The sequence below is a fragment of the Phaseolus vulgaris genome, chromosome 6, assembly GCF_000499845.2.
Source record: "Phaseolus vulgaris cultivar G19833 chromosome 6, P. vulgaris v2.0, whole genome shotgun sequence".
Lineage (NCBI taxonomy): Eukaryota > Viridiplantae > Streptophyta > Magnoliopsida > Fabales > Fabaceae > Phaseolus > Phaseolus vulgaris.
In genome coordinates, this window is record NC_023754.2 from 11,111,190 (window position 1) to 11,183,278 (window position 72,089).

General features: G+C 35.7%; 4 protein-coding genes across 4 annotated transcripts; all 4 read right to left on the reverse strand.

The window, feature by feature from the left end:
• Positions 1–29,578: 29,578 nt before the first annotated feature.
• Positions 29,579–29,923, reverse strand: LOC137833367 (non-specific lipid-transfer protein AP10-like). The gene has a single exon (XM_068641718.1). It carries the CDS (start codon positions 29,921–29,923, stop codon positions 29,579–29,581), a length of 345 nt encoding a protein of 114 aa, XP_068497819.1.
• Positions 29,924–41,380: 11,457 nt separating this feature from the next.
• Positions 41,381–41,710, reverse strand: LOC137833369 (non-specific lipid-transfer protein D, cotyledon-specific isoform-like). The gene has a single exon (XM_068641719.1). The coding sequence runs from the start codon at positions 41,708–41,710 to the stop codon at positions 41,381–41,383; it is 330 nt and encodes a 109-aa protein (XP_068497820.1).
• A 3,924-nt stretch (positions 41,711–45,634) lies between these two features.
• On the reverse strand, positions 45,635–45,979 carry LOC137833370 (non-specific lipid-transfer protein AP10-like). Its single transcript, XM_068641720.1, has one exon. The coding sequence runs from the start codon at positions 45,977–45,979 to the stop codon at positions 45,635–45,637; it is 345 nt and encodes a 114-aa protein (XP_068497821.1).
• Positions 45,980–58,436: 12,457 nt separating this feature from the next.
• On the reverse strand, positions 58,437–59,157 carry LOC137833372 (interactor of constitutive active ROPs 4-like). Its single transcript, XM_068641723.1, has 2 exons — positions 58,612–59,157; positions 58,437–58,442 (listed from the first exon to the last, which is right to left on the reverse strand). The coding sequence occupies exons 1-2, from the start codon at positions 59,155–59,157 to the stop codon at positions 58,437–58,439; spliced, it is 552 nt and encodes a 183-aa protein (XP_068497824.1).
• Positions 59,158–72,089: the final 12,932 nt, after the last annotated feature.

Below are 72,089 nucleotides of genomic sequence, written 5' to 3' on the forward strand. Positions count from 1 at the left end.
TATTGTAGTGTTAACTTATTTAACCTTCACCACCAAACATAAATATTTATTTATTTTATTATTCTTATTTATCTTTTACAAGATATTATTAGTTTTATTAAATAGCCACACAACTAATATTTATCCCCACCCGTTCACAGAAAAAAAAACAAAAAAACATGATACCCATGCAGACTACAACGGGTATCACTTCCCTTTCTAAAACAGTCTACTCGGAACAAACGACAAACAACCTCCTGCCTTTGGAAACATGCAGATATGATTATGAATTTGTTTGAGGTTATATGTTTTTTAATTTTTAAGTTTCTCATCTCTTACTTTTGTTGGTTAGCTACTATGTACCAATTATTAATCTTTACCTCAAATATGATTTTATATGTAAGTGAAAACATACAAATACTTTATTTAATTTAATTAATCCCACAATTAATCCACACAAATGCATAAATAAATAAATAAATAAAAGTTGTAGACTAATAATAATAGTAATTGCAAAGAGTTGATACCTCCTTTGATAATATTTATTTGTTTTACATGCATCAACTTAACCATTGAAGTGTGAATGTATGGTATGAGCAGTTGAATAGTTCAAGCTTTTATGCACTTATCAATAGGGATGAAAGTTTAATCTTGCAGGCTGTTGGGAGTTGTGTCAATTTCTCAGGTTTAAACGACAAATTAGGCATAGTGGCAACCAGACAAGTACAAAGTTTTTGAATAGCTGCAGGATTATTGGCTTTTCCAAACACCTGAGCAGCTCCAGCACAACACCTTGGACTTGGAATCCCAAAGTCTGGATTAGCCAAATAAGGCACACATGGTGAAAATAATGGATTATACTCATCACAGCTAGCAGGCATTTGACCTTCAATCAATCTTGTTATGGCCAAACCATAAACCATAAGAAACATCACATAGCCAAACCTTCATCTTTTCTCTTTATTCTCTATGCTTCTCTGCTTTCACTCTTATCAACTTATCTCTTCATCATTCTTACCATCCCATTCCTTATATACACACTTAATACTATGCATCTTTTATAATTCATCAATATTTTTTTATTTCCCTTTCCATCTTAACGTATAACTACTTTAGTCAACCTAATTGGTCAAGGGTTGCTTTTAAATATTAATTCAAATATATGTTAATTCATTTCTACTCTTATTTATTATTTAACATAATATATTTTTAAATCTTAAAATTAACTGAAAGTAACGCAATCACATTACATTCCAATGTAATTTTACACTGTTAGTAAGCTTAAAATAATTCAAATTATGTTTACCATGTTTCATCTTTTTTTTTCCTTAGCTTAGTCAAACACTTATAACTCATCAATAATTTTTGTATTTCCTTTGCATCTTAACGTAAAACTAGTTTAGTCAAGTTAGTCTATTACTTTTTTAAACATTTATTTGGCCATGGTTGCTTTTAAATATTATTTAAATTTATGTTAATTAGTTTCTACTCTTTTTTATTATTTAACAAAACTGTTTATATATTTTAAAATCTTAAAATTAACTTAAAGTGACGCAAATCACAGTACATATCAATGTAATTTTACTTTTTTTATTAAAAATAAAAAATAAATAAATAAAATCTGTTTAGAAGTGATTCAACCAGAATCACAGAAATGTAACGATGGCTGTTAGTATGCGTTAACGTTGAAATTGAATGTCCGTTACCAAAGCCATAACAAACGTTGAAATTGTACACTGTCAGTTTTGACATGGTACCAACGTAATTCTAGTTTTAGTCATGTTTAAATATATTAATCATTAAAAATACTTTTTAATACATTTTGTTGTTGTTATAAATAGTAACGAATTTTGTGATGATAATTAAAGTTTCTGATGAATACCAATGTCATTTCTAACAAAAATAAGTTGTCTAAAAACATTGTCATAAGTTATTATAAAAGTGAATTAGCTATGAGTATTTCTAATGCCATTAATTAGTTACTAATACGTGTATAAAGTTGCAATAAAATATATTAAATAAAATCATTGACAACCTTTTATAGCAGCAACAACGATCATAACCACAAAAGTTTTAAAAAAAATGTTGCTTGAATATAATTTTTGCTTTAGTCGATCCAAAAGGTAGTTGGTTGACATCACTTAAAGCAAAGCATACTTTTAATACATTTGTGATGATAAATTAAAGTTTCTGATAATACCAACACTATAGAAAATTCTAAAATAGAAATCAATTTTAGAGACACAAAATAATTAGTTGCTATAGTAACTATTTATATACCATTTTATAAACTAATAAAATTTGATTTTTAAATTAGTTTATATTATTGTTAAATGGTTTCTAAAATGATATTTAACACTACAAGAAATATCCTTGTTAGCATGGGACAAAAACAGACACTAGGTATAATAACGGACGCAAAGGTGTAATTAGCGTGGGCTTAGCGTTTATTTAAATTTGGAAGCTAATATGCTCGACGTAAAAATAGTGGAGGATGTGTTGGACACAAGTGGTGTGTTTTTTTGCAAAGGCCTAGCTTACATGATGCCCACACAAAATTATATTTTATATTGGTTATTCAAATAAGCGTGAGCTAAGCTACGCATGGCCACACAATTTTTAACCATGCGTGAGTTTAGCCTTCACATTGGCCACACAATTTTTAACCATGCGTGAGCTTAGCCTTCACATTGGCCACACAAAATTATATTTATATTTAAGCAGGGGCTTAGCCTACACAGGCCACACAATTTTGAAACATGCGTGAGCTTAGCCTACACATTAGCCACACAAAATTGTATTTATATTGTTTATTTGAAGAAACATGGACTTAGCGTAATGTTGGCCACATAATTAATAAAAAAAACTTGGGCTAAGCCTTCACGCTGACCACATAATTAATAAAAAGCGTGGACTGAGTCTACACATTGGTCACATAATTAATAAAAATGCGTGGGCAGCATGTAAGCTGAAACTATTAGCCAATATAACACCTCTATGGGTAGTGATATATAAGAATTTTCAACAAAAAGTACAATACAAATACTACAAAAACCAGATCATTTAATATGAGTAACCGTCCTACCCGACCTCTCCTCCTAAGTAATAGGTATCATGCTTTTCAAAATTCACACTACCCCATAGCATTGAGTGCTTGTCAAATACATAGCATGAAATATACAAAAATACTAATTTTGATCGAGGAACTAGACCGTGTGTGTATAAAGATAAGAAAAAAAAGTAACTACTTCTTCTGTGTGTTACATTTTCCAAATGTCGTATCATGCAAAAGAAAAAATAAAATAAAAATCATAAGCATAACGCAAAATTTCAAATTGTTGGTAGTTGGTGTTAGAATATATGGCTTTAAACTAGAGGGGGAGTGAATTGTTTAAAGAGAGTTTTCGCAAACTTTTAAGCTTGAATGAAATTACTTCGAGAATACCTTGATTGAGAAATCAGTTTTTCAAAACACAAAGCTAAAAGCACAGCATCAGTAAACAATCGGTTGTTTATACCAGTAAACAAATATCAAACTGAATTTAAAGAGTTAGGGATAGAGAGAATGCACACAGATGTTTATACTGGTTCACTCTAAACCCAAAGCTACATCCAGTCTTCTCAGAAACCACTGATGAATTTCACTAAGCAATCAAACCTAGATTACTTACACCACAACCAAGAAAGTGACCTTGATCCCCTCAAGACACACACTTCTCTTGGCCAACACCACACTAAGAATGCTGATCTTGATCCCTCAAGAACACACAGCACTTCTCAGCAAACACACAAACAAACTTGTTCAACAGAATTCAAGGATTACACTTGTTACAGAAGCAAATATGAAATCTATATAAGCAGAAATCCTATCTCACACTCTTTGATTAATCTCAATCTCTAAGCAATCTCAATTCTTTGAAAACTCAAAAGCTTGTGTTCAAAATCTTCTTACTCAAATCTGTTTTTCTGAATATATTCAAGATATTGTTTGTTATCAATCTTAACAAACTTATTCATTGCATTTAAAAGATTGGTCAAAGCATTAAAGACTGGAGCGTAAACAGTTAAAACATTTAAAGCTCAGTCAAAGCTAAAACAGTTTTTCTGTTATGGTACCAAAACAAATAATCGGTTGTTTCCTCAAATCAATCGGTTGTTTTAGTTTTAACAGTTCAACCATTTGAAAAACAGTTTTCAATCTTTTCTAAAAACATCTAAGTATAAAACAATCGGTTGTTTCGACAAAACAATGGGTTGTTTTTCACTTAGTTAGAAAAACACTTTTCTTTTAAAAGATTGAGAATGCCTATGTTTTGGATTCAATCTTGAGTGGATTACAAAACTCAAACTACCCCAGATCCTAACTAAGACAACTCAGCAACAGCAAGCACAACCAAGACTTCAACATTCTTCAAAGGGTTTGGATTCTTCAAAGCTTGAACACTACTTGATTCAACAGTTGGTACAACCGGAAGTTGAACAATAGCATGTCCTAGGACAAACCTTCACAAGTATTGGCTTTAGTGGCAACTGGTCTCCATATAGAGTTCATTTTTTTCTGTTCCATGGTATGGTCTTCAAGACATATTTTCTTCTTCCTACCCTCGTCATAAAATTGCAGCTTAAACAATGATAAGTACTCTTGTTGTAAAAAGAAATAACTTTAAGATGAGAAAGGAGTTCAAAACTCTTAAGGACCAAGAGAATAGAAATTTGATACAATCACAACTCATTGAGACATCATCTCAGTCAGTATGTATAAGTAGACGCAACATAACCAGTGTAAATCAATTATTTGCGAGCGTAAAACTGAGTCCAGTAAAATTTGATCAATCAATAGATATATCTAATTGCAATGTCCCTATAATTTCACTAGGAACACTTACTAAAGAAAAGAAAAATTGAGAATCAGTGACTACGAATTAAATTGGAAGACAGTATAGCAACAAATCACGGGAGTGTGCTTGTAAAGGAATGAACAAGAATTAGGGGATAATTTGAAGTGTGTAATCAAACACAAGAATTTCGAAATTGCAGATTCTAACATTGATATCGAGATATATTAATTTATTCTGAGAGAAAAATAGTTTGTTACACGAACCTGGTGAGAGACCTACTGCAAGCTATCATTTCAACGAATGAAATGTAGGGCAAGTTCTTTCTTTATAAAGTGTAAAGTTTTTATTCAGAAAAATTCGAGTTGGGGTAACGGAGTTTTGTTTTGTCGATTTGTTTCCAATAGACAACACAACTTAATGACAAGTTCTAATGTGCACCGGGAGCGTAGAAACAAGTTTTCACATGGCGTGGGTGAGTCAGCAACTAGCAACTGACGTGCACGTTCTGGATGAATTTTCTCTTTTCGTGGCAAAAAGGCCCTTCGTCTCTCTGCTTTTACGTTCCTTCATCGCTCTCTTTCTCAGTTCCATTCCAAATCTAGAATTTCTACTATTTTAATACAAAAACTAGAGAACAACATCATTCAAATTGCAAGGTTTTTTACTTACTGTGAGTGAAGTTGCGAATTGTGTTGCAGTAAATATAAATAAACAGAATCTGTGAAGGAGAAGAGAATGGAATTGAGTCGAAGAGCGGTGGAATCGTACTAGAGGTGGTGCTTGATCGATTTCGCTACCTCAGATGAAGAGAAAGTCACACTTGTCTACAAACTTGATGAAATCTGCGAGCTCCTACGCTCTTTGCACCCTAGCATCGTGAAGGAGCTCTCAGAATTCATCCTTAAACACATCGTGAAGGAGCTCTCAGATTCCGATCATTGTGGTTGTTTGCATTTCACAGGCTTTGAGATTGATCAAGTATGCAGTTGGAAAATGTGGTGTAGAGTTTATAAGGAAAATGCAGATACATCAGTGGCAATTCGTCAGTTGTTACAGTACAAGGGTCAATTGGATTCTCTGAAAGGCGAGGCACTCAACAAGGCTGGCGATGCACTCAACAAGGCTGTGAGAGACACTGCTCAAGAGGCTATCTCTGTTGTTTTTTCTGCAGATGATAACAACAGCAAGCAACCGCCTTCAGCTTCAGCTTCTACTGATCTCAATAGATGGATCGAAGGGTTTGGCAACACCAACTTTCAAGGTCCTTCTCAGGAGAAGAAATCGTTTCTCATGAGGTTGTTGACTCAGCGCCTTCACACAGGGGAATTCTTCACTTATCAAGAATGAAGCTGCGGGTGGAACATACAAGGCCCCCCATAATTTTCATGACTCATTCAGTGCCGAAAGAGATTGTGGCGACAGATATGAACCCACTGGGTATGGTAGTGGAATTACGTCAACACTTTCAAAGATAAATCTCGAGGCATACCGTGAACTTAACCTTCAAAAGTGTGAAGTTTAAGTAGACATAGCATGAGCTTAGCCTTCAAAATTTTAAGTACACTTTCAAAATTTTAAGTAGGCACAGCATGTGTTTAGCCTTCAAATTTTAAGTACACCTTCAAATTTTAAGTAAGCATAGCGTGCGCTTAGCCTTCAAAATTTTAAGTACACCTTCAAAATTTTAATTAGGCATAGCGTGGGTCTATCTTTCAAAAATTTAAAAATTTATTACTATTACTTTTTTTATAAAATTTGCGTGGGTATAACCCACGCTTTCCCACACTTTATTTAATTTTTTTTAATCGTGAAGGCTTAGCTGACACTATTTAGTGTCCCCAGTGTTACCGTCACTTTTTTTTTGCAGCTAAATGTACTTTTTCATAATATTTAATTAGCTACCAAGGTTTTAACTACCAATTATTTAGATTCTAAATTTGGTAGCAAAATCTTGGTTGCTAATTAGATACTAATTTAGAAACCATTTAACATTAATAGAAACTAATTTAGAAATCAATTTTTTTATCTTTAAAATGGTCCCTATTTCATGATTATATTGTAGTGCAATTTTATTTTATAACAAAAATAAGTTGTCTAAAAAACATTGTCATAAAGTTATTATAAAAGTGAGTTAGTTATGAATATTTCTAATGCAATTAGTTAGTTACTAATACATGTGTTATAAAAGTTGTAATAAAATGTATTAAATAAAATCATTGACAACCATTTATAGCAGCAACAACGATCATAACAACAAAAGTTAAAAAAAAATGTTTCTTGAATATAATTTTGCTTTAGTCGATCCAAAAGGTAGTGTCAACCAATATTTTGGTACATCACTTAAAGCAAAGAATATGATATCTGAAGCATGTTTAAGCGTCATATATGTCTATTTAAGTAAGGTGAAGGACATTTTAATCGAGAGTATATCAAACTTACAATTTTAAAGTATTTTGTTCAAAGGTTCATGTATGAGCAACAAATTATGTGCACTTAAAGGTATGTAAGTTAATGAACTTTACATTGTAGAATAATTGCTTAAAGTGGTAATTAATAGACACTTACAGGGAACTTACAGGGACCCAAGTTCTGATTTGGTGCTTCTACGGTGATTTTAATGCCGTAAGAAGCCAAAGTGAAAGGAAAGGTGTAAGGGCAAGGGACAACCAGTCAAGCGAAATAAGAGATTTCAATTGCTTCATCGACGCCAACTTTCTGCTCGAGCTTCCTTATGTTGGTAAGAAATTTACCTGGTTCAACTCTAATGGGTCGGCTAAGAGCAGGCTAGACAAAGTGCTTGTCTGTGAAGAATGGATGCAAATATGGTCAATGTCTAAACAATATGTGCAACGTAGGGAAGTTTCTAACCACTGGTTGTAAAGTCCATGGATAAGGATTGGGGTCCTAAACCTTTTAGAACCATCGACACTTGGTTGTCAGAGAAAGGTTTTATGGAGATGGTGAAGGGTAGATGGTCCTCATATTCAGTTCAGGGGAGCGGGTTCATGAAAGTCAAAGAAAAATTGAAACACTTGAAGGGCGACTTAAAAGTTTGGAACAGGAATGTCTTCGGCAATATCGAGACTATTAAGAAGAGGATCTTGTAGGAAATTGAGGACCTAGATAGCCAAGACTGCAATGGTGTCTTATTGGAAAGCGAAAGGTTAAAAAGGGTTGAACTAGTAAGTCGGCTGAAGGAAACTAATATAAAGCTTGAATCCCTCCTCCGCCAAAAGGCCAGAGTAAGCTGGTTCAAGAATGGGTACTCTTGTAAAAAATTCTTCCACTCTTCCTTGAGATAGAGAAGAATTAGAAATGAAGTAAAGGGAGTTGAGGTTGAGGGCTTGTGGAGTGAGGAGCCTAGCACAATTCGTACTGAAGCGAAAAAGTTGTTTCAGAACAGATTTGAAGCGACAAAAGACCTAGGTGTAAGACTTGATGCGGTTGAGTTCAAGTCTCTATCTATATCTGATAACTTGAGTATGTTAGAAGGGTTCTCCGAGGAGCAAATAAGGGATGCGGTGTGGCAATGTGAAGGTTCAAAAAGCCCCAAACCCGACGGATTCAATTTCAATTTCCTAAAGAAGAGTTGGGAGTTCTTGAAGGAAGAGTTCACGACAGTGATGACCCTTTTTCATGAAACAGGTTGTATACCAAAGGGGTGCAATGCGTCATTCATAACATTAGTACCTAAAGTAAGGAATCATGTTCACCTAGATCAATACAAACCCATATCCTTAGTAGGCGCCATCTACAAATATATATCCAAGGTGTTGGCTTGAAGGATCAAGAAGGTTCTCCCCATGATTGTTGATGAATGTCAATCGGCTTTCTTGAAGGATAGAGGGATTCTAGACAGTGTGTTTATGGCTAATGAAGAGGTGGAGGATCTTAGAAGGGGCGGGAGAAGCGGGTTATGTCTGAAGGTGGATTTTGGAAAAGCTTACAATTCGGTTCGATGGGAGTTCCTCTATGATATGCTACATAAGTTGGGTTTCCACATTAAGTGGATTAGATGGATCCGAGGTTGTATGGAAAGTGCTACTATCTCAGTCCTAGTTAATGGAAGCCTGACGGAGAATTCAAAACTAAAATTGGGCTGAGGAAGGGAGACTCGCTTGCTCCATTCCTCTTTCTTGTAGTAGCTAAAGGGTTGCAATGTGGCGACCCTAAAGGCTATCCTTAGGGGCTTCGAGCTAGCTTCAGACTTGAAGATTATTTTTCATAAGTCAAAGTTAACAGGCATCAATGTTCATAGAAATAATCTCCTTTGTTACACAGAGACCTTGAATTGTGCTCAGATGGAGGTACCATTCAAATATATGGGGCTTGAGGTGGGAGGCAACCCAAGGAAAAAAAAGTTATGGGAGCCGATTTTAAACAAGCTGAAAGCTAGGCTCAATGTGTGGAAAGGGAGGTTTTTATCCACGGCAGGGAGAATCTGTGTTATAAAGTTTGTCCTCACTACAATACCTTTGTAATACTTGTCTCTGTTCAGAGCATCGAACTTGGTCTGTAAGAGTATCACTAGTATCCAAAGGAGGTTTTTGTGGGGGTGGGGGAAGGAGAAGAAGCCGATCTCATGAGTAAGCTGGGAAAACCTATGCAAATTAAAAGAGGAGGGAGGGTTGGGACTCACAGACATTGGTAACTTTAATTACGCTTTATTGGCCAAATGGAGATGGCGTTGGTCCTCGGACGAGAAAGGGAGATGGAAGGATTTATTCGAGTCAAAATATGGAATAGAAAGTGAGGTAATACAAACGCCTTTGAAATTGCAATCATGGTGGTGGAGGGACCTTGATAAAGTGTGTAGGGAGGGAGGAGGAGATGGATGGTTCCAAGCAGAAATTGGATGGAAACTAGGTCGTGGTGACAAAGAAAAATTTTGGGAGGATGTGTGGGTTGGGAACAATAATCTCAAAACTTTATTCCCCACACTGCATTCCTTATCGTCTAACTAGGGACAAAAGGTGGAAGAGGTAGGTGTGTGGGAAGGGTTAATATGGCGATGGACCTTAAGCTGGATGTATGACAAATTTGAATGGGAATCGGTGTTGGAAACAGATCTTGCAATAAACATTTCAAGGGCCACAGTTAACAGGGAGGAGTAAGACATACGAGTGTGGGGGAATAATGAAAAAGGGTGTTTCACTGTGAAATCAACATATGAGTGTTTAGCTAAGAGTGGCGGAGGGCCTCATTGAAGCATTTAAGCTCCTCTGGAAGGCCAAGGCCTTTCCCAATGTCACGACCACTGCATGGAGGGCTCTATTGGGTAAACTACAAACTAGAGAGTGCTTCAATAGGAGAGGGGTGGCGCTGGAATCTACCTTATGCGCGTTATGCCAAGACAAGATCGAATCATATCGACATCTTTTTATGGAATGTGGTGTGGCTTTGTGCGTGTGTGCGTGTGGGCTCTATGTTATAGGTGGATTGGTATTTTGTTTGTCCAACATAATGACTTAAAGAGCCACTTTGAGAGCTTCTTTTTGACACAGGCAACAACAAACAAAACAATGATACATTTACACTTCTTCTTTCTTACCTCCTCTATAACTTCATTTGCCACAATTATGCTATCAAGGATATCCCTTCCCTGAATGAAAGTCGATTGTTTATGATTAGTGATTTTATGCATGATTTTCTGCAGTCTTCTACCTAGAATTTTTTCTATGATTTTGTAAAAAATACCAACTAATGATATTGGTCTAAAGTTCTCTAATCTAACAGGGTTAGTAATTTTGGGGATAATTGTGATGAAAGTTGTAGACTAGAATGTGGGGCTTTTGCCAAGCAGCTGAAAGTTAATAGGATATGTGGATGAAAGGTGGTCTTCTAAGCATGCCATTATCTTTTTATTCCTATAATCTGCATGATTTTGTAGGCCGCTGCCTTCATGGGGATATGTAAGGTGCTTAGGTTGTGATTTTTGTCCAACAATTGTTTCAATAGTTTTAGCTTCTTGCCCCTTTTTTAGCTGTCTTTCAAAATAGGCACTATATAAGGGTTGAAACACCTCTAAAATGTCTCTTTTAATTTATTTATTCTTTGCTGACAAAATAAAAAGTAAGAATTTTTATAATACTAATATTAATAGTAATAATTAATTTTAATAATAATTAATATTATTAATAATATAATTTTTATAAATTAATAATAATATTAATAATAATTAAATAATATTAATATTTATAATAATTATATTATTATTGATAATAATAATTTAATAATAATATATTATTATTATTAAAATTATTAATAATAAATTAATGATAATAATCATAGTAATAATAAAAATTATAATAAAAAAAATAATAATTGTAATATACTCACTAAGTTTATTTAGTGTGTGTGGTGGTGGTTAAATATATATTTCTATTTATTTATAGAATTTCTTACAGTATAATTTAATTATAATAAGGATTTAATAATAATAATCATGAAATTATAGTGTTTATGGATAAAAATCTGTAAAACATTTTGTAGATTATTTGTGATTATCTATGAATTTTTGCGGCAAATTAATACAATTTATTTAGTTTACAGATCCAACAAAAGTACCAATATTATAACAAATTGTTTTCATCACACTAATTGTTAAAGGAAAATTTCAAAATATTTTATCATCAGACTTCTTTTTTTTTAGTAATTTACATTTACTATTTCAACCTTAAACATATTGAGATAGTATCGTTAGGATTAATTACTGCATCAGAAATATTATTCGTTTTGGAGTTCAAAATAATGTCACAGTTTTGTTCTTAAAAAACATCTTAATGAATTAAGAAATATATAAATATATATATATATATATAAATAAATATATAAACAAACATTGAACTCGACTCCATAACTATATAATACTATTACGACCGAAACATTCATATTTTTCTATCACTTAATTAGACCATATTTAAGAATGGCTTTTATTTTCTTTAACTCTTCTCATTTTTTTTTCATAATTATTCCTCTTATTATTACTTCGCACAACAAATTAAAAGATGGATTAGATTTACTTATGTTTTACCAACTCAGTTTGCCATAAATTATATAACAAGTGTTAGAGGACACACAATTTTCCTACAACATAAAGTACTAAAAGAACAAAATATTTATAAATTGGTGTTTAAATTAATTATTATGGTTTTAGTAATTAAAATTTAAAATTAGTCTTTAGAAGACTAATAGATACTAATTTAGAATATAAAGTAGTTAGTAACTAATGGTTAAATACTAATTTAAAAATTGTTTTATAAATTTTTCTTATTAATAGAATCTATTTTAAATAATAATAATTTTATAATTTATAAGATAATGTTTAATTTAATCAATATAATAACTAATTATTTTGGTATCTAAAATTAGTTTTTTTTAATAACTTTTTTATAGTGTTGACTTACTTAACCTTCATCACCAAACATAAATATTTATTTATTTATTTTATTATTCTTATTTATTAAATAGGCACACAACTAATATTTATATTTTGCAAGATATGATTAGGATTTATTTGAGGTTATATGTTTTTGAAAGTATTCACATCTCTTACTTTGGTTGGTTAGCTACTATGTACCAACTTATTAATCTTTACCACAAATGTGATTTTATATGTAAGTGAAAACATCCAAAATACTTTATTTAATTTAATTAATCACACAATTAATCCACACAAAATGCATAAATACATAAATAAAAAGTTGTAGACTAATAATAATAGTAATTGCAAAGAGTTGATACCTCCTTTGATAATATTTATTTGTTTTACATGCATCAAACTTAACCATTGAAGTGTGAATGTATGGTATGAGCAATTGAATAAGTTCAAGCTTTTATGCACTTATCAATAGGGAATGAAAGTTTAATCTTGCAAGCTGTTGGGAGTTGTGTCAATTTCTCAGGTTTAAACGACAAATTAGGCATAGTGGCAACCAGACAAGTACAAAGTTTTTGAATAGCTGCAGGATTGTTGGGCTTTTCCAAACACCTGAGCAGCTCCAGCACAACACCTTGGACTTGGAATCCTAAAGTTTGGATTAACCAAATAAGGCACACATGGTGAAAATAATGGATTATACTCATCACAACTAGCAGGCATTTGACCTTCACTCAATCTTGTTATGGCCAAACCATAAACCATAACAAACATCACCATATAGCCAAAACCTTCATCTTTTCTCTTTATTCTCTATGCTTCTCTGCTTTCACTCTTATCAACTTATCTCTTCATCATGCTTACCATCCCATTCCTTATATACACACTTAATACTTTGCATCTTTTATAACTCATCAATATTTTTTTATTTCCCTTTCCATCTTAACGTATAACTACTTTAGTCAACCTATTTGGTCAAGGGTTGCTTTTAAATATTAATTCAAATATATGTTAATTTATTTCTACTCTTATTTATTATTTAACATAATATATTTTTAAATCTTAAAATTAACTGAAAGTAACGCAAATCACAATACATTCCAATGTAATTTTACACTGTTAGTATGCGTTAACGTTGAAATTGGTCTAATCAGGTTTTACATGCTATCAACGTAATACTAGCTTAGTCAAATGTTGAAAATATATTAATCATTAAAAAATATTTTTTAAGATATTTTGTTGTTGTTATAAATAATAATGAATTTTGTGGTGAGAAATTGAAGTTTGGGATGATTAACAATGTCATTTTATAACAAAATTATTATAAGTTGTCTTAAAAACATCGTCATAAAAGTTATTATAAAAGTAAATTAGCGATGAATATTTTTTATGCCATTAGTTAGTTACTAATGCATGTGTGATACAAGTTTTAACAAAATGTATTAAGTAAAATCATTGACAACCTTTAATAGCAGCAAGAATGAGCATAACAACAAAAAATTCCAAAAAGATGTTGCTTAAATATATTTTTTGTTTCCGTCGATCCAAAAGGTTTTTGGTGCATTAGCTAAGGATATGATATTTTAAGTATGTTTAATCGTCACATATAGTCAATTTTTTTTTTATGAGCAATAAAGTAATGAATTAAAGGAACACTTTAGGGATGTCCCAACCGGTATACAATTTTTTTTTTATCAGCAATGAATTAATATAATAAGAGAGACACTTAAGGGGTGTCCCAACCCTTATACAAAAACCTCTCCTAGCTTAAGCAATCAGCATAGCAACAAAGTTAAAAGATAAAGTAGTTATCACAATAAAGCTTAAGGTACTTAGGAGCCCCATAATAGACTTGAACTGCATGTATACCAGAAAAAACCAAGCTGCTGGTAGACACAACTACAATAAGCTACTGGATATTGAGGAGCTTGAGCCTCCTCCCTTCCCTTTACATCAGTCTGTTACCATCTACAACATAGGGATATGATGAGAAGTGCACCTGCTAGACATCTTCTAATCCTAGAGACACAAACCCTCTAGTCCCAAAGGGTGATCTCGCCCACCATGATTCCTCACACCCAAAACCAAAACGAGTCCTAGAGCGTACTGCAGAATGCTCACAAGTGAGGCATCACATTTTGCATAACCCAACCTGGACATTAAAGTGAGCAGCTAACCAATCCATAAGAATGAGGATCATTGCTATTCTGAATTCGCAAAGCCTGTATTCACCCTGCATATAAGCACGCACAACCTAGGGTACCTATAATACATTTGCATCATGGCACCCTTCGTAGCACCAAGACCATGTACCGGCACGACAGAATCAGCTCCAACATTTCCTTTGTTCCACTATTATCCCCTTAGTGACCTTCATCAAAAGAAACACCACCACTCCAACTCCCTACTCCATTAGACCGACCTTACGATTTCATAGTTTAGGAGTCCTGACCACCCATATAACAGCTGTTGGCTCGAAAAATGCTGCCAAGCAACTAACAGAAGAAAAGGAGCGAAGGCCACCTCTTCCTTGAGCCACCTAGCTCTATACAGCCCTGCCGTAAAACAGTTATATTAGCCCTCACCTTCTTCCTCCTCTATTGCAAATTAAAACTTCCGATCCCCCTTACTTATAAATCTTGGTGCAAAACATTGGATTCAAGATCCAATCCACGAATGAGTAGTTAAAGTTGTGTACCTTATGCTTCATCCACGACCACGATTTAAGTTGAGCTTTTTGGAACACCTCTTATGCGTCTACTACTCCTTGTTTGTGTTGAAGATGGTTGCTGCCCCTTCAAGATTGTGTTTGATGAAGGCTTATATGTAGTGTTTGATGAAGACCTATATGTACTTTTCATTTGTATTTTGCTTTGCTTTAAGTATGTCTTAGGTAGTGCTTAGAGGTTGTCTAAGAGTGGGCTTTTTGCTGAGTAACTCACCTCATAATCACTAGCCATGTGATAAGAACAAGCATAAGTTTTCTTAAACTGTTTTTCACATGTTTTACACAAAAACACGTTTACTGCATAAAAATAAATCTGTTCTTTTCTAAATAAACAGATTCACTTTTTTCACTGATGTCTTGGCTAAAGTCTTGTAAAAATTAGATTTTGTGCATCAGGCATTTTGACTAAGTCTTCTTCTTTTCAAAACGACTGAGTTTTAAATTGTTAAACTTTCTCTGTTTTCGTTTTGAAAAATGAATCTGTTCATCTGTAAATGAATAGATTCTTTTTGTCTCTGGTGTCATGTCAAGCTTAAACGTTTTTCAGTTTTATCTCTGCACCAGAATGGTTGACTAAGTCTCCTCACTTAACAAATTCTCTAACTGCTTTTGAAAATAAATCTGTTCATTTTATTTTCAATCTGTTCATTTTATAACAGCTTTAACTGTTTTTCAAAAATCTGTTATAAGTTGGCTTTCTATAAAATGCAAACTTGTTTCTGAGTTTAATACCAATTCATACATTTGCAAAAACAAGTTTTGACAGCAGAGAGTTAAGTGTTTACAAAGGATTAGCATTTGTTCTTCAAAGATTTCGAAAATCACAAAGTGCTTGTTCTTGGTTTGGTTCCAAAAGCTTGGTGTGAGGTGCAGCTACTGTTCTAGCAATCTTGCCTACTGGTTTAAGGCAGATCTTTGTATCCTCAATCAGGTGTAGTCGTTTCACTTCTCATTTCTTGTAATAGTTTGGTTGAACACTCTTCTTGATAGGTGTTCTTGAAGAGTGGGTGTGTGTGTGCTGAAATAGGTTTTTTCAGCAAGAGTACCTAAGTTCTTGTAGGTTTCAAGAACAGTGGGAATTGTACTTGGTTGTACTGTGTTTTAGTGATTTCCACCTGTTGTTGGTGAAGACTGGATGTAGCTCAGTTGAGTGAACCAGTATAACTGCCTGTGTTCATTCTCTCTCACTCTCTGCAATTTCGTTTCTGCATAATTGATAAAACAGCAAAGAAATAAATCTGTTCAATTGAAAATAAATCTGTTCTTTCTGGTCACTGTGCATACTGTTCTTGATTTCTGAAAAAGGTGTTTGAATCTGATAAGAACATATATAATCTGCTAAAAGCCATTGGAACAGATTGACTGTGATAGGCTGCTCAAGAAACTGCCAATGCTATTAATTGAACCTTAAACAATTGCTTAAAATTGAAGCTTGCTGTTTTGTGTTTCACTGTTTTTCAATCTGATATCTGTGTGTGTGCATCTGGAAAATCTATCAGCACAGTCTTGTGATTAATGTTGCTGTATTAAAAGCTTTTCAAACAAAAACAGTGCTGAAATAAATCTGTTCATTTTCACATAAATCGATTTATTTTCTGTAAAACTGTGTTAAACACTGTTTCTGCGAGAAACTTTGGCACTATTAAACCCAACAATTGGTATCAAGAGCTAGGACTTGTATTTTAATCAAGTTTGTTTGTAATAATGTCTGAGTTTAATGTGCTTTTTGCTGAGGGTTCTGCTGTTAATAGACCACCTATGTTCAATGGAATGAATTATGCATTTTGGAAAGTTAGAATGAGAATTTTCATGGAATCCATTGATGCATTAATTTGGGAAGCTGTGGTCAATGGACCTTATGTGCCAATGCAGGTTGTCAAGGATGAACAAGTGGAAAAGCCAAGATCAGAATGGAATGAGACCGAAAGGAGGAAGGCTCAACATGATCTTATGGCCAAGAACATCATAACCTCTGCATTGACAACGGATGAGTTCTTCAGGATATCCCAATGTAAGTCAGCTAAGGAGATGTGGGAAGTCTTAGAAGTGACTCATGAGGGTACTGAAGATGTGAAAAGGTCAAGGAAACATGCACTCATCCAAGAATATGAGCTGTTCAGAATGCAACCCGAGGAGAGCATTGCTAATGTGCAGAAAAGATTCACCCACATTGTGAATCACCTCACTGGCTTGGGAAAAGAATTTGACAGAGAGGAACTCAACATAAAGATATTGAAGTGCCTCGACAGAAGCTGGCAACCAAAGGTGACAGCTATCTCTGAAAGCCGTGATCTGTCAAAGTTGGGAACTGCTGCACTGTTTGGAAAGCTGATGGAGCATGAGCTAGAGCTCAAAAGACTAAAAGAGCAGGAAACAACAGAGAGAAAACCCAAAGGTCTTGCACTAAAAGCAACTGAATTGGATGAGATCAAGAAGAAAAAGAAGATGCTGAAGATGATGACACAATCAGCCTTCTTACAAAAAAATTCAGCAAATTCCTGAGGAAGAAAAGCAAAAATAGGAACCAACAGAAAAGAAGGTATCCTAAACCCAATGATTCAAATTCCTCTAAATATACTTGCTTTGGCTGTGGCAAAACAGGGCATATCAAAACAGATTGTCCAGACAATCAAACAAGGGACAAATCTGCCAGCAAGAAATTTGAAAGGAACAAGGGAAGAAGAGCCTACATCTCATGGGAGGAAAATGAAGTATCCTTAACCAGCAGCTCTTCAACAGAAGATGAGGAGAACAATTTGTGTTTCATGATGAAGGATGAGGAGTCAAGCTCTGAATCAGTAAGTAATTTTTCTGTTGATTCTGATAACTATGATGATTTGCTTGCTGCCTTCAAGGAAACACATGATGAAGCCAATAGGCTAGCTATAATATGTAATAAGCTGCAAAAGGTAAATAATGTGCTTGCACCTAAAGTAAAAACACTTGAGGAAGAATTGCATAAGGCCAAAACAGATTTGGTAAGCCTTGAACTGACTTGCTTGCATGCCTCTATTAAAAACTGTGAAAACTGCAAAAGATTGGAAAAACAAGTGGAATATTTGCTGAAAACCCTTTCCAATTTCACCAAGGGAAGAGAAAACCTTGAGTCTCTCCTTGGATCACAGAATGCTGTTTTCAATAAGAATGGACTTGGTTATACCCTTGGAAATACAACCAATGTCAAAAAGCTTTCAAGTTTTTTTGTTCCAGCAAAATCAGTTTTTTCAGCTTTTAACAGTGGCAAAAAGGCATCTCATGTAACCTGTTTTTACTGCATGAAATCTGGTCATACATCTAGGTCTTGCATTGCTAGAAAGCATCTTGCTCCTAAGAACTTAGCAAAATGGCTACCAAAGAGAAGGTTTTAATCTGTGCTGGACCCTATACTGAAAAGGGTACCATTTGTATATTTTTTATTCTGTTTTGCAGATTGGAAGCAAGAAAAACCAGTGGTACTTGGACAGTGGCTGTTCCAAGCATATGACTGGAGATCTTACAAAGTTCACCAGCTTAAAGCTCAAAGCAGAAGGACATGTAACCTATGGTGATAATAACCGAGGGAGGATTTTGGGCAGAGGAACTGTTGGAACAGGGAACTCAACAACCATTGAGAACGTGCTGTATGTAGAAGGACTCAAGCATAGTCTTCTCAGCATAAGCCAGCTTTGTGACAAAGGATACAAAGTGAATTTTGAGTCAAATGGTTGCACAATCTTAAGTAATTTATCTAGTAAGGTACTGTTTACTGGTAAGAGAGTGAATAACATTTATCTGTTGAATATCATGGAAACTAACTCTTCAAATGAGTGTTTGCTGTCCAGAAGTGATGAGTCTTGGTTGTGGCACAGGAGGTTAGCTCACATACACACAAATCACTTGAATAAATTGAAATCTAAAGATTTAGTTTCTGGTTTACCTAACATTAAATTTCAGGACAACAGGCTTTGTGATGCTTGTGTGAAAGGTAAACAAATCAAATCCTCTTTCAAGTTAAAGGATATTGTCTCTACAAAAAATCCATTGGATGTGTTACATATGGACTTATTTGGTCCATCTAGAGTTGCTAGCTTGGCTGGAAATTTGTATGCTTTAGTTGTTGTGGATGATTACTCTAGATTTACATGGACTCTATTTCTTGCACATAAACATGATGCTTATTCTGCCTTTAAGAGATTAGCAAAAATTCTGCAAAATGAAAATGGTTGTTGCATAAAATCTATTCGAAGTGATCATGGGGGAGAGTTTCAAAATGCTAAGTTTGAGAGGTTCTGTGAGAAGCATGGGATAGCTCATACCTTTTCAGCCCCTAGGACACCTCAACAAAATGGTGTAGTTGAAAGGAAAAATAGATCATTAGAGGAACTTGCTAGAACTATGTTAAATGAATCTAAGCTTCCTAAGTATTTTTGGGCTGATGCTGTTTATACTGCAGGTTATGTCTTAAATAGGACCTTAATAAGACCAATTCTTAAGAAAACCCCATATGAATTGTATAAGGGCAGAAAACCTAGTGTGAGTCACCTTAGAGTATTTGGGTGTAAATGTTTTGTATTGAATAATGGCAAAGAAAATCTTGGTAAGTTTGATGCTAAATCTGATGAAGGTGTGCACATTGGTTATGCTTTGAATGGTCATGCATATAGAGTCTTCAATAAAAGGCTGCTTATAGTAGAAGAATCAATGCATGTTGTTTTTTATGAAACTGATCATAGCCTATCTAAAACTGCTGATGACCCTGACAGTAATGAATTTAAATCTGTTTTAAATCAAAATGAATCGATTCATTTTGATACTGCTGATACACATGCTATACAAGAATCTACTGCAGCTGCAGGTTTGCCAAAAGAGTGGAAAACCCCAAGAGACTTAACCCTTGATAATGTCATTGGGAACATTGAGAAAGGAGTGTCAACTAGAAAATCCTTGAACAATTTCTGTGAAGCAATGGCCTTTGTATCTCAAGTTGAACCCAAGAATTTGAATGAAGCTCTCAAGGACAACAACTGGATTTTAGCTATGCAAGAGGAACTGAATCAGTTTGCTCTTAATGAGGTCTGGACTCTTGTTCCTAGAATACCTGAGATGAATGTAATTGGAACAAAATGGGTATTTAGAAACAAGATGGATGAGCATGGAGTGATCACCAGAAACAAGGCTAGGCTTGTAGCTAAAGGGTACAATCAAGAAGAAGGAATAGACTATGATGAGACATATGCACCAGTGGCTCAGTTAGAAGCTGTTAGACTGCTGCTTGCCTTCTCCTGCATCAAAGGGTTCAAGCTATTTCAAATGGATGTGAAAAGTGCCTTTCTAAATGGCTATATAAATGAAGAGGTATTTGTTTCACAACCACCAGGTTTTGAAGACCATCAACATCCAGAATATGTGTTCAAACTCCAAAAGGCTCTCTATGGACTCAAGCAAGCTCCTAGGCAATGGTATGAGAGGCTAAGTGATTTTCTCACCTCACAAGGCTATGACAGAGGCACATCAGATAAGACCTTGTTCATTAAGAAGAAAGGAGATGACTCAATTCTAGTCCAAGTATATGTGGATGACATCATTTTTGGATCAAATAATGGAGAATTGTGTGAAGCTTTCGTGAAAGTCATGAAGAGTGAGTTTGAAATGTCAATGATGGGTGAGTTGAACTATTTTCTAGGCTTGCAGGTCAAACAACTCAAGGATGGCATTTTCCTAAGTCAAGCTAAGTATTGCAAGGATTTGCTGAAGAAATTTGAAATGGACAAGTGTAAACCAATCAGCACACCCTTCTCAACAAGCTGTCATTTGGATCATGATGAAGCTGGAATTTCTGTTGATGAAACCAAATACAGAGGACTCATAGGATCACTACTGTATCTCACTGCCAGCAGGCCAGATATAATGTTTGCAGTGTGCATGTGTGCAAGGTTTCAATCTGCTCCTAAAGAATCACACTACAATGCTGTCAAAAGGATTTTGAAGTATTTGCAAGGAACTAAAGAAGTTGGCTTGTGGTATCCAGGTAATATTTCATTAAGTTTAACTGGATATTCTGATTCAGATTTTGCAGGTTGCAAAATTGATAGGAAGAGCACAAGTGGAACCTGTCATTTGCTTGGATCAAGCTTGATCTCATGGCAATGCAAAAAGCAGGCTTGTGTAGCTCTTTCCACTGCTGAAGCAGAATACATTGCAGCAGGGAGTTGCTGTGCTCAAACTATATGGCTAAGACAACAATTGAACGATTTTGGTATCTTACTTAACCATATACCTCTGTTGTGTGATAATACAAGTGCAATCAACTTAACCAAAAATCCTGTCATGCATTCAAGAACCAAACACATTGAAATTAGGCATCATTTTCTAAGGGAACACATATCTAATGGAACATGTGATATTAAGTTCATTGGTACTGATTTACAACTTGCTGATTTGTTCACAAAACCATTAACTAAAGATAGGTTTAATTTTCTGCTTAATGAATTGGGTATTATAAATGTCAATTGTGCCTAGCAGTGAAAAATTAAATATGTTTATTCGCAATTAAATGTGTTTATTTTCTGCACTGATATGCATTGATGACTAGGAAAGAGAATTTCTGATCTTTGACTGCTTGACTGACTTAGTGGGCATTAACCTCTGTACCTTTGACGGTTTTGGTCATGGTTATGTAACCGATTTGATGGTTTGGGTGCTCAATGAGAGTTTGAGTGTATGCATCGTGACCCTAAATATTTGGTGCATATTTTCAAAGATTCTCTGCACAAATTCAGAGCATAAAATCTTCATGCATATCCACTCATAACTGCCATATCAATCCATTTATTCTGCTATAAATCTGTGTGAATATTTTCTACCCACATTGGCTGCCTCTCTTTGATTCTCACCATTAGAAACAAGAAATATTTTCTGGTTCAAACATGGCTTTGTCTTCAAGACAAAAACAGAAAAGCAAGGGAAAGCAAACCACTTCTTAAGGTGTACTAGAAGGTTGGTTCGCTGGAAATGAAGAAGGCATCAATGCCTACATTCATGAGACAAGCACGAAGCAGATCAACATACCCAAGGTGTTGGATTTCAACTGGCTGAAATCTGAAAAACTGGTAGAAACAAGGGCTGTGTTGAAGCACCAGAAACTGAAAAAGATGCTGGAATTAACGGGTAATGTTTATCCTGATTTGGTTAAAGTGTTTTATACTAACCTCACATTGGATGGGAAGAATGTTGTCTCGTATGTGAAAGGAACCAAGATGAAGATCACAAGTGAGGTGTGGAATTCTGTGGCTGGAATAAAATATGCTGGATTGAAAGTAGGAAAAGGAAACACCAGTGGAATCCAAGAATTCAACAAGCTGCAATATTATAAGAGTTGCATGAGGAATCCTACTGAGAGTATAAACAGGTTCCATGCAGAGCATTTGAACCTCACTCCACGCCTAGTTGCATACATCATAGCATGGCAACTGATTCCAAGAGGGACAAACCATGCTGTCTTACATGAAGAGGATCTCATTCTCCTATATTGCATCATGAACCAGATTAAGGTAAACTGGGTGTTCATTGTCAATGAACACATGCTCAAGTAAAAAAGGTTGGCTGATTACCGATTTCCCTATGCTATTCTTGTTTCCAAATTAATTGATTACTTTGGTGTTGATGTTACAAATGAGAGAAATGACCCTATCAAACCTGTAAGTGAGATTGATACTTCAACTCTCACCAAAATGGGTTTTCACAAAATTGAAGACAAGTGGGTGGTTCTCAAGGAGAAGGACCCTCAAGCAGAACATGAGGATGAGGATGAAGCTGTTCCTATGGATGATGACTCACCTGCTACCCAATCTGAACATGAGGAAGTTGCTGCAAATGCCATAGTTGCCTATCAAGGTCCAGAATACCGTGGAGAACCAATGTCTATGTTTGAAAGGCAAGTGCTGTATCGTCTTGATGTAATGTCTGCAGAACAAAGGGCACACTTTGAGACTACTCATGCAAGGTTCCAACACCTTGATAATCAGATTGAAGGGGTTCAGGCACAACTTGCAGAGCTTTACTACAAGGATCAGTAGTTTTCTGCTTTTAATGCTTTCTTTATCAGTTTTCAAGTTTCTGTAATGCTAAACAATTTGGTTTTCTGTTTCTGAACTATTATGATTATGGTTTCTGCTTTATATCCCTTTTATTCCCTATGCTTATATGCTGTTTGATGAATCCAAAGGGGGAGAAAAATAGCTCACCATGCTAGGTGAAGCTAGCTGAAACAGGGAGTTAATTCTGCATCTTTTAAACCAATTCTGCATGTTATGCAATGTTGCTGTTTTTTTCTGGTTTAAAATCTGGTGCAGTGCAGGTACTTAAAGCAACAAAGCTATGAGGTTAGCTATGGGGATTTGTCTCCATCAAACAGGGGGAGATTGTTGAAGATGGTTGCTGCCCCTTCAAGATTGTGTTTGATGAAGGCTTATATGTAGTGTTTGATGAAGACCTATATGTACTTTTCATTTGTATTTTGCTTTGCTTTAAGTATGTCTTAGGTAGTGCTTAGAGGTTGTCTAAGAGTGGGCTTTTTGCTGAGTAACTCACCTCATAACCACTGGCCATGTGATAAGAACAAGCATAAGTTTTCTTAAACTGTTTTTCACATGTTTTACACAAAAACACGTTTACTGCATAAAAATAAATCTGTTCTTTTCTAAATAAACAGATTCATTTTTTTCACTGATGCCTTGGCTAAAGTCTTGTAAAAATTAGATTTTGTGCATCAGGCATTTTGACTAAGTCTTCTTCTTTTCAAAACGACTGAGTTTTAAATTGTTAAACTTTCTCTGTTTTCGTTTTGAAAAATGAATCTGTTCATCTGTAAATGAATAGATTCTTTTTGTCTCTGGTGCCATGTCAAGCTTAAACGTTTTTCAGTTTTATCTCTGCACCAGAATGGTTGACTAAGTCTCCTCACTTAACAAATTCTCTAACTGCTTTTGAAAATAAATCTGTTCATTTTATTTTCAATCTGTTCATTTTATAACAGCTTTAACTGTTTTTCAAAAATCTGTTATAAGTTGGCTTTCTATAAAATGCAAACTTGTTTCTGAGTTTAATACCAATTCATACATTTGCAAAAACAAGTTTTGACAGCAGAGAGTTAAGTGTTTACAAAGGATTAGCATTTGTTCTTCAAAGATTTCGAAAATCACAAAGTGCTTGTTCTTGGTTTGGTTCCAAAAGCTTGGTGTGAGGTGCAGCTACTGTTCTAGCAATCTTGCCTACTGGTTTAAGGCAGATCTTTGTATCCTCAATCAGGTGTAGTCGTTTCACTTCTCATTTCTTGTAATAGTTTGGTTGAACACTCTTCTTGATAGGTGTTCTTGAAGAGTGGGTGTGTGTGTGCTGAAATAGGTTTTTTCAGCAAGAGTACCTAAGTTCTTGTAGGTTTCAAGAACAGTGGGAATTGTACTTGGTTGTACTGTGTTTTAGTGATTTCCACCTGTTGTTGGTGAAGACTGGATGTAGCTCAGTTGAGTGAACCAGTATAACTGCCTGTGTTCATTCTCTCTCACTCTCTGCAATTTCGTTTCTGCATAATTGATAAAACAGCAAAGAAATAAATCTGTTCAATTGAAAATAAATCTGTTCTTTCTGGTCACTGTGCATACTGTTCTTGATTTCTGAAAAAGGTGTTTGAATCTGATAAGAACATATATAATCTGCTAAAAGCCATTGGAACAGATTGACTGTGATAGGCTGCTCAAGAAACTGCCAATGCTATTAATTGAACCTTAAACAATTGCTTAAAATTGAAGCTTGCTGTTTTGTGTTTCACTGTTTTTCAATCTGATATCTGTGTGTGTGCATCTGGAAAATCTATCAGCACAGTCTTGTGATTAATGTTGCTGTATTAAAAGCTTTTCAAACAAAAACAGTGCTGAAATAAATCTGTTCATTTTCACATAAATCGATTTATTTTCTGTAAAACTGTGTTAAACACTGTTTCTGCGAGAAAGTTTTAAAAGGTCAATTCACCCCCCCTCTTGAACTTTGGCACTATTAAACCCAACAGTTTGAACACAACCGAGTTCTTGTGCTCCCATATGCACCTTACAATAGCTACCCATATACCTTTCCAAACCATGTTTTGTTTATTGTAGGCCTGGGCCAAGAAAAAACTCTCAAAGTGGTTCTTTAAGTCATTGTGTTGGACAACCAAGATACCAATCCACCTATAACATAGAGCCCACACGCGCAGAGCCACATCGCATGCCATAAAGAGGTGTTGACATGATTCGGTTTTGTCTTGGCATAAGACACATAAGGTAGATTCCAGCGCCACCTCTCTCCTACAGATGACACTCCAAATTAAGCATTCATCCAATGCAGACAAACTAAGTGACAAACCACTTAAATCCACAATTTTAAAGCTTTTAGGGAGTTACCTCTTCCTTTACTACCCCAAAACTGGTTCAAAAAAGGAAAACCAGCAACCATAGACCATCAAATGCCAACTAGTTCCCATCACCCTAATAACCCTATACAAAACCGTTATCATTCCGCACCACCACAACACCTTCTTTTGATAGCACGACCCTTCGAGCATCTCCTTTTTTATACAAGATCACATCTGACAGAGATACATACATACTTCTTCTTTCATTGACAAAGAAATGAATTCTAGGATTCATATACACATATATACGATGCTCCCAACAAACTTTAAAGACCTGATCACAGATTTTGCTCTAGCACCTAAAACCCCTCTGATTCTACTTAGCTTCTGCTTAAATTAATCCATACCAGAACATTACACAACAAGAAAATATACCACCTTATCCACGTCTTATTTTGCATGCCTTCAAAGTGTTTCTGCAGTACCTCATAGATGGTTTAGCTAGCAGCGCAACAACCCCTGACCACACCTTTTCCACCCTTTACCAACAATCAAAACTTACCTCTGCATATAGGGAAAACATCTAGTGTACCTGTTATGCATACTCAAACTCACCTCTGGACCTTTGAGTCAGTTTATAATTCTACTGGTGCAACAATTTTATCCCCGAATAAGATTGCTCAATGCTTCGTTGCCAACAACCTATACACCAACAAACCCTTCCACTTCTACAGGTTCTCTTGTATGCACCAGCCAACATCCAATTACTTATAGCTGTTGAATCAAGTGTGATCAACAGCTTTGAAGAATCCAAATCCTAGCATTTGATGGAAGGCTGAGTTGCTTGAAGTTGATGCTGTGTTTTAGAGTAGGATTTGGGGTAGTTTATCTTTGTAATCCACTCTTTGTTGAATCTAAAGCTTAAGTGTTTTCAAATCTTTTATGTTTAAAGTGTTTTTCAAACTAAGTGAAAAACAACCTGTTGTGATTGTTTTATACTTAGGTGTTTTTAAAAAGATTGAAAACTGTTTTGGTTGGTTGACTTGCTATCAAACCAAAACTCATCGAGCATGTGAAATCATTGGTTAGTATCATTCTTCCTTTCCTTCCTTTCGAAGCATGAAGTTTCGTTAAAAAACAATCTCAACAAGTAATAATAATAATTTAATAATAATATAATAATAATATTATTATTATTATTATAATTATTAATATTAAATTAATGATAATAACCATAGTAATAATAAAAATTATAATAAAAAAATAATAATTCTAATATAATCACTAAGTTTATCTAGTGTGATGGTTAAAGATTTTTTTATTTATTTATAGAATTTCTTACAGCATAATTTTATTATAATAATGATTTAATAATAATAATCATGAAAACATGAAATTATAGTGTTTATAGATTAAAATCTATAAAACATTTTGTAGATAATTTGTGATTATCTATGAATTTTTTTGCGGTAAATAAATACAATTTATTTAGTATACAGATCCAAAATAAATAAATAGTTTACAGCTTGCATGATTTTCTGCAGTCTTCTATTTAGAATTTTTGCTATGATTTTGTAAAAATTGCCAACTAATGATATTGTCTAAAGTCCTCTAATCTAACAGGGTTAGTAATTTTGGGGATAATTGTGATGAAAGAGGCAGTACATCCTTTTGGTCATCCCCCCATTTGTGAAAGCAACATATAGCTTCATATAATTCTATATTTATAATCTCCCAGAATTCTTTAAAAAAGCTAAAATTAAAACCATCTGGACTTGACTTTTATATTAAGTTATCTTTCATATGATGAGACTTCAATTATGTTATGTTTTGAATTTGAAATTAAATGTGTGTTGGATATGTTAAATTGTACATGTTTTAAAAAAGACATTCATTTAAATGCATGAATAAACATTTTGATGGATGTACGATTACCTACGAATTTACCCATGAAATAGAGTTGGTGGGTAATGTGTGTGTATATTTTGTTGTTACATACGGATTTGTCCGTAGGTAAATCAGTTTTTTTTTAGTGATTTTTGTAATTTTTCAAGACTTTGGATTTAAGTGTTTTTTTATTAATTAATTCATACTTTTAATTCATTAAAATAGTGTTAGACAAAATTTCAAATTTATCATAATTATTACATAGATATCCAAATTTAAATATATATATATATATATATAAATTCCGTACTACATAAAAATTATTACCCATAAATGTGTAGCTTCTGATAAATAAATTCAAAGATACAAATTTTACGTTCTATATAAATTATCCAAAAATATATATCCGTAGATACATTTCATATTACATATAAATTTCTACTTACAAATTCAACTGTTTAATAATATTAAAAATAAAAATAATATTAAAAATAATGTTATTACTATAAAATATTAATAATAAAATTAATAGTAATAATAAAATTAATATTTATAATAATAATAATAATTAATAGTAAGAATATTTATAATACTAATGTTAGTAGTAATAATTAATATTAATAATAATTAATATTATTAATAATATAATTTTTATAAATTAATAAGAATATCAATAATAATTAAATAATATTAATATTTATAATAATTATATTATTATTGATAATAATAATATAATATTAATAATAAATTAATGATAATAATCATAGTAATAATAAAAAAAATAATAATTGTAATATAATCACTAAGTTTATCTAGTGTCTGATGGTTAAAGATATTCTTTTATTTATAAAATTTCTTACCGCATAATTTAATTATAATAAGGATTTAATAATAATAATAATCATGAAAAAAAACATAAAATTATAATGTTTATGGATAAAAATCTATAAAACATTGTGTAAATAATTTGTGATTATTTATGAATTTTTTTCGGTAAATAAATACAATTTATTTAGTTTACCAACAAAATACCAACATTTTAACAAATTATTTTTATCAGACTAATAGTTAAAGACAGATTTGGAAATATTTTAACATTAGACTTTTATATTCAACCTTTTATATAGTAATTTATATTTATTATTTTGACTTCAAGTATATTGAGATAGTATCGTTTGAATCAATCATTGAAGTTCAAAATTACGTTATAATTTTATCATTAAAAAAATATGAATTAAGAGAAAAATATATATAAGAATGACTTTTATTAGGATTCATATTTTTCTACCACTTCAATTAGACCATATTTAAGAATGGCTTATATTTTCTTTTAACTCTCCACATTTTTGTTCATAATTATTCCTCTTATTATTACTTCTTCGCACAACAAATTAAAAGATGGATTAGATTTACTTATGTTTTACCAACTCAGCTTGCCATAAATTATATAAAGTGTTAGGACACACAATTTTTCCAAAAACATAAAGTACTAAAAGAAAAAAATATTCATAAATTGGTGTTTAAATTAATTATTAAGGTTTTAGCAATTAAAATTTAAAATTCTAAACTAGTCTTTAGAACACAAATATAAACTAATTTAGAATATAAAGTAGTTAGTAATATACTAATTTAAAAATGATTTTATAAATTTTTATTAATAATAAAATCTATTTTAAATAATAATAATTTTATATTTTATAAGATGATCTTTAATTTAATTAATATAATAACTAATTATTTTGATATCAAAAATTAGTTTTATTTAATAATTTTATTGTAGTGTTAACTTATTTAACCTTCACCACCAAACATAAATATTTATTTATTTTATTATTCTTATTTATGTTTTACAAGATATTATTAGTTTTACTAAATAGCCACACAACTAATATATATCTCAACCCGTTTACAGAAAAAAAAAAAAAAAACACATGATACCCAGCAGACTATAACGGGTATCACTTCCCTTTCTAAAATTCTCTATCTGGAACAAACGACAAACAAAATCTAAAACCAAGAACCTTATCCTCAGAGAGCTTCTATACACTAATACAGTAACAACCTCCTGCCTTTGGAAACATGCAAGATATGATTATGATTTGTTTGAGGTTATATGTTTTTTAATTTTTAAGTATTCTCATCTCTTACTCTTATTAATCTTTACCTCAAATGTGATTTTATAGGTAAGTGAAAACATCCAAAATACTTTATTTAAATTAATTAATCACACAATTAATCCACACAAAATGCATAAATAAATAAATAAATAAATAAAAAGTTGTAGACTAATAATAATAGTAATTGCAAAGAGTTGATACCTCCTTTGATAATATTTATTTGTTTTACATGCATCAAACTTAACCATTCAAGTGTGAATGTATGGTATGAGCAGTTGAATAAGTTCAAGCTTTTATGCACTTATCAATAGGGAATGAAAGTTTAATCTTGCAGGCTGCTGGGAGTTGTGCCAATTTCTCAGGTTTAAACGATAAATTAGGCATAGTGGCAACCAGACAAGTACAAAGTTTTTGAATAGCTGCAGGATTGTTGGCTTTTCCAAACACCTGAGCAGCTCCAGCACAACACCTTGGACTTGGAATCCCAAAGTCTGGATTAACCAAATAAGGCACACATGGTGAAAATAATGGATTATACTCATCACAGCTAGCAGGCATTTGACCTTCACTCAATCTTGTTATGGCCAAACCATAACCCATAACAAACATCACCATAGCCAAAACCTTCATTTTTTCTCTTTATTCTCTATGCTTCTCTGTTTTCACTCTTATCAACTTATCTCTTCATCATTCTTACCATCCCATTCCTTATATACACACTTAATACTATGCCTCATCAATATTTTTTTATTTCCCTTTTCATCTTAACGTATAACTACTTTAGTCAACCTATTTGGTCAAGGTTTGCTTTCAAATATTAATTCAAATATATGTTAATTCATTTCTACTCTTATTTATTATTTAACATAATATATTTTTAAATTTTAAAATTAACTGAAAGTAACGCAAATCACAATACATTCCAATGTAATTTTACACTGTTAGTAAGCTTAAAATAATTCAAATTATGTTTACCATGTTTCATCTTTTTTTTCCTTAGCTTAGTCAAACACTTATAACTCATCCATAATTTTTTATTTCCTTTGCATCTTAACGTAAAACTAGTTTAGTCAAGTTAGTCTATTACTGTTTTAATCATTTATTTGGCCATGGTTGCTTTTAAATATTAATTTAAATTTATGTTAATTCGTTTCTACTCTTTTTTATTATTTAACAAAACTGTTTATATATTTTAAAATCTTAAAATTAACTTAAAGTGACGCAAATCACAGTACATATCAATGTAATTTTACTTTTTTTTATTAAAAATAAAAAATAAAAAAATAAAATCTAGTTTAGAAGTGATTCAACCAGAATCACAGAAATGTAACGATGGCTGTTAGTATGCGTTAACGTTGAAATTGAGTGTCAGTTACCACAAGCCATAACAAACGTTGAAATTGTACACTGTCAGTTTTGACATGGTAACAACGTAATTCTAGTTTTACTCAAATGTTTAAAATATATTAATCATTAAAAAATACTTTTTAATACATTTTGTTGTTGTTATAAATAGTAACGAATTTTTGCTTGAATATAATTTTTGCTTTAGTCGATCCAAAAGGTAGTGTCAACCAATATTTTGGTACATCACTCAAAGCAAAGCAATATGATATCTGAAGCATGTTTAAGCGTCATATATGTCTATTTAAGTATATTTAAGTAAGGTGAAGGACATTTTAATGGAGAGTATATCAAACTTACAGTTTTAAAGTATTTTGTTCAAAGGTTGATGTATGAGCAACAAATTATGTGTACTTAAAGGTATGTAAGTTAATGAACTTTACATTGTAGAATAACTGCTTAAAGTGGTATTTAATAGACACTTAGAGGGACCCAAGTTCTGATTTGGTGCTTTTACGGTGAGTTTAATGCTGTAAGAAGCCAAAGTGAAAGGAAAGGTGTAAGGGCAAGGGACAACCAGTCAAGCGAAATAAGAGATTTCAATTGCTTCATCGATGCCAACTTTATGCTCGAGCTTCCTTATGTTGGTAAGAAATTTACCTGGTTCAACTCTAATGGGTCGGCTAAGAGCAGGCTAGACAAAGTGCTTGTCTGTGAAGAATGGATGCAAATATGGCCAATGTGTAAACAATACGTGCAACGTATGGAAGTTTCTAACCACTGTGCGCTGGTTGTAAAGTCCATGGATAAGGATTGGGGTCCTAAACCTTTTAGAACCATCGACGCTTGGTTGTCAGAAAAAGGTTTTATGGAGATGGTGAAGGGTAGATGGACCTCAAATTCAGTTCAGGGGAGCGGGTTCATGAAAGTCAAAGAAAAATTGAAACACTTGAAGGGCGACTTAAAAGTCTGGAACAGGAATGTCTTCGGCAATATCGAGACTATTAAGTAGAGGATCTTGTAGGAAATTGAGGACCTAGATAGCCAAGACTGCAATGGTGTCTTATTGGAAAGCGAAAGGTTAAAAAGGGTTGAACTAGTAAGTCGGTTGAAGGAAACTAATATAAAGCTTGAATCCCTCCTCCGCCAAAAGGCCAGAGTAAGCTGGTTCAAGAATGGGTACTCTTGTACAAAATTCTTCCACTCTTCCTTGAGATAGAGAAGAATTAGAAATGAAGTAAAGGGAGTTGAGGTTGAGGGCTTGTGGAGTGAGGAGCCTAACACAATTCGTACTGAAGCAAAAAAGTAGTTTCATAACAGATTTGAAGCGACAAAAGACCTAGGTGTAAGACTTGATGCGGTTGAGTTCAAGTCTCTATCTATATCTAATAACTTGAGTATGTTAGAAGGGTTCTCCGAGGAGCAAATAAGGGATGTGGTGTGGCAATGTGAAGGTTCAAAAAGCCCCGGACCCGACGGATTCAATTTTAATTTCCTAAAGAAGAGTTGGGAGTTTTTGAAGGAAGAGTTCACGACAGTGATGACCCTTTTTCATGAAACAGGTTGTATACCAAAGGGGTGCAATGCGTCATTCATAGCATTAGTACCTAAAGTAAGGAATCATGTTCACCTAGATCAATACAGACCCATATCCTTAGTAGGCGCCATATACAAATATATATCCAAGGTGTTGGCTTGAAGGATCAAGAAGGTTCTCCCCATGATTATTGACGAATGTCAATCGACTTTCTTGAAGGATAGAGGGATTCTAGATAGTTTGTTTATGGGTAATGAAGTGGTGGAGGATCTTAGAAAGGGCGGGAGAAGAGGGTTATGTCTGAAGGTGGATTTTGAAAAAGCTTACGATTCGATTCGATGGGAGTTCCTCTATGATATGCTACATAAGCTAGGATTCCATAGTTAGTGGATTAGATGGATCCGAGGTTGTATGGAAAGTGCTACTATCTCAGTGCTAGTTAATGGAAGCCCGACGGAGAATTCAAAACTAAAAGAGGGTTGAGGCAGGGAGACCCGCTTGCTCCATTCCTCTTTCTTGTAGTAACTAAAGGGTTGCAATGTGGCGACCCTAAAGGCTATCCTTAGGGGCTTCGAGCTAGCTTCAGGCTTGAAGATTATTTTTCATAAGTCAAAGTTAGCAGGCATCAATGTTCATAGAAATAATCTCCTTTGTTACACAGAGACCTTGAATTGTGCTCAGATGGAGGTACCGTTCAAATATCTGGGGCTTGAGGTGGGAGGCAACCCAAGGAAGAAAAATTTATGGGAGCCGGTTTTAAACAAACTGAAAGTTAGGCTCAGTGTGTGGAAAGGGAGGTTTTTATCCATGGCAGGGAGAATCTGTTTATAAAGTTTGTCCTCACTGCAGTACCTTTGTATTACTTGTTTCTGTTCAGAGCACCGAACTTGGTCTGTAAGAGTATCACTAGTATCCAAAGGAGGTTTTTGTGGGGGTGGGGGGAGGAGAAGAAGCTGATCTCATGGGTAAGCTGGGAAAACCTATGCAAATTCAAAGAGGAGGGAGGGTTGGGACTCACAGACATTCGTAACTTTAATTATGCTCTATTGGCCAAATGGAGATGGCGTTGGTCCTCGGACGAGAAAGGGAGATGGAAGGATTTATTCGAGTCAAAATATGGAATAGAAAGTGAGGTAATGCAAACGCCTTTGAAAATGCAATCATGGTGGTGGAGGGACCTTGATAAAGTGTGTAGGGAGGGAGGAGGAGATGGATGGTTCCAAGCAGAAATTGGATGGAAACTAGGTCGTGGTGACAATGCTAAATTTTGGGAGGATGTGTGGGTTGGGAACAATAATCTCAAAACTTTATTCCCCATACTGCATTCCTTATCGTCTAACCAGGGACAAAAGGTGGAAGAGGTAGGTGTGTGAGAAGGGTCAGTATGGCGATGGACCTTAAGCTGGATGCATGACAAATTTAAATGGGAATCGATGTTGGAAACAGATCTTGCAATACACATTTCAAGGGCCACTGTTAACAGGGAGGAGCAAGACATACGAGTGTGGGGGAACAATGAAAAAGGGTGTTTCACTGTGAAATCAACATATGAGTGTTTAGCTAAGAGTGGCGAAAGGCCTCATTGAAGCGTTTAAGCTCCTATGGAAGGCCAAGGCCTTTCCCAATGTCACGACCACTGAATGGAGGTCTCTGTTGGGTAGACTACCAATTAGAGAGTGTTTCAATAGGAGAGGGGTGGCGTTGGAATCTACCTTATGCGCGTTATGCCAAGACAAGATCAAATCATATCAACATCTTTTTGGAATATGGTGTGGCTTTGTGTGTGTGTGCGTGTGGGCTCTATGTTATAGGTGGATTGGTATTTTGTTTGTCCAACATAATGACTTAAAGAGCCACTTTGAGAGCTTCTTTTTGACCCAGGCCAGCAACAAACAAAACATGGTATGGAAAGGTATATGGGCAGCTATTGTAAGGTGTATCTGGGAGCACAGAAACTCGGTTGTGTTTAAGCAAGGAGTAGTAGACGCAGAAGAGGTGTTCCAAAAAGCCCAACTTAAATTGTGGTTATAGACATAAGGTACAAGGTTTAATTACTCCTTCGGGGATTGGATCTTGAATCCAATATCTTGTATCAAGAGTTATAAGTAAGGGGGACCAGAAGGAACTAAACCGCTAAAGAGGAGGAAGGTGGGGAGTGCTAAAGTAACTATTGACAACAAAGCTGTATAGAGCTAGGTTGTTCAAGAAAAGCTTTGGGCCCTTGGGTGGTCCTATTATCTACGAAGGTACTGTGTTTTACTGCAGCCATGTCTCTATTGAGGATGGAACCTTGTTTTCCTTGATGAGGTTTTCAGGGAGGTTTGGCGATCGGAAATGCAGTAGGGGTTGGGGTTGGTATGGTTGCATATGATACCTAGTCTATTGTAATTGGTTCCCTATGCCCAAATTCTTGTGCTAGTTGTTCGGTCCTACAGCAGTTGTCGTGCCAACAACTGCTGCTTCGGGTGGTCAGGACTCCTGGTATGCATTTTCTTTTGATGCTGATTGGGATGGTGTGGGGCTGCTCGTGTGGTTGCGGTATGGGCTGGGTTGCTAGTTTATCTGGCTTCTTCTGGGGTGGTTGTCGTATGGTCTAAGGATGATTTGTAGCTAAACTTCTGTTGTGTGGGTTGGTGAGGACATGATGTCTTAAGGATGGTCTAATGGATTTCGGTGCTGGAGTGGTGGTGTTTCTTGTGTTGTAAGTATCTAAGGGGATCACAATTGAACAGAGGAAATGTTGGAGCTGATACCATTGTGCTGGTATACGGTCTTGGCGCTGCGAAGGGTGACACGATGCAGATGTGATCTAGTTGGCCTTTGTTGTGTGTGCTTATATGCAGGCTGTTTGTAGGCTTTGAGTATTCAGAGCAGCACTAATCCTCTCTTCAACCTATGGAAACGATATATGCTCAATTTGAACGTCCAGGTTGGGTTCGGTTGTTGATAAAATGTGTTGGCTCATTTGTGAGCACTTCCCAATATGCATTGGTGCTCGTTTTCTTGTAAAAACGGTTGTGAGGATTCATGGTTTGTGAGATCACTCTTTGTGTTGGGAGGATTTATACCCTTAGGAATTGAAGACGTCTAGTAGTTGTACGCCTCTTCATCAGAATCGTCCGTGTCCTTCTACTGCAACCGACACTAGCTTCATATAAAGGGAAGGGAGGGAGGTCTTATTTCTCACCTATCCAGAGGCAGTCCAAAAGTTTGTTACTACCAGCAGCTTGTCTTTTTGCTGGATTTATGCAGCTCAAGTCTCTTGTGGGAGTCCCAAATAGTTTGAGTTGTGTTTTGTTAAGTGCTTTATCTTTTAACTTTGCTTTGCTATGTTGATTGCTTGAGTTAGGAGTGGTTTATGTATAAGGGTCGGGACACCCCTTTAAGTGTCCCATTTTATTTTATTAATTCATTGCTGATAAAAAAAACACCCTAAAATATTGTAAGAGTTTTCTCTTTATGGATGTTTTGGAGATAATTATGTGTGCTTAAGTGAATATATCATTATAAGAAAAAAATAATTTTAATGAAACTTTTTTTACATTTATTTGGAATTGCAATTTCTCCCGCTAAACTACCCTAAAAGATATTTAGTTTTAATAGGGTTTTGTCACCGGAGGTTCTAATAACCTCTCTAAATATTTAGTTTTAACAAGGTTTTTACTTGAGTTTTCGAAACCCCTGACAAGTTTAGGATGTTTTTAAACCTAAACCCAAAACAAACTTTTATTATTTCCCTCTTTAATTTTTTTTCGCGCTTTGTAAAGCTTTCTTTTAGGAAAGTATCACTTTTAACAACTTTATAGACATACTAATCCTAAACATTGTCACCCCCCATAGATTCTGCAGAGGAAGACAAAATTATAATTGAAAGTTGGCTTCTTGTAGCAGGTGGCAAGAAGAAAGGTCAAATCTACAAGGTTGGAGACCTGACTCATAAATTTAAACGTGGTAATACTCTCACCTATAATCAATCTTTGAATTCCTCTAAGGATTCACCAAGCGTTTTGTTGTTAAAGGAAGAAGCCCGAAATTATAAGGAACATAATGATAAACTCATCGGGCATGTGAAATCATTGGTAAGTATCATTCTTCATTTCCTTCCTCTCGAAGCACGAAGTTCCATTGAACAACAATATCAACAAGTATTGTCGCCACAAGAACCACCAAGGCAAAAGGAACCACCCAGGCAACAACAAGAAGATAATGATTATGCAAACTATTAGGATCATGTTTGTAGTTTTTTTGAACAACAAATTACATTACAAGTTCACTTGACTTTTGAATTAAGGATCTTTAGTTATGTTTCAAATTTGTTTGGATTTTTTATATTTCAAGTGGACTTTTTTATTAGCCAGCAATAAAAATTTAATAAATATGAGTACTTGGGGTACTCCAATCCATGTACACAAATCCCCTATGCTAGAGGAATGAGATTTACAGGTAAAAATGATCAAAACCTAGCCATATTCTGCTCATATAATTCTGATAAGCTTAAACCTCTTTAAAAACATCAGGATATCAATACATAAGTCAAATTATCTATCAAGAAATTCAGCAACTTAGTCTAATTCTAGAATATAAGCATATCAGCTCAAAAGAAATACTTTGTCTCCTTGCTATATACTGCACTTTTCGAAGAATCCATTGTGACTATAGTTGTACGCCAAGAAAATTCCTCTCATGTAAATCAAGTATCCAGCCAAAACCAGATAAAGGGCGTTAATCATCAATGTAGTGATTTTTAACATTCATATACATTAATACACCAATCAGAATAAGAGAAATTTGACTTTGGAAATTTATAACTTACCCATGCCCACGCCTTTACTTGAGCCAAAGAAAAAATTTCAACAGGATCCACCACTGCATTATTGAAAATTATCTTATAAGCAGAGTTAACAGTAAAAGAATTTGAAGTATCACCTACCCACATCCACTCATCATTTCTACAAGCATCTATTTTAATAGTCTTCAATTCATCCATAAATTCATTTATAATTTCAGTTTCCCATAAAAACCAGTCTATTCTCCATTCTATTTGCCATACCCACTGGTTTTCATGTCATGCCCCATATTTATCTATAGAACCCTCTTTAAGCACTGAGATTGAGAAAATTTTGGGATATCTATTTTTCAAAGTATCATTCCCTATCCAATAATCTGTCCAAAACAGAATATTACTCCCTGCACCGACCTTTCATCTTCTATGGCTATCAAACCAAGAATTTGAGTTTCCTCCACACACCTTCTTGATATCTCTCCACCACCAAGATTTAGTATTTGGCACAACACTATCATCCAATCCTCTCCAAGAACCATATTTAGATTCAAGTACCTGTTTTCAAAGTCCTGATTTTTCACAACCAAGTCTCCATTTCCATTTCCCAAGAAGAGCCATATTAAACAGATTTACATCCTTAATTTCTAGTCCTCCTTCCGATTTGAATTGACATAGGAAGTCCCACTTGATCCAGACTATCTTCCTTTTATCACTTCCTCGTCCCCATAAAAAATTTCTTTGTAATCCTGTGATTAATTTCCCAACCGTATATGCATTTTGAATACATATAAGTAATATAAAGGGACAACTGAAATGACAGTTTTTATCAAAGTAACTCTTCCAGCAAAAGATAAATGTTTTCCTTTCCAACTAGAAAGCTTACTTTTAATTTTTGATATCATGTCATTCCAAAACACTTTTTTCCTACAATTATCTCCGACAGGAACCCCTAAATATTTAAAAGAAACTTCCATTTGATTATAATTTAAAATCGCAGAGTATCTTAGAATTTAAGTATGTTGTGCACCTATACCTGCGATTTTACTTTTTCTAAAGTTCACCTTCAACCCTTACACAAGTTCGAAACATCTTAGAGTACATTTAATTGTTGTCATGTTTTTCACATTATCCTCACAGAAAAAGATAGTATCATCATCAAACTATAACATATTAACCTCAACCTGATCCAAACCCACTTTAATCCCATCATAAAGTCCTTTTTCTTGGGCCACTCTCATGACTCCAGCCAAGCCTTCAACCACTATAAGAAATAGAGATGGTGTTAAAGGGTAACCCTACCTTAGACCCTTTGTAGATTGGAATTGTTCATAAGGGCTTTCATTGACAAGTATGGATATAGATGACGATTCTAAGAAGATCCTACTCCATTTAATCCACGTGTTTCCAAACCCCATCCTCTGTAACATATAAAATAGAAATTTCTAGTCCATAGAGTTGTAGGCTTTCTCAAAGTCAGTCTTAACAATGATACACTTACTCTTCTTCTTTCTTACCTCCTCTATAACTTCATTTGCCACAATTATGCTATCAAGGATATCCCTTCCTTGAATGAAAGTCGATTGTTTATGATCTGTGATTTTATGCATGATTTTCTGCAGTCTTCTACCTAGAATTTTTTTCTATGATTTTGTAAAAAATACCAACTAATGATATTGGTCTAAAGTCCTCTAATCTAACAGGGTTACTAATTTTTGGGATAATTGTGATGAAAGTTGTAGACTAGAATGTGGGGCTTTTGCCAAGCAGCTGAAAGTTAATAGGTGGATGAAAGGTGGTCTTCTAAGCGTGCCATTATCTTTTTATTCGTGTAATCTGCACGATTTTGTAGGTCCGCTGCCTTCATGGGGATATGTAAGGTGCTTAGGTTGTGATTTTTGTCCAGGAGTTGTTTCACTAGCTTTAGCTTTTTGCCCCTTTTTTAGCCATCTTTCAAGATAGGCACTATATAAGGGTTGGAACACCTCTAAAGTTCTTTTAATTTATTTATTCTTTGCTGATAAAATAAAAAGTAAGAATTTTTATAATACTAATATTAATAGTAATAATTAATTTTAATAATAATTAATATTATTAAATAATATAATTTTTATAAATTAATAATAATATTAATATTTATAATTATTATATTATTATTGATAATAATAATTTAATAATAATATATTATTATTATTATAATTATTAATAATAAATTAATGATAATAATCATAGTAATAATAAAAATTATAATAAGAAAATAATAATTGTAATATAACCACTAAGTTTATCTAGTGTGTGTGGTGGTGGTTAAATATATATATTTTTTATTTATTTATAGAATTTCTTACAGTATAATTTAATTATAATAAGGATTTAATAATAATAATCATGAAATTATAGTGTTTATGGATAAAAATATGTAAAACATTTTGTATAGGGGTGGCAAAGCGGGTCAGCCCGCCCGGCATTGACCCGCCCCGTGCTTGGTCCGCAAAAATGCGAGCTGGGTTGGTCCGCCCTGCATAAGAGATGGTCTGCGAGTTTGCGGGCTAGCCCGCGTTCTTTTTTTTTCTAAATTAAATATTTGTTTTTTACATTTTGTTCTTAAAAAATTGTCAAATTAAACCTATATATTTGTTGCTATCAAACCTATTTTTTTTTCTTCCTTTTCAAACATAGTAAAAAAAAAAATTAAAAATTAAGATAAATATCAAATATCACTATTCTTCCACTTCCAAAACATTAAAAATACCTAATTCCAAAACATTAAACATAAACATTAATTCAAAAACATTAAACATAAACATTATTGACATTCTTCCATTTCAATAACATTAGATGCCGCCTTAGAAGAACTTTCATCCATTTTTTCATAATTATAATCTTCCTCATCATTTGCACACATTAAAACAATGACAATTTTTTTTTCTTGCGGGTTAGCGGGTCAGCCCGCCCCGCCCCGCTGCTGGCCCGCGCGAACCGCGGCCTAATGCAGGTTAGCGGGTTGAAAAGGTCAACCCGCCCCGCGTTTTTAACTAGCGGGCCGCAGGCCGGCCCGCGCGGCTTTGTCATCCCTAATTTTGTAGATAATTTGTGATTATCTATGAATTTTTGCGGTAAATTAATACAATTTATTTAGTTTACAGATCTAACAAAAGTACCAACATTTTAACAAATTGCTTTCATCAGTCTAATTGTTAAAGGAAAATTTCAAAATATTTTATCATCAGACTTTTTCTTTTTTTTAAGTAATTTACATTTACTATTTCAACCTCAAGTATATTGAGATAGTATCGTTAGGATTAATCACTCATCTAAAATATTATTCGCTTTGTAATTCAAAATTATGTCACAGTTTTGTCCTTAAAAAACATTTTAATAAATTAAAAAATATATAATAAACATTGAACTCGACTCCATAACTATATAATACTATTAGGACCGGAACATTCATATTTTTCTATCACTTAATTAGACCATATTTAAGAATGGCTTTTATTTTCTTTAACTCTTCTCATTTTGTTTTCATAATTATTCATCTTATTATTACTTCGTACAACAAATTAAAAGATGGATTAGATTTACTTATGTTTTACCAACTCAGTTTGCCATAAATTATATAACTAAGTGTTAGAGGACACACAATTTTCCTACAACATAAAGTACTAAAAGAACAAAATGATTTATAAATTGTTGTTTAAATTAATTATTAAGGTTTTAGTAATTAAAATTTAAAATTAGACTTTAGAAGACTAATAGATACTAATTTAGAATATAAAATAGTTAGTAACTAATGGTTAAATACTAATTTAAAAATTGTTTTATAAATTTTTATTATTAATAGAATCTATTTTAAATAATAATAATTTTACAATTTATAAGATAATCTTTAATTTAATCAATATAATAACTAATTATTTTAGTATCTAAAATTAGTTTTTATTTAATAATTTTTTTATAGTGTTGACTTACTTAACCTTCATCACCAAACATAAATATTTATTTATTTATTTTATAATTCTTATTTACCTTTTTGCAAGATAAGATTAGTTTTATTAAATAGCCACACAACTAATATTTATATTTTGTAAGATATGATTATGATTTGTTTGAGGTTATATGCTTTTGAAAGTATTCACATCTCTTACTTTCGTTGGTTAGCTACTATGTACCAACTTATTAATCTTTACCTCAAATGTGATTTTATATGTAAGTGAAAACATCCAAAATACTTTATTTAATTTAATTAATCACACAATTAATCCACACAAAATGCATAAATAAATAAATAAATAAAAAGTTATAGACTAATAATAATAGTAATTGCAAAGAGTTGATACCTCCTTTGATAATATATTTATTTGTTTTACATGCATCAAACTTAACCATTGAAGTGTGAATGTATGGTATGAGCAGTTGAATAAGTTCAAGCTTTTATGCACTTATCAATAGGGAATGAAAGTTTAATCTTGCAGGCTGTTGGGAGTTGAGTCAATTTCTCAGGTTTAAACGACAATTTAGGCATAGTGGCAACCAGACAAGTACAAAGTTTTTTAATAGTTGCAGGATTGGTGGCTTTTCCAAACACCTGAGCAGCTCCAGCACAACACCTTGGACTTGGAATCCCAAAGTCTGGATTAGCCAAATAAGACACACATGGTGAAAATAATGGATTATACTCATCACAGCTAGCAGGCATTTGACCTTCACTCAATCTTGTTATGGCCAAACCATAACCCATAACAAACATCACCATAGCCAAAACCAGAACATTACACAACAAGAAAATATACCACCTTATCCACGTCTTATTTTGCATGCCTTCAAAGTGTTTCTGCAGTACCTCATAGATGGTTTAGCTAGCAGTGCAACAACCCTTGACCACACCTTTTCCACCCTTTACCAGCACATCAAAACTTACCTCTGCATATAGGGAAAACATCTAGTGTACCTGTTATGCATACTCAAACTCACCTCTGGACCTTTGAGTCAGTTTATAATTCTACTGGTGCAACAATTTTATCCCCGAATAAGATTGCTCAATGCTTCGTTGCCAACAACCTATACACCAACAAACCCTTCCACTTCTACAGGTTCTCTTGTATGCACCAGCCAACATCCAATTACTTATAGCTGTTGAATCAAGTGTGATCAAAAGCTTTGAAGAATCCAAATCCTAGCGTTTGATGGAAGGCTGAGTTGCTTGAAGTTGCTGTTGTGTTTTAGAGTAGGATCTGGGGTAGTTTATCTCTGTAATCCAGTCTTTGTTGAATCTAAAGCTTAAGTGTTTTCAAATCTTTTAAGTTTAAAGTGTTTTTCAAACTAAGTGAAAAACAACCTGTTGTTTTGTCGAAACAACCGATTGTTTTATACTTAGGTGTTTTTGAAAAGATTGAAAACTGTTTTGGTTGGTTGACTTGCTGTCAAACCAAAACTCACCGAGCATGTGAAATCATTGGTTAGTATCATTCTTCCTTTCCTTCCTTTCGAAGCATGAAGTTTCGTTAAAAAACAATCTCAACAAGTAATAATAATAATTTAATAATAATATAATATTATTATTATTATTATAATTATTAATATTAAATTAATGATAATAACCATAGTAATAATAAAAATTATAATAAAAAAAAAAAATAATAATTGTAATATAATCACTAAGTTTATCTAGTGTGGTGGTTAAAGATTTTTTATTTATTTATAGAATTTCTTACAGCATAATTTAATTATAATAAGGATTTAATAATAATAATCATGAAAAAAACATGAAATTATAGTGTTTATAGATAAAAATCTATAAAACATTTTGTAGATAATTTGTGATTATCTATGAATTTTTTTGCGGTAAATAAATACAATTTATTTAGTATACAGATCCAAAATAAATAAATAGTTTACAGCTTGCATGATTTTCTGCAGTCTTCTATTTAGAATTTTTGTTATGATTTTGTAAAAATTGCCAACTAATGATATTGGTCTAAAGTCCTCTAATCTAACAGGGTTAGTAATTTTGGGGATAATTGTGATGAAAGAAGCAGTACATCCTTTTGGTCATCAACCTCATTTGTGAAAGCAGCATGTAGCTTCATATAACTCTATATTTAAAAAAGCTAAAATTAAAACCATCTGGACTTGATTTTTATATTAAGTTATCTTTCGTATGGAGACTTCAATTATGTTATGTTTTGAATTTGAAATTAAATGTGTGTTGGATATGTTAAATTATTCATGTTTTAAAAAAAGCATTCATTTAAATGCATGAATAGACATTTTGATGGATGTACGATTACCTACGAATGTACCCATGAAATATAGTTGGTGGGTAATGTATGTGTATATTTTACCTACGGACTACTGTTCGTGGGTATTACCTACGTTTTGTTGTTATCCATAGGGTCATATTTCATAGATAAATTACATACGTCAACATTACATACGATTTTTTTACATGAAAAATCTGTCGATAATACTGATTTACCTACGAATTTTTGCTTGGTCCGTAGGTAAATCAGTTTTTGTTTTTTAGTGATTTTAGTAATTTTTCAAAACTTTGGATTTAAGTGTTTTTTTATCGATTAATTCATACTTTTAATTCATTAAAATAGTGTTAAAAAAATTTCAAATTTATCATAATTATTACTTAGATATCCAGATTTAAATATATATATATATATATATATATATAAATTCCGTACTACATAAAAATTATTACCCATAAATCTGTAGCTTCTGATAAATAAATTCAAAGGTAGATACAAATTTTACGTTTTAGATAAATTATCCAAAAATATATATCCGTAAATACATTTCATATTACATATAAATTTCTACTTACAAAATACAACAGTTTAATAATATTAAAAATAAAAATATTAAAAATAATATTATTACTATAAAATATTAATAATAAAATTAATAGTAATAGTAATAATAAAATTAATATTTATAATAATAATAATAATAATAATAATAATTAATAGTAAGAATTTCTATAATACTAATGTTAGTAGTAATAATTAATATTTTTAATAATATAATTTTTTTAAATTAATAAGAATATCAATAATAATTAAATAATATTTATAATAATTATATTATTGATAATAATATAATATTAATAATAAATTAATAATAATAATCATAGTAATAATAAAAAGTATAATAAAAAAATAATAATTGTAATATAATCACTAAGTTTATCTAGTGTGTGGTGGTTAAAGATATTTTTTTATTTATAGAATTTCTTAAAGCATAATTTAATTATAATAAGGATTTAATAATAATAATCATGAAAAAAAACATGAAATTATAGTGTTTATGGATAAAAATCTATAAAACATTGTGTAAATAATTTGTGATTATCTATGAATTTTTTGCGGTAAATAAATACAATTTATTTAGTTTACAGATGCAACAAAAGTACCAACATTTTAATAAATTGGTTTTATCAGACTAATAGTTAAAGATAGATTTGAGAAATATTTTATCATCAGACTTTTATATTCAACCTTTTATATAGTAATTTATATTTATTATTTTGACTTCAAGTATATTGAGATAGTGTGGTTTGGATCAATTACTGAAGGTCAAATTTTTTTTATAATTTTATCATTAAAAAAATATAAATTAAGAGAAAAATATATACAAGAATGGCTTTTATTTGGATTCATATTTTTCTATCACTTCAATTAGACCATATTTAAGAATGGCTTTTATTTTCTTTAACTCTCCACATTTTTGTTCATAATTATTCCTCTTATTATTACTTCGCACTAATTTAAAAATGATTTTATGAATTTTTATTAATAATAAAATCTATTTTAAATAATAATAATTTTATAATTTATAAGATGATCTTTAATTTAATTAATATAATAATTAATTATTTTGATACCTAAAATTAGTTTTATTTAATAATTTTATTGTAGTGTTAACTTATTTAACCTTCACCACCAAACATAAATATTTATTTATTTTATTATTCTTATTTATCTTTTACAAGATATTATTAGTTTTATTAAATAGCCACACAACTAATATTTATCCCAACCTGTTTATAGAAAAAAAAAAAACATGATACCCATGCAGACTACAACGGGTATCACTTCCCTTTCTAAAACGGTCTACTCGGAACAAACGACAACCAACCTCCTACCTTTAGAAACATGCAAGATATGATTATGATTTGTTTGAGGTTATATGTTTTTTAATTTTTAAGTATTCTTATCTCTTACTTTTGTTGGTTAGCTACTATGTACCAACTTAGTAATCTTTACCTCAAATATGATTTTATATGTAAGTGAAAACATCCAAAATACTTTATTTAATTTAATTAATCCCACAATTAATCCACACAAAATGCATAAATAAATAAATAAATAAAAAGTTGTAGACTAATAATTTTGTTGGTTAGCTACTATGTACCAACTTAGTAATCTTTACCTCAAATATGATTTTATATGTAAGTGAAAACATCCAAAATACTTTATTTAATTTAATTAATCCCACAATTAATCCACACAAAATGCATAAATAAATAAATAAATAAATAAAAAGTTGTAGACTAATAATAATAGTAATTGCAAAGAGTTGATACCTCCTTTGATAATATTTATTTGTTTTACATACATCAAACTTAACCATTGAAGTGTGAATGTATGGTATGAGCAGTTGAATAAGTTCAAGCTTTTATGCACTTATCAATAGGGAATGAAAGTTTAATCTTGCAGGCTGTTGGAAGTTGTGTCAATTTCTCACGTTTAAACGACAAATTAGGCATAGTGGCAACCAGACAAGTACAAAGTTTTTGAATAGCTGCAGGATTATTGGCTTTTCCAAACACCTGAGCAGCTCCAGCACAACACCTTGGACTTGGAATCCCAAAGTCTGGATTAACCAAATAAGGCACACATGGTGAAAATAATGGATTATACTCATCACAGCTAGCAGGCATTTGACCTTCACTCAATCTTGTTATGGCCAAACCATAAACCATAACAAACATCACCATAGCCAAAACCTTCATCTTTTCTCTTTATTCTCTATGCTTCTCTGCTTTCACTCTTATCAACTTATCTCTTCATCATTCTTACCATCCCATTCCTTATATACACACTTAATACTTTGCATCTTTTATAACTCATCAATATTTTTTTATTTCCCTTTCCATCTTAATGTATAACTACTTTAGTCAACCTATTTGGTCAAGGGTTGCTTTTAAATATTAATTTAAATATATGTTAATTCATTTCTACTCTTATTTATTATTTAACATAATATATTTTTAAATCTTAAAATTAACTGAAAGTAACGCATATCACAATACATTCCAATGTAATTTTACACTGTTAGTAAGCTTAAAATAATTCAAATTATGTTTACCATGTTTCATCTTTTTTTTTCCTTAGCTTAGTCAAACACTTATAACTCATCAATAATTTTTGTATTTCCTTTGCATCTTAACGTAAAACTAGTTTAGTCAAGTTAGTCTATTACTTTTTTAAACATTTATTTGGCCATGGTTGCTTTTAAATATTAATTCAAATTTATGTTAATTCGTTTCTACTCTTTTTTATTATTTAACAAAACTGTTTATATATTTTAAAATCTTAAAATTAACTTAAAGTGACGCAAATCACAGTACATATCAATGTAATTTTACTTTTTTTTATTAAAAATAAAAAATAAATAAATAAAATCTAGTTTAGAAGTGATTCAACCAGAATTACAGAAATGTAACGATGGCTGTTAGTATGTGTTAACGTTGAAATTGAGTGTCTGTTACCACAAGCCATAACAAACGTTGAAATTGTACACTGTCAGTTTTGACATGGTACCAACGTAATTCTAGTTTTAGTCAAATGTTTAAAATATATTAATCATTAAAAAATACTTTTTAATACATTTTGTTGTTGTTATAAATAGTAACGAATTTTGTGATGATAAATTAAAGTTTCTGATGAATACCAATGTCATTTTCTAACAAAAATAAGTTGTCTAAAAAACATTGTCATAAAGTTATTATAAAAGTGAATTAGCTATGAATATTTCTAATGCCATTGATTAGTTACTAATACATGTATAAAAGTTGCAATAAAATGTATTAAATAAAATCATTGACAACCTTTTATAGCAGCAACAACGATCATAACCACAAAAGTTTAAAAAAAAATGTTGATTGAATATAATTTTTGCTTTAGTCAATCCAAAAGGTAGTGTCAACCAATATTTTGGTACATCACTTAAAGCAAAGCAATATGATATCTGAAGCATGTTTAAGCGTCATATATGTCTATTTAAGTATATTTAAGTAAGGTGAAGGGCATTTTAATCCAGATGTTCTGCAAGCAATTTCACAACATCACCGCAGTAATTGGATAGTGACTAATTAAAGATGAAGATGAGGAAAATGAGCAGTACATTCAGTAAACACTGCATACTCACCATTTGTTTTTCACTTTCTTTCAAGTTGTCACAACTGTGAATTAAATGGGTTATTGTTTTTTAACTTTGTAGTGCTTTCTTTTTGCCTTTTAACGATACTTCCATTAAATGATAGCAGGGAAGAGATAAAGAAAACAAAAGAGTGAGCATGACCAATTATCAGGGCTTTTGATGGGCATAAACTTAACCATTAAATATCTGGGTAGCAAAGGAAGCTTAGGTTCAGACCCCAATAATAGTAATAAGAACAGACAACAACACTAATAAAAACAAGACTTAAATTTTCTATAGTGTTAAATGATAATTTGTTGAGTTATGAAAGAAAGTGTTATATTTATTCATTCTCTTTAAGTTATTAAGGTATGTTCCAATATTTGAATTAAAAATAATAATAAATAAAAGTTTCGTGCAATGTTAAATAATAATTTATTGGGTTAACGAAATGTCAAATTTGTTTCAATCGCCGACATCTATTCCAATGAGGTTACATGATATTATAGATATGATATAGTATTTAATTTTGTACAATTCAAACACAAGTCAACACTACAAGAAATCAACGAATTAGCCACCTAAAAATAGTGTGGGCCAAATCACAGACACTATTAGAGAAGACCTCATCCACACTATGGTCACACAACAATAACTTTAGAAGATTAGAGTGGGTCAACCACACTTTGAACCCACGCTACTTCGTTTATGGCCACCCTCATTTGTTCCTATTGCGGTTGTCCTATCGAGCACTTGTTCTAACCTCGATTTCTTCGTGTCCACATTTGTTGTTGCACCAATTTATTTGTTGATGTGGTGAGTCATCTAATGAGACTACGTAATTGGTTTCAATCTTCGAAATCGAAAAGAGGTTGAATCTGTTGTGGTTTTGGTGCTTTGCAACTTAACCTCTACTATTGATTTAAAAGTTCAATTGATTGTTGGTTCTAACGAGTTCATTGTTGGTTCAACGTTTGGTTTTTAAGAATAGATTGATTATTTAATTTGTGTGTTTTTCTTTGTTTGGTTGATGTGGTGCAGAGGTCGTCTAAGGATTTTCATTTGGAGCTGAAAGTTGTGAGTGTTATAGCAGTTAGTTTTAAGTATTGATAATAGTTTGTAATATTTTGAAATTTTTGCACGTGAAAGAATGAATTAGATGGAGTAACTAGAATTATTGTAATGAATTGTCCTCCGCCTGCGTTGTCTCCCTCCACTTTGCTGCTTCCTCTTATCGGCACTCCCTCTACATGTCATGTTCTCTTCTATTTCTTCTCTCTCTGCCTTCCACCTTGCTCTTCTCTTTATTTCTTCCTATCATTTATTTATTTCTTTATTTCTTTATTTAAGTTTCAGCTCTAGTTCCCTCTTCATGCATGCGTATTCTCTCCGTCGAAGATTCGATTTAAATTGCGTAAAGATAAATTTAAATAGAAGTTTCATTTTTTATATGGATTTGAATGAACTTAAATGATGTTGCAGTTTTTTTTTTCAATTTATCGTTGTTGCGGTTTATATTTTTGTTTGGAAATTTTATAGTTGAATGAGCTGCTGGTTTGGTTTGGGAAATTTTTTGAGGAATTTTGTGGGCATTGAATATGTCAGTTTCGTGGGGAGGGAATTTTTTATTGGAGAAAGAACTATGTCTTCAAGTAATGTTAAATCTATTGAATCAAATATGTACAAAATAGAAAAAGAAGAAAAAAAACCTAATAAACTATGGTTGAATATGTTATGGTGAAGATGTAAGAAATTATGTAAATTAATTTCTATAAAGTGACTCACATGACTTAGAGTTTGGGCTTTGGGCCTAAATATGATTTAATAATAATAATAGAATTAAAGGCCCATTGGTTAATGTGAGAAATATATATCTGATGATATACATAATGAAAACCTACATCTGATGGAGATTGGGTACTAAAGGTTATAGGGTTCTGTCTCTGCAAATAATAGTTGTCTCACTGTTAACCATCACGAAAGTGTGTGACAAGAACGGAATTGCAAGAGATAGATTGGGACAAATGAGATAAAGTAATTGCTCAAATAGGATCACTCATGGATAGGTAAGTGTGTCTATTCCTTCTTGATCGTATGATTGTGTGAGAGTCATGATATGATAAGATCTATTTGTGAACATAATTGCATGTGTTCAATTTACGTTTATTCAAGTTTTGACTTACATGTGGTATCAGAGCCTCGTTGCTCATGTTGTGATTCTCCATTAATGCTTTTCCAAAATCATAAACCCTAATTTTTAAAATTAGGATTTATAAATTAAGGTTTTCATTCCTCTATGATAGTTCCCTAATTGTCCTAAACCATCAAAATTAAAGAACCCTAATTTTAATTAATCCCAATTGAAGAACCCTAATTTTTAAAATTAGGGTTTATGGATCAACACCATTAACGGCGTAAAACCTTTTGAACCCAAATGCGCAAAACGGTGGCTACTGCTGCTGCGGCACGGTGACTCATTGAGAGGGGTGGTTAACGGCATCCCTGCACCTTAAGCAATTTTGCTTCATGAAAAAGAAGCAAATTTGATTTACTGTGCCTTAGGTTATCAATTTTATTAATATTATATTAGAAATATAAAATAATGAAATACGTCAATTTTATTAATATTATATTATAATATAATATAATAAAATGCATGAAAAGAATCCAATTAGTCAATCCATGTATGAATTATTCTCTGCCATCATGAAATGCATGAATTATTTGCTGCACCCCATATTAAAGTTTAATCAATTGTTACTTTTCTGTAATTTAGGTTATGTTATAATGTAATTAAATTTATATTTAAATTAAACTTTAATTAATTAATTAAAAGTGAGTAACGAAAAATTATTTTCTGTTTTATGTATCATGTTTTAATGTAATTTTATTTGCATTAAATTAAAGTTTAATTAAAGTTTTAATGAAATTTTATTATGTTTTAATGTAATTTTATTTGCATTAAATTAAAGTTTAATTAAAGTTTTAATGAAATTTTATTATGTTCATTAAATTAAAGTTTAATTAATTGACTGAAAGTGAGGAATGGAAAATTATTTTTTCCGCTTTATGTACTTAATTTTAAATTGACATTTTGGAATTACTTGTATGATGGATTTGTAATCACCAAAATGATCAGATCTTTAAGTTTTATTTAATTCCAAATTATGGATGAAATTTTATTTCAATTAATGATATTATTTATGGAATTATTTGTATGATAGATTTGTAATCACCAAAGTGATCAAATCTTTAAGTTTTATTTAATTCCAAATTATGGATGAAATTTTATTTCAATTAATGATATTATTTATGGAATTATTTGTATGATAGATTTGTAATCACCAAAGTGATCAAATCTTTATGTTTTATTTAATTCCAAATTATGGATGATGAAATTTTATTTCAATTAATGATATTATTTATGGAATTATTTGTATGATAGATTTGTAATCACCAAAGTGATCAAATCTTTAAGTTTTATTTAATTCCAGATTACTGATAAATTTTATTCCAATTACCTATAGAATGAATGCTAAATTATTTATATATATGGGTAAATGGAAATTCATTATTATAGGTGATCCGGTCGGTCATCGGTAGTCGATGACGTCAGCAGCAGACAGCCACGTGGACCATTCGCAGCGTGACACGTGGACCAGGTGACAGATAGACCAGGGTGAACGTGATCGGTTTTCAGTAACCAAGTGACCACCGACAGATCAGGCGGCAGAGAAGTCAGGGGACAGATCACCCAGAGCGGTGATCGGCGGTCAGTAACCAAGTGGCCACCAACAGACCAGTTCCCAGATGAACGCCTAGGGCAGAACGCGAGAAGCAATAGAGCACTGATCAGTCATCGGGTGCAATGTCATCGGGGTCTCGTGTTACACACAGTTAAACTGGGATTGAGGTTCCCAGCGAGAGCGTTACGCACGGACCTCGCATGAGCACATCTCAGGGAATCGTGCACGAGAGTGGCCTGAGGGAGCTAGTAAACCGGTCAGTGATTGGTGATTCCCTCAACCCATTACGTGCGTGACACCGTGAAGGGTAAGCCGTCTACGCAGAGAGCAATGTTTGGTGAGTGTGCCTAGACCAGCCACACCTGGCGTTCTCCTGAGAGTATGCGGTTTACCCAGATGGAAGAAATATGCTAAGTTACTCCGCAAGGGAATAACTTAGCACAAAGAGAAGCGCTAGAGCCCTTCAAGTAGTGACACGCGTATGGTTAGATGTGAGTCGCATGCCTCCACGTGTCATCATCTGAGAAGGGCGCGGTCCAGATAAAGGTGCACTCCGTACTGCTAAAGGTACAGACAAGCGCAGCCAAGCGCAGAGACGCGCAGACGCGCACAGACACTCACACTCTACTGATTCTGGAGGTACGTTGTCTCAGAAAAGCATAACAGGGTTCTGACACATGCCAGAGGGGCATAATAGAATTCTGTTAGGCCCAGATACAGGAAAAGGCATAAAAGAGAATTAGGGGAGATTCAGAGAGAGAGAAAAAAACAGAGAGCAAGAGTTTTCACATACACTACTAGTTTTTCTCATTTGGTGGTCCTGTGATCTAACTTGATCGTCGGAGTGCAAACGGTCGCTAGAGGCGCCGTCTGTGTGTTTTGCAGGTCGCGTTTGGAGATCCTAGAGAAGGTTCCGAGGGTGATTTTGCAGATAACACAGTCGCGTAGACGGGGCAGAGAGAGCTGCGAAGCGATTCCTCCACGCTCGAGTTGTCGGCAGGATCATTTGGCGCCCACCGTGGGGCCCGAGTGAATCGTGGTCCCATATACACCACAGTTCTTGAAGCTTACCAAAGTTTTGCCAAGTTCTTTGCTGGGAAAGATGCCAAGAAACAGACAGCCATCACCTGCGCCATCTGCTGACGAAGGAGCTGTGACAATGGCGCAGGTCCTGGAGATGGTGCGCACGCTGCAGGATAACGTCGCAGCGTCGAGAGCTGAACAAGAAAAGATGCAAACGGAGTTGGCTGCGTCGCAGAGCATAAACGATGAGCTGAATCGTGTCAATGAAGAGCTGAGAAGGACGTTGCAGGCATAGAGGGAGCACGTGGTTGAAGAAAGGGTGGCGAGGCCGCCATCGCCTCAGAGATCGTTCCCCATGCCATTCTCCCCTGAAGTCATGGGAACCATGGTGCCTCCCAACCTGGTGGGAGTAAAGGCGTCGTTCACAGGGGTGGAAGATCCAGAAGCACATCTGACAGCGTTCCACACTCAGATGATGTTGTCTGGGGGCTCAGACGCTATGTACTGCAAAATGTTCATGAGCACCCTAAGCGGAATCGCCCTGGAATGGTTCGTAAGCCTACCAGAAGGACATATCACGTCCTTCCCTCAGTTTTCAAAGCTTTTCACTAAGCAGTACATCGTTAACAAAGCACCCGCAGTGGTGTCATACGATTTGTTCGATGTACGATAGTACCAAGGCGAGTCGCTGAAGGACTACCTCAACCGCTTTGGAGCACAAGTGGTTAGACTGCCCAGCAAGGATGAGGATATGCTGGTGCACGCGTTTAAGAAGGGAGTGTTGCCTGGTCCCTTCAGTGAGTCTCTCATCAGGAGCCATCCCAGCACCTTTGTAGAGATCCGACGACGCGCGGTGGCGCACATAGTGGCAGAAACAGAGGTTTCTGAGAAAAAAGGAAGTGCTGCACCACCAAGACCGCGTGGAGCGCAAGGGAAGCCGCAGCAGCAAGCAAGGGTGCATGAGGCCAAGGAGGGGAAGAAGGTGCAGGGAAAACCTCGTCCCTATCCCCCAAGCAAGGACCAGGGCAGGAGGCGTGCAAGGGAGAATAATGCACCCCCAAGATACAATTTCATGGTGGGATTGGCGGATCTCATCGCCCTTCCTGCTGTAGCAGCGAGACTACGGGTACCGGAGAAGACAGATAAGGTACTTGGTAGGAAGAAGAATGAGTGGTGTGAGTTTCACCAGGCCTTTGGCCACACACTCCACTCCTGTTTGGCGTTGGGACACCAACTAGCAGAGTTGGTGAAATCCGGATTCCTAGCAGATTACCTACGCGAGCCGCAGGGTGATCGCGCGTCGGGATCCCAGGCTGGAGAACAGCAGCATGAAGTCCCTGTGCACGGGGAAGTGCAAACAATCGCGGGAGGCTTCTCTGGTGGGGGATGCACCGCGTCACAGAGAAGGAGGTACGCTCGATCGGTTATGGCGGTAGACTCGGTAGACGAGAGCCATTACCCTGAAGTAGATATTGTCTTAAGGAAAGCTGACCTACGGGACGTTATCCCGCACGATAACGACCCTGTGGTCATTTCCCTCATCACGGCAGGAAGACGAGTGCACAGAGTGCTCGTAGATCAAGGAAGCTCGGCAGACGTCATGTTCTGGCCGACGTTTAACAAATTGCAGTTGTCCCCTGATCAACTAAGACCGTATACCGGGTGTCTTTACGGCTTTGCTGGGGATCAGGTGGAGGTGCGGGGGTACATTGAGCTGAGGACAACGTTCACTGATGGAACGACGGCCCGCACCGAAAGGATAAAGTACTTGGTGGTGAACGCCCCTTCTGCGTACAACATTTTGTTGGGAAGGCCAACACTCAATAGGTTGGGCGCAATACCATCAACGAGGCACATGAAGCTGAAGCTGTCGTCGATGGAGGGAACCGTAATAACCATCAAGTCGGATCAGGCTGAGGCTAGACGCTGTTATGAGAACAGCCTCAAGCAGAAGAGAAGCGTATGTCACGTCACCACGACACCAGAACCTAGTGTGCGCGAAGAGCGATCGGTGGTTACGAGAACGCATGGCGCTCGGAGGATGGAGAACGCTACGATGGGGGGCTCCCAGGTAGCTCAGGTTGAAGAAGAAGAGGAAGGCGCGATCACTCCCCGCGAGTCAGGAATCGTGAGGGCGGTCATCGCTAGTGAGAGAAGGCCCCACCCAGCTGAAGGATGGGTTGAAGTGGACATAAGGGGGAAAAAGTTCAAGTTGGGAGGATCTCTCGTTGAAGAAGAGCGAAAGCTGATTGTCGGTGTTATCGAGAAGCACATGGGTGCCTTTGTATGGTCAGCGTCTGACATGCCAGGAATCGACCCCGATTTCCTTTGCCATCGTCTGTCGATGGATCCTAAGGTTCGACCTGTGCGACAGAGGCGAAGGAAATTCAACGAGGAAAAGAGGAAGGTGATCCACGACGAAGCGCAAAAGCTCCTTGCTGCAGGGCACATCAGGGAGATCTAGTACCCAGAGTGGCTAGCGAACGTGGTACTGGTGCAGAAGTCAAATGGCAAGTGGAGGATGTGTGTGGACTTCACTGACCTCAACAAGGCATGCCCCAAAGACTCTTACCCCTTACCCAGTATAGATGCTCTGGTGGATAGCGCATCAGGGGGGAAGCTACTCAGCTTCTTGGATGCTTTCTTAGGGTATAACCAGATCAGGATGCACCCCATGGATGAGTGCAAGACCGCGTTCATGACGGAACGGTCTTGCTATTGCTACAAGGTCATGCCATTCGGGTTAAAGAACGCGGGGGCTACCTACCAGCGACTCATGGATAGGGTGCTCTCGCCCATGCTGGGAAGGAACGTACATGCATATGTAGATGACATGGTGGTCACGTCCCAAGAGAAGAAGCATCATGCAGCTGATCTGGAGGAACTATTCACCACCATCGCCAAGTACAGGCTGAAGCTCAACCCTGAGAAGTGTATTTTTGGCATGGAGGCTGGGAAGTTCTTGGGTTTCCTCTTAACAAAGCGGGGAATCGAAGCTAACCCAGAGAAGTGCGCAGCGATCGTGGCAATGAGGAGCCCGACGACGGTGAAGGAGGTGCAACAACTCACCAGTCGCTTGGCAGCCTTATCCCGGTTTATGTCCGCTGGAGGGGAGAAAGGTCATCCGTACTTTCAGTGTCTTAAACGCAACAGCAGATTCCTTTGGACACAGGAGTGCGAGGAGGCCTTCATCAAGCTGAAGGAGTATCTGGCAAGCCCACCAGTCTTGCGTAAACCTCAGGTAGGCATCCCTCTTCGTCTATACTTCGCTGTGACGGAGAGAGCAGTCAGCTCAGTCCTGGTGCAAGAGCAAGATCAGGCCCAGAGGCCTGTGTACTTCGTGAGTAAGGTGCTGCAAGGCCCTGAAACAAGGTACCAGGCCCTCGAGAAGGCTGCCCTGGCAGTGGTATTTTCAGCAAGAAGACTCAGGCATTACTTCCACAGCTTCACAGTGGTGGTAATGACGGATCTACCCATCCAAAACGTGCTGAAGAAACCTGACGTAGCAGGAAGGATGGTCAAGTGGGCGGTCGAATTGTCAGAGTTTGACATTCAATACGAGCCCCGAGGACCGATCAAGGGGCAGGTGTTCGCGGACTTTGCGGTCGAGCTATCGTCGATCGCGACACCTACAGAAGGTTTAGATTTTCGATGGGTGTTATCGGTGGACGGCTCCTCTAATCAGCAGGGGAGCGGCGCTGGAGTCATTTTGGAAGGCCCAAACGGGGTACTGATCGAGTAGTCCCTCCGCTTTGCCTTCAAGGCTAGCAACAATCAGGCGGAGTATGAAGCCCTGATCGCAGGAATGTTGCTAGCAAGAGAAATGGGAGCAAGAAACCTGCTGGCTAAAAGCGACTCTTTGCTAGTCACCGGGCAGGTTACAGGGGAGTTCCAGGCAAAAGATCCCCAGATGGCAGCCTACCTGGAATATGTACAGCTCCTGAAGACGTCCTTCACCGAGTTTGAATTGGTGCACGTGCCAAGAGAGCAAAATGCCAGAGCAGACCTGCTTGCCAAGCTGGCCAGCTCAGGCAAGGGGGGGAAGCAGAGGACCGTCATCCAGGAGACCTTGAAGGTACCGCGAGCGTTCGTGTCAGACAACCAGGTACTTCATGTGTACAAATCAATGGAGCGTCTAACGATCGGTCATCGGTCGTTGACTCAAGAAACGTTGAAAGCACCGAGGGTGAGAGCGCGACCGTCGAGGATCGATGAGTCAATGGAGGTCGGCGCGGTGAAGGAACCCGACACGTGGATAACACCGTACCAGTTGTACCTAGAAGATGGTGTACTCCCACTTGACGTGGCAGAGGCAAAAAGGATAAAGAGGAGCTCGAGTAAGTTTACTCTAATTGATGGAAACCTCTTTAGATTTGGATTTTCTCACCCTGTGCAGATCTGCGTGCACGGCGAGCAATGCACCAGACTCATGTCTGAGCTGCACGAGGGGGTGTGCGGAAGCCATGTAGGTGGTCGCGCTTTGGCAAGTAGGATACTCCGCGCGGGGTACTACTGGCCAAAGCTGAAGGAAGACTGCGTGAGGTTCGCTCAGCGTTGCAAACAGTGTCAACTTCACGCAGACTGGCACAAGGCACCTCCTGAGGAGTTGAGGTCCATCCATAGCCCGTGGCCATTTCACACATGGGGGATCGACATCCTAGGACCTTTCCCCCTGGCGATAAGGCAGATGAAGTTTCTCATCGTGGCCATCGAGTACTTCACCAAGTGGGTGGAGGCAGAGCCAGTCGCACACATCACCGCACAGAAAGTCGAGCACTTTGTCTGGAAGAACATCGTTTGTCACTTCGGAATACCCAAGAGGTTGGTCTCCGACAATGGCACCCAGTTCACGAGTCATCAGCTGAGGAAGATGTGTGAGGAGTTAAAGATACAGCAGGTTTTCGCTTCAGTGGAACACCCACAAACCAATGGGCAGGTGGAGTCGGCCAACCGAGTACTGCTCAGGGGGCTGAAGCGGAGACTAGACAAGGCTAAAGGAGGCTGGGCAGACGAGGTCCCCAGAATCGTATGGTCTAATCATACCACCCCACAGTCCAGCACCCATGAGACACCCTTCAGCCTTGTCTACGGGACAGACGCCATGATTCCCGTGGAGATACAAGAGAGCTCCCCCAGATTCTTGAATTTCATTGCTGAAGAGTCCAATGAAGAGCGAAAGGTGAATCTCGACCTACTGGACGAAGTGCGAGAAGAAGCCAGAGTCAGTGCTGAAGCTATAAAGAGAAGAGTATAACGGAGGCACAACTCTAAGGTGAGGCTCAGGCGCTTCCAGGAAGGTGATCTGGTGATGAGAAAGGCGCATCAGAATGAGATGGGGAACAAGTTGTCTCCAAAGTGGACAGGCCCGTACAGAGTGGTTGAGACGTTGGAGAACGGAGCTTATCGGCTAGAAACTCTGGAGGGAGGAGCAATCCCCAGAACATGGAATGCCACCCACTTAAAATTTTACTTCAGTTAAGTTGTAAAGTAGTTGCGTTCTCGCGCTAAAGATATATGCTCTGTATATAGTGGAAATAGTTGAACAGACAAGGGGGCACTCTTTTCCTTAAGGAGGGTTTTTGACGAGGCCACCCAATGAAAAGATTTCCAGCATACCAAGTGTGCGCAAGTATTAAAGTTAAAATCCTCCTTGCCCCAGGCGCAAGTGCAGGTGATCGGTTAGGCCTTACTCGCCCTAGGCGCGAGTACTGGCACTGATCTAAGGCTTCCTCACCCCAGGTGTGAGTGCAGGCGACCAGGGTTTTGAAAAGCCAGGGGTGCTAGTAAGACCAAGAGAGGGAAAGGAAAGATTTTGACAAATGTCCTTACCCACTTGGCATGCACCAATATTGGCCCAGTAAGGCTCTTAGTTTGAAACCCTTCTCACCCCAGGAGTGAGGCAGGGAAAGAATGACCCGATCCGCCAAAGGGTGATGACCTTGGGGAAGGTAAGAGGGGTTAGCGAGAAACACTTTTCTTTCCCCAAAACAAGGCATCACCTCGAGCGATCGATGTCAAAGTCCTCTATGCACTCGGCGCTAGAGCGACAGAAAAACTAAGTGAAGACCAAAGAACGATGACTGATGAGTCGTCAGTGATGGGCTAGTGGTACAAAGCAGCGCACAAGAGCTGTTAAAGATAAAGCTAGGGAAGTTGTTAGTCGCGATCAAAGTAGAGGCCAAGATCAAAGAGTACAAGATCGCGCTAAACCTAAGCTAGCCAACAGTTAGTCGTGTGCATAAAGAAAGGTGAAGCTCAAGAAAGTACAAGAGAAGAAGCTTATAGCTGAAATGAGTATGTATTCACACCAAGTTTTATACAAATTCCAAGTACAAAAAGTTGTGCAGAAGTATAAATTTACAAAAAAGAGAAGAGCTCAAGGAGGAGGGGTGAGCTTTCCATCTACCACTTCGTGATAAATGCTGAATTGCGAGAGGTCCAAATCTGGGAGAACGCATCGGATCTGCTCGAGCGCCAGCTCGAATCCGTCAGTAAGGGCGTCAGCACCCATGTTCATAAGATCGGCTTTCTCAGCCTCTAGTTTTTGCTTTGAGGCCTCCGCAGCATTTTTCTCGGTGGTAAGGGCAGCAAGGGAAGAGGCAGCTTCTTCCAATTGGCCCTTGGCTTCAGACAGTTTGCCCACCACCTCCTCAAGTTTCTTCTCCCCAGTAGCGGCCGCTTCCTTGGTGGACTCGAGCTCCCCCACTAATTGAGAGTTCAGTTGGCGTAGGGAGGAGGCCTCGGCCCGCAGTTGCACCACCTCGCAGTCCAGTGAATTGACGGCTTGCCCCATCAAGATCTCATTCTTGATGGTCTCTTGGACCTGCGCTAGGTACTCCCTCCTAGCTTTTTCCACCATGCCCCGCATCAGATCTACGGTCCCTTGAGCAGCTTCGAAGTCACTTTGCAGTGACTCCTTGTCATGCTCAAGCTCCTTTACCCTCTTCTCCAGGGCTATTTGCTTGCGGTGTTGGGTGGAAAACTCCAAAGAGAGCACCATCTGCCTAGCCAGGTGCATATCCACCTCATCTCCGCTCCATTCAACGAGCTCTCGGTTGCAGATGAGCTGTCAAACCAAGGTGATGACCCGGCTGAAGTTCTCGTGACTAGCCCCAGAGACGCTTGGTCGCGAGCTGGATCCACCACATTCAGCAGTAGCAGCGGAGGTTGGCAGTGGTGGTGGGAGACTCCCTGAATGAGCAGAAGCGCCCCCAGCAGGAGGAGCAGATTGACCACGAGATTGGCCTCCTGGGGGAGATGGTGGTCGAGGAGCTGGAGATGGCTGCTGGCGGGGAGAGGGAAGGCACGTGGGCTCTGGGGCAGGTTGAGTAGAAGGAGGAGGGGGTGAACCTTCCTCTACCTCCACCACCTCGATCTCCCCAGGTTGAAGAGATGAGGCCCCCTCAACCGTTGGCAGTTTCCTCTTGCGGTGTACAAGAGGAGAGCCAGAACTCTCCTCTTCTGTTGAGGGAGCAGCAGCAGATGAAGGAAAGGCCTTCACCAGCTTCCTTCTTTTCCTTCCTTGCTCGGGGCCTTCAGCTGGCGCGACCGAGAGAGGAGGGGCTGCAATAGGCTCGGTGGTGGAAGAAGAGGAGCCAGTCCCTTTGGCCCCCCGGAGTTTGGCAAGCTCTAGCAAAGCTTTCCTCCTATCCTTCCCTGACATTGTATCTACATCGAAAGGAAAAAGAAGAGTTAGATGGTCTAGTTATGCAAGTGAGTCAAAATGTATGCAAGCATGCATGAGAATGTGCAAGTATCCTAAGAGGGGGAGGAAGAAGAGCTACCTATGTATTTTTTCAGAGCCACCACATCAAACTCATGTTTGATGAGGAGTGCAGAGCTGTACTTGGCCCCCAGGAACAGCCCACATAGCTCGCGCTCGTAGGAGGCCATGGTTTCATGATCCCGGGGTTTCTTGAACTCGACCACGGGAACCCAGTAGAGGGGGTACCCCTCGAGCAGTGTTGGATTTTGTGGGGTGGCAGATATCATGTAGAACCTGCCTTTCCAATCTTTGAAGGATTGCTGATACAGGCCCAAGAGCACCCGTCCAGCAACCCCATTCAGACTCACCCAGGACCTGTCCCCAGGGTTCTTCACCTCGAAGAAGTAGAGGAACACGTCCACGGAGGCGTTATGCCCAAAGTAATTGCAGAGGATTTTAAATGCCCGGATGAAAGCCCAGGCATTTCGATGGAGTTGGCAGGGTGCGACGTTCAACTCCATCATCAACTCCTTCTCGAAAAAGGTGAAGGGCAGGCGTAGCTTCAACCTTTTGAAGATGGCAGAGTAGATGAAGACGAAGGGCACCCCATTGGTGGCCCTATCGTCCACGCAGATGGGCATCCCTCGAGGAGGAATGCAGACGCGGATGTTGAAGTCATTCTCCCGATCGATGGCGCAAGAGGGCTCATCCGGGTCGCTGCTCAGGAGGGACTTTAGGTGCTCTTGCGGCAGCAAGGTAGAGGTTTCAATGAGCAACGCCAGGGGAGCCCAGTTATAGACCCTGGCGTTGTCGTGATAGGAAGTTGCAACAGGTGGTGGTGGAGCTGGCGCACTTGCGGAAGGCTGTGCACCAGAAGACGAGGCAATAATGCGAGCGGTTTGTTTCAAGCGAGCCATCGCGAGATAGCTGCAATGGAGAAAAAACGAAAAGTTAGAATGAATGGAAGAAGAGGGAATGATGAATGGTTCGGTGAAAACAGAGAAGGGGAAGGAGAAAGAAATGCCCAGGTGAAAAGAGGAAGGAGGAGAAGCAGAAATCAGAGCAAGAACGCGAGAAACCCTAGCGCGGGTCGAGAGAGGGAAAACAGAGAAGATGAATGCATGATAAAGAGAAAGATGAAAGCAATCAGTAAAAATAACCTAAGTGGACTGAGGAAGAAGAAAAACCATACCTTTGAATGATCGCAAGAGTCTTGAAGGTAAAAGGCTGGAAGAAGGATGGAAGCGCAGGGAGAGGGTTCGCAGAAAGTCTAAGAGTCAATTGAAGAAGATGAAGAAACAGTGAAGGCGCGCGCCTATTTGAAAAAAGGAAGCGCTAGCGACACTCCACGCTGACCGTTGATGCGTCCACGCGTCGCAAGATTAAGGAAGGAAGTTGTAACGTTAAAGGGCAACACGTGAGGTGGCACGTGATGCGGCCCCACTTGCCACGTGGACCGAGAGCGCGACCACTTAGTCTCTTCGCTGAGAACGAGTTCACAGCTCGAGACTAGGGGGCTTGTGATCCGGTCGGTCATCGGTAGTCGATGACGTCAGCAGCAGACAGCCACGTGGACCATTCGCAGCGTGACACGTGGACTAGGCGACAGATAGACCAGGGTGAACGTGATCGGTTGTCAGTAACCAAGTGACCACCAACAGATCAGGCGGCAAAGAAGTCAGGGGACAGATCACCCAGAGCGGTGATCGGCGGTCAGTAACCAAGTGGCCACCAACAGACCAGTTCCCAGATGAACGCCTAGGGCAGAACGCGAGAAGCAATAGAGCACTGATCAGTCATCGGGTGAAATGTCATCGGGGTCTCGTGTTACACGCAGTTAAACTGGGACTGAGGTTCCCAGCGAGAGCGTTACGCACGGACCTCGCATGAGCACATCTCAGGGAATCGTGCACGAGAGTGGCCTGAGGGAGCTAGTAAACCGGTCAGTGATTGGTGATTCCCTCAACCCATTACGTGCGTGACACCGTGAAGGGTAAGCCGTCTATGCAGAGAGCAACGTTTGGTGAGTGTGCCTAGACCAGCCACACCTGACGTTCTCCTGAGAGTATGCGGTTTACCCATATGGAAGAAATATGCTAAGTTACTCTGCAAGGGAATAACTTAGCACAAAGAGAAGCGCTAAAGCCCTTCAAGTAGTGACATGCGTATGGTTAGATGTGAGTCGCATGCCTCCGCGTGTCATCATCTGAGAAGGGCGCGGTCCAGATAAAGGTGCACTCCGTACCGCTAAAGGTACAGACAAGCGCAGCCAAGCGCAGAGACGTGCAGACGCGCACAGACACTCACACTCTACTGATTCTGGAGGTACGTTGTCTCAGAAAAGCATAACAGGGTTCTGACACATGCCAGAGGGGCATAACAGAATTCTGTTAGGCCCAGATACAGGAAAAGGCATAAAAGAGAATTAGGGGAGATTCAGAGAGAGAGAAAAAAACAGAGAGCAAGAGTTTTCACATACACTACTAGTTTTTCTCATTTGGTGGTTCTGTGATCTAACTTGATCGTCGGAGTGCAAACGGCCGCTAGAGGCGTCGTCTGTGTGTTTTGCAGGTCGCGTTTGGAGATCCTAGAGAAGGTTCCGAGGGTGATTTTGCAGATAACACAGTCGCGTAGACGGGGCAGAGAGAGCTGCGAAGCGATTCCTCCACGCTCGAGTTGTCGGCAAGATCAATAGGGCATTATGGATAACCCAAAGGTTGATTAGTTGTCCTTATAATTAATGGATATGATTGTTGGTAGTGAGTATGTGTTATTAGTTTTGCTTGTATATCCAAAGATAACAAGTGTTTCTAGTTAATGCATACATCTTGCCAAAGAAAGTTAATACTATTAGCATCATTATGTTTTGTGTATTAATGAATCTCCCAAAGGAGAACATTAGTATACATAGAATGTTTTCTGAATCTGTATAGTATGTTTAGTTTATGACTCAAAGTATTAATGTTAAGCATGTGTGATCAAGTATTGTTCCTGTATCTTTATGCGAATGAGCATAGCAAGTAATATTAAGTCTGCTTTTCCCAAAACTGATGGTGCAAAAGAATTTATGAAATTTGTGGAAGAGCGCTCCCAAACTACTGATAAGTCTCTTGTTGGGACATTAATGAGTATATTAACCACCATGGAATTTGATGGTTCTCGTACTATGCACGAACATGTCATTGAAATGACTAATATTGCGGCAAGACTTAAGTCTATTGGATCTGGTACTCTTTATGATGGATTATATAGATTGAATCTCGATAAACTATATGCTGAAACTCTTATGACCTCGCATCATAATGTTGGCACTAAACGAAGTTTGGTGAATGAATGTTCTGCTTTCTTGTGGCACAAACGTTTGGGACATATTTCCAAGGAAAGAATGGAGAGATTGGTAAAGTATGAAATACTTCCAGGTTTGGATTTTACTGATCTGAATGTATCTGTGGATTGTATTAAAGGCAAATAAACAAAACACACAAAGAAGGGAGCCACAAGAAGTACTCAGCTTCTTGAAATTATACACACTGATATATGTGGACCTTTTGATGCAAGTTCTTTCAATAAATAAAGGTATTTTATCACCTTTATTGATGATTTTTCACGTTATGGTTATGTTTATTTACTGCATGAAAAATTGCAAGCGGTGAATGCCTTGGAAGTTTATATAAATGAAGTGGAAAGACAATTAGACAGAAAGGTGGAAATTTTCAGGTCAGATAGAGGTGGTGAATATTATGGAAAGTATGATGAAAGTGGACAACACCCTGGTCTGTTTGCTAAGTTCCTTAAGAGACGTGGTATTTATGCTCAATACACAATGTCAGGTACACCACAACAAAATGGTGTTTCAGAAAGGCGTAATCGAACCTTAATGGACATGGTTAGGAGCATGTTAAGTAAGTCAATTGTACCTGTTTCATTGTGGATGTATGCTTTAAAAACTGTCATGTATCTGTTGAACAGGGTTCCTAGTAAGGCAGTTCAAAAGAAACCTTTTGAATTGTGGACAGGAAGGAAACCCAATTTGAGACACCTGCATGTTTGGGGATGTCAGGCAGAAGTTAGAATATGCAATCCGTAAGAAAAGAAATTGGATGCGAGAACAATCAGTGGATATTTGATTGGTTATCCGGCAAAGTCAAAAGGGTATATGTTTTACTGTCCTACCCATAGCACAAGAATTGTTGAATATGGAAATGCACGGTTCATTGAAAATGGTGAAACCAGTGGGAGTGATACTTCACAAAATGTGGAGATTAAGGAAGTTAGAGTACAAGTTCCTTTAACTAGTACCTTTACTTCAAGTATTGTTGTTCCTAATGTAGTTGAGTCACTCAACAATGAAGAAAAACAACAAATTAATGATCATGAAGTTAACAATGAACCTGTAGTAGAACAACCACAAGAAATAGTATTAAAAGAGAAAGAAAGTATGCTATTTCGAATGATTATGTGGTTTATCTACAAGAGTCAGAAAATGACTTAGGTATTGATAATGATCCAGTTTCATTTTCAGACGCCGTCAATGATGATAATTCTGATAAGTGGTTAGATGCCATGAAAGATGAGCTTAAATCAATGGCACAGAATGATGTATGGGACCTTATAGAATTTCCAGAAGGATGCAAGAGAGTCGGGTGTAAATGGGTCTTTAAGACTAAACGTGACTCTCATGGCAATATCGAACGTTACAAGGCCCGACTTGTTGCCAAAGGTTTTACTCAAAAGGATGGCATTGATTATAAGGAAACATTTTTCACTTGTTTCTAAGAAAGATTCCTTTAGAATTATCATGGCATTAGTAGCTCATTATGATCTTGAGTTGCATCAGATGGATGTCAAAACTGCTTTTCTGAATGGGGATTTAGAAGAGGATGTTTATATGGACCAACCAGTGGGGTTCATTGAAGAAGGAAAGGAACACATGGTGTGTAAACTTAAGAAATCAATATACGGGCTTAAACAGGCTTCTAGGCAATAGTATCTTAAGTTCAATAATACTATTGTGTCCTTTGGGTTTAAGGAAAACATCGTTGATCGGTGTATATACCTGAAGGTCAGTGGGAGCAAGTTTATATTCCTGATTCTGTATGTTGATGATATCTTGCTTGCAACTAATGATCTTGGTCTATTAAGTGAGACTAAGAAGTTTCTCTCTAATAACTTTGAGATGAAAGATATGGGTGAGGCATACTATGTGATAGGAATTGAAATATTCCGTGACAGATCACAAGGACTGTTAGGTTTGTCTCAGAAAGCATATATTAATAAAGTTTTAGAGAGATTCAGAATGGATAAATGTTCGACATCTCCTGTTCCAATACAAAAGGGAGACAAATTTAGTCTCATGCAATGTCCAAAGAATGACTTGGAACGGAAACAGATGGAGAATATACCTTATGCATCTATTGTTGGGAGTTTAATGTATGCTCAAACTTGTACACGACCAGATATTAGTTTTGCAGTTGGTATGCTTGGTAGATACCAGAGTAATCTAGGATTGGATCATTGGAAAGCTGCAAAGAAAGTTTTAAGATACTTGCAAGGAACGAAGGATCACATGCTTACTTATAAAAGATCTGATCATCTTGAGGTGATTGGATATACAGATTCAGATTTTGCTGGCTGTGTGGATACACGAAAGTCTACATTTGGTTATGTGTATCTTTTAGCCGGAGGAGCGATTTCATGGAAAAGTGCGAAGCAGTCAGTCATCGTTGCGTCCACTATGGAGGTTGAATTTGTGGCATGCTTTGAGGCCACAGTTCAGGCTAATTGGTTGCGGAATTTTATTTCAGGACTTGGAATTGTTGACAGTATTGCCAAGCCGCCGAAAATTTATTGTGATAACTCCGCAGCAGTCTTCTTTTCTAAAAACGACTAGTATTCCAAAGGTGCTAAACATATGGAATTGAAATACTTTGTCGTTAAAGAAGAAGTTCAGAAACATAAAGTGTCAATAAAACATATTAGCACTGATCTTATGATTGCTGACCCTTTAACAAAGGGGTTACCGCCCAAAACATTTACTGGTCATGTTGTAAATATGGGCATTATGTCTACTAGTGAATTATGAATGTTGTTAATGCTTATTTGACACTCTGAGCTCATTGATAAATAAAGTTTCTGAAATTTATGTTGTTTTCTACTTTATGTATATGCATGCAAATTATGTTATTATGGTGTGGAAAACAAATTATGTTGTTATTGATGACAATGACATTATGTTTGAACCTATTATGAATTTCTCACTATAAAGTCATATTAAGGAGAATGATATAGTAGTACATGGAAGGAAATGTGTTGATTCAAATGACATGTAACCGCCATGACTCTTATTATTTCTGTATTCTTAATTATGAATAATGATAGAACCAATTTATGTAAGGCCTTTTAAATGCGCATTTATGTCATTATTAAATCATGAAAGTATTATAACTCATATGAGTCAAGTTTGAGAATGTAAGAAATTATGTAAATTAATTTCTATAAAGTGACTCACATGACTTAGAGAAGAAGTTAAGTGGACGGTATCACCTAATTAATGTTTGGTAAATTAGTTCGCCATAAATTATTAATTTCTAAATAAAAAATATTTATTATATAAATAATTTTTATGTTTTAAACGAAAATACATTATTATATAATAATTATAGATTTTTCAAAATAATTAAATTCTGAATAAAAAATTTAGTGTTGCATCTAGTTTTTTTATTTTAACAGATTACTTTGTTTAAAATATTTATTATATATATAAGAAATTAAAAGCTTGTGGGTGTATAAACGAAACAAGGGTGACAGATAGTAATACGTATGGGCCAGTTGAAAGAGCCCGGATTTTAAAACTAAGCGCATATATAATAAGCGTAGTGCAGATAGGAAAATGCTGGGCAGCAGAATGAGTCCAGGCTTTTCAAAACATGGTGCAGATATATGAATGGATATAGTGTTTTTATTTGAACGAATGGATATAGTGTTTTTATTTTCAAAATAATTAAATTCTCATTAAAATTTTAGTAATGGATATAGTGTTTTTATTTGAGAGAATTATTTTGCTTACAGACACACACACACACATATAAAATAAATTAAAAGCTAGTGGGTGTATAAACTAAACAGGGGTGGCAGATAGCAACAAGCATGGGCCAGTTGAATAATCCCAGGTTTTAAGCCCTGATTGGATATTTAGTAAGCGTGGTGCTGATAAGAAAATGGTGGACAGCAGAATGGATCCAGGCTTTTCACAACATATATAAAGTATATGGTGCAAATAGTAAAGTTGTAGGAGTGGGAATATCAAAGAGAGGGAGTTTGAAAAGTATTTGTATTATCTTATAATATATTTAGATTTTTAAAAAATAATTAAAATTTATTACTGGATATAGTTTCTATTTTATTTTAAATAATTAAAAATATTTTTTAAATATATATTTTTAAAAGAAATTAAAAGCAGGTAGGTCTATAAATAACTAGGGGTTGCAGATAGCAAAAGTATGGGCCTGTTGAATGCATTAAGGTTTTAAAACTAAGTGCATATATAATAAGCGTGGTGCAGATAGGAAAAGGCTGGGCAGCAGAATGGGCCCAGACTTTTCAAAACATGGTGCACATATATATGAAGTATATGGTGCAAATAGGAAAGTGCTGAGAGTGGAAATAATCAAAGAGTGGGAGTCTGAAAAGTATTTATACTATCTTATAATTAATAAAATCAGAAATAAAAATTTGATAATATATATTTCTCTACTCTTCATTTCATGGAACACTTTTTAAAATTTTAGTAGTTTATCTAATGTTAAAATTTGACGCATTTTATTATCATTTTATTTTATTATTGTGATATTGTGTAATATAAACAAAAATTATTTGGTATTATTTTATAAATATTAAAATAATATAAAATAAAGCAGTTCTATATTTTTATATTAGTTTATAGTGATTTAATTTTTTATATAACAACATTTTATTGCAATAATTACAACTTTCATATTTTGAAAAAATGGGGTGGGTTTTGGACTAGTCTTACTGTAGAGTAAGGCCTAATTTTAAAACTTAATGCACCCAAAGTATAACATTAATAAATATATAAATAATGATATATGAATTAAGATGTATGAATTATGTATATGTTAAATAAAATTAGTGAGGTGTTTATACATATATCTTATATGAAATTATGATGTATGAATTAGATGTATCAATTATGATGTATGAAAATAATATTATGAGACCATTTACTTAATGCATCTAAATAAAAAAATCAAAAATTTTATTTAAAAATTATTTTTTTTAAAAATGATTCTTATGCGGGTTGGCTCGCAGACCCGCAGGCCAACCCTTATGTGGGGCAGGCCTATGCAGGACAGACCATCTTGCATTGCCACCCCTACCTTCAACAAGCCAAGACACCAAGCATTTCATCAAACACTTTATCTTTTATGTTGTATTTTTGTATCACAAAATTTTGTGTAAACTTTTCTTTGTATATTTTTTTTACTTTCTAGCTATTTGGGAAAATGCTCCAAAGACGTCTAGTCTTTACTTTCACTTGCATTTTTTTCTTGTTTTCTTATTTTTTGTATTGTCTTTCTTCTTTTATTTTCATTATTTTCTACGTCTTTCTATTGAAGAAGAGCTTTAATGACTCCAAATCTCCATGGATTGCTTGAAGGTTGATTGTAGCTTAGTTGGGTGTGTTCTGGGGTAGTTTGAATTTGTTAATTCACTCTTACTTTGAATCCAAAAGCTGGTTTAATTCAAATCTTTTTGAAAAGAGTGTTTAATGAAGAAGCAAAAAAATAACCAGTTGTTTTATCGTTTCAAAGGGTTGTTTCATACTTAAGGTTTTTGAAACTGATTTTGGCAAATTTGAATTTGGTTGACTTTGCTATCAAACCAATTCAATCGGTTGTTTCAACAAAACAACCGACTGTTTTTTTTAACTACCTTAACAAAATTTTGTTAAGTTTGTTAAATCTGCTTTAAATGATTTGAAACTGATTTGGCTTTTATAATAAATGTTTTCAATTTCTAATTGGAGTATAAATGTTCTGTTATACGCTCCTAGCATTAAGATTACAAGATCAGTTTTTGAAATCAAGTTTTCTCCAATATTGCTTAAAGCTTTGGATATTTTTCTAAGAGTAAAGTACGACATGTTATGTACTTTGATTTGATTTTGTACTAGGTGTTATCAATCCTATTTCTTCTTGATTTGTAATTCTGTAAAGTATCGGTGTTCACAGAGTTAGAGGATGTTATGATCTGTGGTGTGCCAAAGGAAGTGTGTGTTCTTGAGGGGATTAAGATCACTTCTTTGGTGGTTGTGTGTTTGTAATCTGTGATTGGTTACATAGTGGATACCTAATGGTTTCTGGGAACTGGATGTAGCTCTTGGGATAAGAGTGAACCAATATAAATCTATTTGTGTGCTTATCTCTTTCCCTGAACTCTTTAACATCTGTTTTAAACGAGAGAGGGGGTGAATTGTTTAAGAGAGGTTTTTAAAAAAAAATTGTGATTTAACAAAAGTTTTTGTGTGAATTCAAAACAAGAATCAAGTTAGCCAAGAATATAAGCAATAAAACAGCAAAGCAACAGAAAAACAATCGGTTATTTCTTCGAAACAATTGGTTGTTTATACCAGTAAAGCTTAAAATAGAATTTAAATGAGTTCAGAGTAAGAGAGAGATACACCAACAGTTTATACTAGTTCACTCTTAAGCCAAGAGCTACATCAAGTTCCCAGAAAACCACTGGGTAATCAACTAAGTAATAAAACCAGATTAAAACACACAAACCACCAGAGTAGTGTGACCTTGAACCCTTCAAGAAACACACTCCATTTGACAAAACACACCAAGAGTATTGATCTTGACCACCACAAGAGCACACAACACTCCTTGGCAACACAACACCAGAAATACAGTAGGTTGAGAAGGGATTACACTTGTTCACAGTACAAACTGAAATCAATAAAATTGCAATCCTATTCCAGTCTCTTTGAAAACCCAAAGCTTGATGTGAATGTTCAAATCTTAGAATCAATTTTGTCACAACTAAAAAACTCAAATCTGTTTCTCTTTCTTGTTTGAAAACATAAACAAACCATGTATATTTTCCAAAGATTGGTCAAAGCAATTACTGAATGAGCGTATTCAGTTGAAAATCATTTAAAGCACATTCAACAACCAAAACAGAATTCTGTTAGGATTTTCAAAGAAACAATCGGTTGCACCACGAAACAACCGATTGTTGGGTTTGATATTTAAGTCAACCAAACTAAAACAGTTTTCAACCTTTCAAAACTCCTAAGAGTAAAACAACCGGTTGATTCGACAAAACAATAGGTTGTTTTTCACTTAGTTGGAAAAACACTTTATTTTCTAAAAGGTTTTAAATCACATCAGTTTTAGATTCAACAAAGGAGTGGATCACATTTTATTCTACCCAGATCCCTCCCAAACACAGCAACAACACTAGCCTTTAATCAAACACTTCGATTTGGATTCTACAAAGCACTTGATCACTCTTGATCAACAATCCTCCTCTATTTGATGAAGACAAATCTCTGGTTGCTTGTGTTGATCTTGATTGAATCTGAAACTGTACCTGCAAAACAAAAACTATGCAATCTAGAGCATCTCTTATATCGGGGTATGATCATATATCAATTGGTTGTCTGCATAATCACAATAGCAGAAAAACCAGCCAAAACAAAGAAAAGAACATCTTCCTAGAAACCAACAATGCAACAGAAATTAAAAAACAGAGTAATAACATAATTATAACAGTTTGTAAGACAACACAAACACCATATTCTCCCCCTATTTGTCTTCACAAATAGACTCTAGGAAGAGATTAAACAGAATAGTCCAAAATAAGGCAATACAAATATAGAAAGAACAATAAAGCCTTGACATTCAAGCTTCACAATTATTTGTTTTTCTTCAATCTTCTTTTCCATACTGCAACTTGAAAATTTGATTCTGAACAGCTTCAATCTATTTATCAAGGGTCTGAAAACGTGTATCCATCTTTTGAAATCTATTATCAAAGTTCTGAAAGTTTGAAACACAAAGATCATGAAGATTCCTTTGGTTTTTCGCAAAGCCATCTAGCCTATTCACCATGTAGCTTTAAAGGAAGACATTGAAGGAGTCCTATTTCCTTGATGTTCAACACTTGTCCCAACACCAAGATCAGTAGCAGGTTGTTCTGCATCTGGAACATCCATATCAGCACCTTCAGCAGCTTCTTGATCTTCTTCACCATGTTCAGCATCAAAGCCACTTGAGGAACCACCTTTTTCACCATCCTTACTCACCCATTTTCCATTGATCTTGGTAAAACCCATCTTGCTTAGTGATCCATTGTTCACTTCAAAATTTGACTTCACCAACTCAGATGTTTCACCATCAAGATTCACTTCAAAATAGTGTAAGAATTTAGAAATCAAGATAGTATAAGGATAATGATAATCACTTAACCTCATAGATTTTTGCATGTGCTCCTTGATTATATGAATCCAATTAATTTTGACTTTGCTCATTATGCAGTATTGTAGACAAGATCTTCCTCAATTAGAACAGAATGATTGTTTCCTCTTGGTGTTAGAATCCAAGTGACAAAGAGAACCAACAACCTTTCATTTAATTTCGTCCCTCCAACCGAGCATGTTCTTACTTGAGCATGAGGATTCTTCAAACAACTTTTGTAATATTCAATTTTGTTAAAGTCTTCCACCACACCAATGTTCCCTTTGTTGATTCTCAACCCAGCATACTTTAGGCCAGTCACAGCAGCCCACACCTCATGAGTGATCTCCATATCCACACCCTTGACATGAAACAAGATTGTTACCTTCAAATTTTAAGTTGGTGTAGAAAACCCGAATAAGATCCGGATAGATGTTTCCTTTCATCTCCAAAACCTCTTCAACAATTGTTCTTTGAGAAGCCTTCTCACATCATCCAGCTTTTGACTCTTCAACCAACTAAAAGAGACAACTTTTGGGTTGTTTATCATTTTTCTACTTGTTTCAAAGCGATATTTCTCAATCAATTCATTGTCTCCTGAAAACCAGCCCTCAAGACGTCCTCCTGATCTCACAACCCTAGTTTTAAACCTTTTTGATGTTGTAGGAGTGGAATCCATGAAATCAAAATGAGAAAAAGCACACACAAAGAAGAATATGAGATGCAACAAGAGATGAGCCAATG

Excerpts from the sequence above, each read along its gene's own strand:
- LOC137833367 (XM_068641718.1), bottom strand. The coding sequence starts at position 29,923 with ATGAAGGTTTTGGCTATGGTGATGTTTGTTATGGGTTATGGTTTGGCC.
- LOC137833370 (XM_068641720.1), bottom strand. The coding sequence starts at position 45,979 with ATGAAGGTTTTGGCTATGGTGATGTTTGTTATGGTTTATGGTTTGGCC.
- LOC137833372 (XM_068641723.1), bottom strand. The coding sequence starts at position 59,157 with ATGGTGCTCTCTTTGGAGTTTTCCACCCAACACCGCAAGCAAATAGCC.
- LOC137833369 (XM_068641719.1), bottom strand. The coding sequence starts at position 41,710 with ATGGTGATGTTTGTTATGGGTTATGGTTTGGCCATAACAAGATTGAGT.